The sequence below is a fragment of the Chionomys nivalis genome, chromosome 5 (assembly GCF_950005125.1).
Source record: "Chionomys nivalis chromosome 5, mChiNiv1.1, whole genome shotgun sequence".
Taxonomy (NCBI): domain Eukaryota; kingdom Metazoa; phylum Chordata; class Mammalia; order Rodentia; family Cricetidae; genus Chionomys; species Chionomys nivalis.
In genome coordinates, this window is record NC_080090.1 from 87245889 (window position 1) to 87306836 (window position 60948).

The following is a 60948-nucleotide window of genomic DNA, read 5'->3' on the forward strand; positions in this document are numbered from 1 at the left end:
TGGAACACCAGTCCTCCCGTGTTTATTTTTGTTGTTGTTGTTTGCTTTTTGCTGGTGGCCACGAGCTGCAGCCGCCCTACCATAAGTTCCTTGCCAGCATCTACACCACAGCCCAGAAAGGAGGCTTATTAACTTTGTACTGAAATCTTCCCTTAGAAACAAGCAAGCAAGGCTGGGTGGCAGCGGTGCACGCCTTTAATCCCAGCACTCGGGAGGCAGAGGCAGGCGCATCTGTCACTTTGAGGCCAGCCTGGTCTACAAGAGCTAGTACTAGGACAGGCTCCAAAGCTACAGAGAAACGCTGTCTTGAAAAACCAAACCAAGCCAAACAAAACAAAACCAGGTGTGTGTGTGTGTGTGTGTGTGTGTGTATGGGCGCGCATGTACACGAGCTCATCTCCCCACAGCGTCTGTGCAGGTGGCCGTGGAGGCTGGAAGAGGGCATCAGGCTGTGAGCTGCCTAAGTTGGATGCTGGGAACCAAACTGTGGTCCTCTACAAGGGCAGCAAGCTCTTAACCTCTGAGTCCTCTCTCCGGCTCCCTTCCCTTTTTATAAGTTGGTTATCTCAGGTATTTTGTTACAGCAATGGAATGTTGATTAACATATCCATTTTAAATATCTTGTAGTACTTCGTGGCTTAGCAAGTACCTGGAACATAACTTTGTGCATCTCACAACTACCTTCTGAACAACATATATCCTGTATCCTATAAAAATCCAGGTTAGGAAACAAGCTGAGAGGGTCAGTGTTTGTGGAAGGTCATATAAATCCAAGTAGAAGCACAGTTCCTTCGGAACCAGTTTTGTAAGTTTCTCAGGGTTTACAGGGTTGAGCACAGTGAAGGGACATGGTAAATTCTCCAGGTAAAAAGCATTTCTACTTTGATTCGACTCGACTATAAACCTCTGCAAGGCAGGGATTCTAATTCATAGATAGCATTGCCGCCGGCACAAAAGGAGACCGCGTTAATGGGGGTGGGAAACCACAGTCTAATATCTCTGAACCCAAGGGCTCCGCTCTCAGCCTCTGAAATCCGAGCCACACCACCACTGCTCATTTCTCAACAGATGAGCTTACTAACCTCAGGTGGGTCCTTGCCCGTCACGCACTGGCCCCTTCCCACTTCTGAGGCGGGACTGGGACCACAGAATGGGGCCCACGAAAACGACGGAGGCTGCTTTTCTGATGAGACACACAGGAGTGCCAGCCATCGAAATAAACTTCCACTTTATTTTACCAAATATAATTTATCAGTTAAGTCGACATTTGTCAATTCAGTTATAGCAACTATAAATAATTCTCTTAAGACACAGTTCTGTAATTTTTGAAGGATATGAAAGTAAACTAATTTTGTTTCTTCCAGTCAGGCCAAAAGTACATGCAATAGGTGCAACCCGGGGGAAGAGATGAGTCTTCGACTGAAGTCAACTTCCCTCTCACGCCAGTCCTCCTCTGCTCACGACTGCCGGGTGGGTGTGCCTACCTTTCCGTTTTCTGGGCAAAGAGGGATGATCCAGTCTCTAGACAACCTGATGCAACACCAGAAACCAGGATAGGGTAAGTGGCTGGGGAGCCTGGGGTCACAGTCTCGGGCTTTGATGCCTATACAAGCCTGTGTTTGGGGGTGCGGTTAGGCCAGAGGGAAAAACAGAAACAAGCCCAGATGGTATTATTCTGCTCGACAGAACTTCAACTAGAAGAATCTCTATGACTCCTTCCAATTCTAAGGCTCTATGATTTCAGGTGATGTGGGAGGAACAAGGGTGCGAAGTTTCCATAGGTCCAGGCACAGTACAGCTTAACCCTTTTCTTGCACGGCGATCCTTAGGCACAGGGGAAGAGTCTATGGGCTCCTACTAACAGGCTAGGGAGCAGCCCAGTCACTGAGCCGTTTGGGGAAGAGACTCCAGTTTCCTTCTGATCATGTACAGGCAAATACCAAAGCAGCCAACTAATATCCAGCTTGCTCGTTCTAAACCCTCCTCTGAGTGTGTGGTGAGATGTATGGGGGGGGGGTGTATTTTAGGACACAAAACTGCCAGAGCAATGGGGCCGGTAATCACTTGCAGAGTCCGGGTCTAAAGAGGGAATGAGGCAGACCTTGCCTTGAAGTAGGCACAGATACCTATAGCGAGGGAACACATGGCCTCTGTAACCTAGGGAATGAGGTGAGGTTAGGGCTGTGATCCCCTCAGCACTGGCTAGTCAATGCCTGGCACTGGAACTAACGTGGTAGGCACCCGGTGGCTGTTGCTCGGTGGAGAGGCTCGTGGAGGGAGGCTGAGATTTGCTGAATGAGTGAATGGGTAAGGAATGTCAGTGGACAGGAGCCCAGAGAGAGGCCGACTGACCTCTGTTCAGGAAGCGACAGAGGCCAACACAAACCATGTGGTTAAACAGCCGTGAAACACCCCCAGCTCGCACCGGTCTCATTTGCCACATTTCCTTGTCCTGTCCCCAATCTTGAAAGCCCATCATCCGGCAAGCTGCGGGGAAAGGGAGTGCTTGGGGACAACCAGAGAGGCGGCCTGGAGAGACACTAGGGTCTCTAGACTCAGGGGGCCTCTGGAGACCTGTGGATGACAGTGATCCATGCAGAGCCCAGGCCTCCGCTCGTTCAGCTGGACAGCAATCGGGCAGCTGGGCAAGGCACACGTACACAGACGGAACAGTCGGATCACCTGACTGCGTGCAGGCTGGCCCAGAACAACGGGGCTGTGATTACTAGGGGCTGAAGCAACTTTCTCCTGCCAGAGCTTTGAAGTTGGTCCATTTCTATAGAAGTACATATATGTGTGGGAGTGTTAATTATCCCTCATCCCTCTGTTCAACCAAACTGAAAACAACCCAGAGCCTATTACAAAGAGTTTCTCATTAGGGCCAAGGCTGAGGTTGCTAAAGCTAATCCAAAGGTCCCCAGATGCCAGACAGAACGCCAAGGTCCCAATCTACCTCACCAGGAGGCACCCACCATGGAATTGCACTTGGTGATTGTCTCAAAAGTCTACTTTTCCTGCTTATTTCAGTCCATCTGTCCTTCCTGAATTCTTGCTACCCAAACTTGGCTCAATGTATAAAAATTCCCATTGAAAATAATGAGAATTTGGTATCAAAGTGAAATCCCAGAAAGACGTGGGAGTGTAGTGTAGGGTTGGGTGATGAAAGGGAAAAGATCCAAATAGAATAGAAAGTGCAGAGGGGTGGGGAATGGGCTGAACGGCTAAGCTAGTCCCCAACATCTGTGTCTCTGTCCCCAATGAGCCAGAGGACATGGAAGCTGAGTGCTAGAAGCCCAGTGCCAAGCAGGTCCCCCAAAGCTGTCAAGTATGGGATGGAGAAGTTGTCCGGGTCCAGGCCCCGACCCCACATCCAGTGCACCATCCAGTCTGCGATGTACAGGAGAATCAGCACCTGGAGAGACAGAAGGGGTTCTGCCTGTAACCACCCTCCACCTGCAGGGGGAGCCAGAGACCACATGACTGACCTGTTCAGTGTATCCCAAGGCTTGGCCAGTCACAACCTTTTTGCCAGGACAGCTCACACTAAGCCGGGGGATTCTAAGCTAAATCCTGCCCTTACAGGAACTCTGTCCTTGCCTCTAATTCTGGATCAGACCATTCTTGAGTTACTGCAATTCCTGCCATGCTGGCCTCTCCAGGAGCCTGGTAGGGGCTGGCAGTTAGAGCCAGTTTCTCACACAAGCATCTTCCTCCTTCGTCACCTGGGTAACAGCTGACTATCCAAGCTGCTTTCTCTTCACCCTTTCTAACCCGTTGTGGCCTCAAACAATCTAAGTTTATTCTAACATCATCTGTAAAAAATGTTTATGAACAAGTCAGCTAAATACAAAGGCAGTAATAATACACAACAGTTCAAAACTCGTTCTGGATTAGCTATTTTGGGTTTTTGTACTTTCTGTAATTACTGACGGTTGAGAATAGCAAGATCAGAATCTAGGCACTGGGTCCAGGACCAGTAGTATCAACTGCAGTGGGGAGTGTGTCACAAATGCACAATCCCAGGCCTAACCCCGGGCCTTCCCAACAGGAGTTCGCATCTTAGTCGGGTTTACATGCACTCTGCCAAAGGGGCTGCGCTTCATCTAGAGCGCTAGTGCCTGGCTGAGGGGTTGAGGGGTCCCCACATGACCGTGTCTGTATGAGAATGAGATCCTTTCTTTCCTTCTTTTTAAATTATTTATTTTTATATGCATTACTGTTTTGTCTGCATGTCTGTATGAGGGTGCCAGGTCCCCCAGAACTAAAAAATACAGACACCTGTGAACTGCCATGTGGGTGCTGGGAACTGAACCCAGGCCCTCTGGAAGAGCATTCAGTGCTCTTAACCGCTGAGCCATCTCCATCTCTAGGGTTGGAGAGCACTAGGAACAAGACACTTTCTAATGGTTAGGATCTGCCATGGTCAGCTGGGAGCATTTATTCTTGTACTTTGTAAAGACTGTGGCATGAAAGTTCCGCCTTAAGGGACTCAGGTGCAGAAACCAGAGATTACTATTCTAGGGCCTTTCACATCCGCCCCGCACTGTGCACAGTTACCTTGGATTCCCCTGGCCCTGGCCCTGGCTTTGCAGTCCAGCCTCCCTGGAATGTCACAGCCCTTTGACAGCTGCAGCGGAGTCCCATCTAGAGTGTGACTCGACGTGCTAGGGTGGAAACGGCAGCAGCTGTCTTCACATCTAGCCTCCTGAGTCGCGCAAGGACACACGCCAGGACAGGTGCACGGCGACCTGGCAGAACTCTGCTTCTCCACAGATTTAGAGAAGGAGGCACAGCTAAAACTGACCTTAGGGTCTTCCCAGATAGGAGACGGGACGAAGGGTTGGCCTCGCACCTAGGTGAAGGGATTAGCTGAGACAGCCACAGCAGCCCCTTGGCATACCTACGCTCCTTTCCCGTCACTGGTGCACCTGATGGCATTTGCAAGGGAGCATGGTGATTTGGGTAACTACTGCTGGGAAACAGCGTATGACTGATTCCTAGCCCAGCTCTTGCCGAGATTCCTAACACACAGCTTTCCTAAGGACTGAGCCGGGGGTTTGGCGGGATAACAACAGGAGAATGGCTTAATCAAATCTAGCAACAACACAGCAGTACAGAACAGCAAGGCTGGGGAGTCCTGAATCTGAATTTGTCTCTAAAGTGGTTTGACGCTTGTTCTACCTGTGTAGCTGTGAGTCCTTCATTTAAACAAAGCCCGGAATACGCAACAGTCAAGTGGAGCTTTGGGGCGAGGCCCAGCAGGGTGCAGGTGGTGCAAGTCTCCCCGTCAGGCACCCTGTATCCACCTGTCTGTAACCCTGCCGCTGGTCCATTGCTCTCTATTTGAAAATGTATCACTGAGGCTGGGAAGGGACTCGACTAGGCTGAAGTCACGCAGCACGGCAGTAACTCTTCTAGAGCCACCGCCTATCCTCCTGAGTCCTGGCTAGTGGCTGTCCAGGTACAGAGACCAGGCCCAGACTTGGGGTTCTGATTCCTTGTGGGCGCCTGGGCTCTCCCGCTTCCGTGAGGCCATACCTGGAGCAGTGCAGCTGTCATGTAGAAGAGGATGAAGATGAGAGTGAGGGTGGTGTGCCCACCCTGCATACAGCTGATGGTGTACAGGAACACCAGGTGCCCTGGGACCACGAGGAGGAAGAGGACCCGGGCTGAGCGTGAATTCACGTCTGGAAGAGGAAAGAGGAAGATAGGAAGGTCACAGGATGGTCAATGCCATGTTCTAGGCCAGCACACGGTTGTGTCCCCGGTGTTTCAGAAGAAGACAATGTCTCCTCCAGGCCCGACTCTTCAGAATAGCAGGCACAGCCCAGCAGAGGAGAACCTTGAACCAGGGGCCCCAGGTGACTCTCTAGTGAAGGTTCTGTCTGTAGACCCCCTTCCTTGAGGCAGGAATGAACCCGGGAGGCTGAGAAGCTGTGCTTACCAGGGCTGAAGAAGGTGGTGCACGGACTGGGGCAGCGGCGAGGAGTTGGCTCAGAGTTCTCCCCGGGCATGCCGTTCATGTGGAGGAAAGTGGAGATGCGGCTGGCCTGCACAGCCACCAGGTTGCCCCCGACACCTGCAGAGAGACACACAGGACTCAGACTTGGGGTAGGAGGGACTGGGAGGAAGCCACCTTATTCTCTGTCTTTTATCTGCAGAGGCCCTGCCTTCTGCTTTCATTAGAGTCGATGCAGACATCGCCCTTGCCCATGTGCCAGGAGAACAGAACGTGACGGAAGAAGACAAATACTTCACCGCTTCTTAGGAATCCTCTAGGCTCTCAATTTCCCTTACGTGCAGGTGTGACGGTTCTATGTGCCCTTGAAGTGGCTCTGAGTGTGTTGGCAGGGACATAGCCTGACTGTGTAGCACAGACACCTGCTTGCTCCGGAGCTGACCCAGGCACCCAGAGCTCACAGACTCAATAACCAGTTTCCAGTGGGAAGTGTGACTTCTAATCTTGTACTGTCCCAGTAAACTACCAGTTACTGTTTGCCTCTAACGTCACACCCCACCCTAGCCTCTGCACTTCTCAGTTTTGCCCTGAGTGGTGGATGGCTGCAGGCCTCACACCAGTCTCCCACGCTGGATGCCTTTACTTCACTTGTGCAGCGGGAGGCACCAGCTGAGCAGCGAGAGGGGTCTAGTCGTTTTTTTTTTTTTTTCTTTTCTAGACCCTATTCTGTTTTTGGGCAAGCTTACTCTTGCAGGGGGCAGCCTGGAATTCTAACTGGACTCCCACAAGGTGATTTCTGGGTCCCCTTGGCCTTCCAGGGCTAGAGATGTTCATGTTGGTAATTTCTGGGGGCCTCATGGTCCCCTGTTGGTCATTTTACCCCACCTCTGTCTTTAAGTCTTTTCCTCTCTAGCCTGCTGGAACCCTGATGCTAAGGTCTCACCATTAATCACAGGTGTGAAGACAGCCATTCCTGCAAAGTTGGGGTCCGAGACAGTCTTGTCCAAGATGAGGCCGCCCACACTAAAGAGACACAAAGACAAACGGCATGCAGACCGCTGCAAGGTCCTGCTGTAGTCTCTAGGACGAGAGCCATAGGCCTATTTTTTTTTTTTTTTTGAGCTATGCATTTTCTCCCCTCCCCTCCCCTTCTACCTTCTCCCGTGACCCTCATGCTCCCAATTTACTCAGGAGACCTTGTCTTTTTCTCCTTTTCTCCTTCCCATAGGCCTATCTAATGCTGGGGACAAGGGCAGTCAAGTGGCTTCCGGGAGTCTCTCCTTTCAGTCTTGGGTTTTCTTGCATGCGGCAGTTGCTGCTCATAATCTCCTGACTTGGCATAGTGATGCTGGGACAAGTAGTGAGTGGAACCACCTTCCCGTGAGGACCATGGTCGCATGCCTGCTCAGCACTGATTTCTGCTATGGTAATGGCACTGGCTCCAGCTCTTTCAGACTCAGTCACTGTGGTCTAGGTATCGCTGCTGCAATTGTGGCTAATCTCCCCATCCAACCAGACAGCTGCATTCCCAAGACCAAATGACAGTTCAAGACAGAACTGTGACCAACTGAACAGGAAGCAATGACATTCTATACTGGGTCTTTGTGCAAATGTTGGGGGAAAGCCTCTCTCCTCTTGCTGGAGCTGGGAGGAGCCAGAAGGGTGGAAAGAAAGCTGGACTGCTGATCACCACAGGGAAGGCAGAGTGGGAGACTCCCAGGGTCTCGATAGCATTGCGTGTGTCCCTGGGTACAGCTGCTTTTTGTGGTTCCCAAGGTCAATACGTCCTGCTTTGGAATGAAACCTAACACAGACGGTTCCTGTCACTTGCAATAGCAGGACACATGCCTGACACTATGGATGCATTTCCAGTATGTACTCCACGTTTCCTGCTCTGGGATTTCAGATGGGGTCTACAGTGAGGTGGGAGGCGTACAGGGGTGTACACTCGGGGCCCCAGCCTACCTGCTGATGGCCATGGCAATGATGACGGGCTCCCAGCCTGAATACAACACCTCCCGTGTGGCTGGGCTCCTTCGGGCCAGCATGACCCAGATAGGCAGCAGGGCCACGAAGAAGGCACACACCAGGGGGTAGATGTATCGCCAGTGCTCTGAGAGGGCAGAGAGCAGAGGGAGATAAGTACCAGGGTCCCAGTCCCCAGCTCCCCCAGCTCAGCCTGCAGATGTCCTGAGACCAGCCCTTCAACCTAATTTTACCCCAGATGCCTGGAAGAGCATCACCCCACCTCATCACCACTGCGCACCCAGGAGGCAGCGAGGCCAGAGGAGGAAACGAAGGCAGAGAGTTCTCATTTTCCATCTGAGACAAGACCTTGCTATGTAGCCCAAGTTGGCCTTAGTCTTTCTTCTGGTTTTCACCTCCCGAGTGGCTGGGATCATAGGTGTGCACCATCACAACCAGCTCAGGCAGTAAAGTTAACAGAAGCCGACGCCAGACTGTGTGTGTCTTGGTCTGATCCCAGAAATCCCTCCCCTCCCCCTTCTTCAGTTTACAAGAAGATTCTAGTCTTCCATTCTTTTCTTTCCCCTTTCCACATCTCATCCCTCCAAGAGAAACAAAACCCCTAGGATGAAGCAGGGATGAGTTCTGAACCTCTCCCTTCTGCTGCCTGCCTGTGAACTGAGAGCCTGTCCAGCCTCCCCAGGACCGGGAGGTGTGGCAAACCGTTCATACAATTAACAATATGGCGAAAATCTTCATGCGTTCGCAAAATGGTCCCCATTCTCTCCCGGAGTCCACCCACGGCACTCCCAGTGGCCTCAGCCTTACTCAGTTCCAGGTAGAGTCCCCAGCTGATGCCGGAGAGGAGTGCCAAGGTGATGAGGTCGCCCAGGCTAGCAGCGATGGGCGTGGCCACGTTGTCTGGGTTGATCCCAATTTTTCGAGACCCAATGATAACTCCAATCATGATCATACCTAGTGAGAGGGAGGCCACATGGGGTGAGGAGGAAAAGAGGAGCCCCGACCAACAAAAGACGGCACCGAGATGCCGGGCAGAGTCAACACCCTGGGAGCAGCACCCTCACCCCTGTGCCTTCTTCCCTCTCTTACCCAGCACCAAGGAGGCAATGAAGGCTGTGGCCACACTGCTGGCACACAACAGGAAGGCATGCGGGATACTAAAGTGGCCATCAGGGATCCAGCCAAAGACGACGGCTGCGATGGATGCCAGAAAGCCCACCACCGTGGCCTGCACCTGCGGAGAGACGTGGTCATGCGGAGAGCCTGGAGCAGAGTTCCTTAGTTGAGGTCACCCAGTGGACTCTTCCTAACTCTTAGCAAGTAGGCAGGACTGGACTCTACAGTCCTTGCAGGCTAGAAGGAAGCCTTTATTTTGTTTTAGTCCTGACCTTAGTACAGGGTAGTGCACCGTGCAAAAACCCAGGACACGCTACTGGCTGACTGGAGATGAGGTGAGATCAACAGCCCAGAGATCAGTCAGAGCCAAGACCTTGGACCTAAGGGGGAAGACATTCGATCTGTGTGGCCTCTGGGGAGATGGGACAACACTGGCAGAGGCCAGTCCAACACTCACGAGTCTGATTCTACCACAAAGACTGGTGCAGGCTCAAAAGCCCCTGATCCACCCAGAGCCTGACATGTGACACGGAAGCTGCTGAGGTCCTCCCTATCTTGGCCATTTTCCTGAGTAACTAGTCACCCCCTAGCCTACTTTACAGGATGCTGGAGAGCCTCTTAGGAGCCCGCTGGGCTGACCTAAGCCTTTCAGGGATTCCTGACTAAGGGGATGCTTCGCCTATTGTCTCTGGTCCATGTTTTCTTACCTGGATGAGGGCCATATTCCCCGTGATCATCCGCCAGAGTTCCTTAGGTGTGTCCATTTGTCCAATATTGGCCTGGAAGAGGGAGGGTGAGGGGCTGCAGCTTGCTGCACGGGGCCTGGGGTTCTATCTGTTAGACTGGATCAAAAAGCAATGCCTATAGCTTAAGACTCTGGGACTCGGCTATGAAAGCACCCAAGGCAGATGAGTTCCAGGATGTGAGGGGAGCTGAGGCAGATTCCATCCTGTCTTGTTTATCCAGCCAGCACGAACCTTCATGGATCTGCATGATGCTGAAGCAGCTTGTTCTCTTAGGGAAGGCAAGGTCAGTTGTTGGTCCAGGCCTGAGGCTGCCAGTATTTGGAAAGGAGTGGGTGGCACCAGCCAGAAGAAAGGAAGAGCAAGGGGTGCCTTAGGCTGGCTGCCCTCTACACTGTCTTCTCCAGAACTGGTCACAGAGGGTCATGCCTGGTCTCCTGAGTTCTAACACATCGTGCCTCCCAGCCATGGCTGTCTATTGGGCTTAGTCCACGAATGGCTGTGGCAGACAGAAAGGACTGTGGGAGATGGAAATGCCTATTCTCTCGAAGAAGCTGTGATGGGGAAGGGGGATGGTTTGGAGGACTGTGGGGAGGGCCTGGCTCTGCTCCTGCCCAGCTGCAGAGTAGGGCTGGAGATCAGAGGAGGCCCCCACCTGTGTGGCTGGAGGGACCAGCATGACGCCTGCCTGTCGAAGCTGCACAAACAGTCACGAGGTAGGTTGCAAAGCAGGAGGTGGGGCAGGCATCCAGGGATGGCTGGGACATCCAGAGTCCAAGCCTGGGGACCATTCTGGGCAGGGAGCCCCTGCCTGGGGACAGGACACCCAGTCTGGGATCTCCCTCCATGGCTTCCCTTCCCTTCCCAGGCCCAGACAGTTGTGTGAACACCTACTCGTCTCTGTGTTACCCATTATCTTCTCCCTGCCCCTCTCCCCGGCTCCTCACAGCTAGGACACTCACTGCAGTGGATAGCCTTGACGCCAGGGTCATCTCCAAGTTCCCTTTGAGCCCCAGCAGTGCAGGCACCAGGATGAAGACCTCTGTCACCTTCTGGAAGACCTCCCAGTGCTGTAAGATAAACACAAAGCCCAAGAACCTCAGTACCTCAAAGGAGCGGCATTGAAGCTGAACAGAGAGTGGGGTCAGGGGACAGAAGGGAGAACAGGACCAGCAGGGGCGAGCACACAAGGCACCAGACCTCCCTGTGAGAAGCCCGGGGGTACAATAAGCCCAAGAGTTCCAGAAAGCACAGCCCAACCCCCTTCCAGAACAGGTGAAACTCCTAGTCTGATTGTCCCTTCCGTATGCTTTCGTGGGGACACACAGGGGAATCACCCCGAGTTGGCTTTGCCTCCGAACCCCTTGGTAATGTCCTTTCAAACAGCACTCCGCAGCCCCCTTGCCTTCATCCAGTTTCTCTGTGGCCTCAGCCTTGGGAAGTGTTGTCTCAGCTGTGGAGAGCTGGGCTCCACAGGACTGGGGCTGGGGTGATTAGAACGTTTGTTTGGTTTCTGTTTCCAAGGGCTTTGGGACTCAGCCACAGTGAGTACTTTCCTTAGCAAGCTCTGCATTTAGAGGGTGCTTCTCCTATGCTAGTCGGCAAGAGATTTTTTGCTCCTCTCTATGCTCCCATTATCTTCGCTAACAGAAGCACATATACCCATGTTGGGAGAGACTGGGCCTCGGGAGACGCGGGTTCTAGTCCTAGGTCAGTCGGTCCTGGCTCTCCCACCGACTTCTTCGGCTGACATATGTTAGTGTATTTTCTTATCTAGTCACCTCAACAAGCCAATGAAGAGCTATTTTTCTTCCCATTTTGCACATGAGAAAACCGGAGGTTCAGAAAAGTACTAAGAGGCAGGTGGATCTCTATGAGTTTGAGGCCAGCCTGGTCTACAGAGCAAGTTCCAGGACAGCCAGGACTACACAGAGTAACCCTGTCTCAAAAAACCAAAAACCAAACCAAACCAACCAAACAAACAAACAAAAAACAAAAAAAGAAAAGAATGTTCTACCCCAGGTACTGTAGGAATCCAGGCTGGTGACTGAAAGCCCCTTAGTTATAACTAAAACTAAGGCTTTCCTAAAGAAGTCCAGGTTATGCCTCCCTTCCTAGCCTGAAAGGGCTATGGGGCTTTAAGAATGGAAAGTCTGCAGGTTCTGTAAAGGGAGGAGGGCGAACAGCAGGCAGATTAATATGAAGGCTGGTTTGGGTGTCTAGAGATGGGGTGCTGTGATGGGCAGGCGCACAGACACAGGCGCACAGATAGATACAGGGAGGGGTCTCATGCTGTCTTCCCAGCATGCTTCCTCACAATGGCCAGCTGGGCCCTCAGACAGGTTCCGAAGACATCATGTTCCTGCTCACGTGTTCAGGGGTCAGACTGGAGCCCACCAGGCAACTCCAGTCCCTCTACTCTAAAGCTCAAGAGCAAGGCTGCAAATCAAAGCCAGAGTGAGATGTTGCTGCACACTGGTTAGGGTGGCTGAGAACACAGACAGAAAACACCACGGGCTGTACGGACATGGAGATCAGAACACGTCTGCATGACTGGCGGGAGTATAGCTTCTATGAAAACAGCATGGCAGTTCCTCACATGGGAGATGAATTGTATGTGGTGGATATGCTTGTATCCCCAGCACTGGGGAGGTAAAGGCTCTGCTGAAAGCTCATGGCCTACATAGCAGGACCCTGTCTTAAAAAATAAACAAGCATGGTGCGTGCCTTTAATGCCAGCACTTGGGAGGCAGAGGCAGGTGGATCCCGGATCTCTAAGTTTGAGGGCAGCCTGATCTATAGAGCAAGTTTTAGGACAGCCAGGGCTACACAGAGAGAAATCCTGTCTCCAAACCAAACTAAACCAAACCAACAAGCTGGGGAGATGGCTCTGTCAGTCAGGTGCCTGTCACACAAGCCCAAGTACCTGAGTGTGCATCCCTGGCACTCAGGCATAGTTGTGTATGTTGTAACCTCAGTACCAAGACCTGCGGGGCCCTGAGGATCACTAAGCCACCAGCTTAGCCAACCCATGAACTCCAGGTTCAATGAGAAACTCTATGTAAAAAAAAAAAAAGTGAAGGCAGTCTGGAGAGATGAGACCGAGACCACTAACTGTAACTGCAGAAGACTCAGGTTCCTTAGGTTCTAGTCCCGATACCCACATGGTGGCTCACGACCGTCTATAATTCCCAAAATTTGACACCCTTTTCTGGCCTTTCCAGGCACAAGGCATACACGTGATGCAGACATAATATAGGTAAAACGCCCCCCCCCATACACACAATACAAAAAAAAACCCCACCCAAAACCAAAAATAAACAACAACAACAACAACAAATGGGTGAAGAGCAGCAGAGAAAACGTCCCGTGCTGACCACTGGTTTCCACGTACGTACACATACCCATATAACATGTACCCAATCCATAGCATACATACACACACAGTAAACGTCCCGTGCTGACCACTGGTTTCCACGTACGTACACATACCCATATAACATGTACCCAATCCATAGCATACATACACACACAGTAAACGTCCCGTGCTGACCACTGGTTTCCACGTACGTACACATGTACCCAATCCATATCATACATACACACACAGTAAATATAACATGTACCCAATCCATATCATACATACACACACAGTAAATGAATGAGTGATTATGATCTAGCAACCCTAGTACTTCCCCTGACTACTTACCCCCAAGTTCTAAGTGTTTACCCAGAACAACTGAAAGCAGGATCTTGAAGGAATACACTCCTGCTCATGACAGTCCAGAGGTGGAAGCAATCTAACTGTCCATCAGTAGCTGAGTGGGCCAGTAAGATACGGCACAACAATACTGAAGTATGACTCAGCCTTGAAAAGGAAATTCTGTCCCGTGCTACCAACCAAACCAGCCACAACAGGGCGAATATTGTATGATTCCACTTATTCCACACTCTGGAGTAGTCATCGAATTCATAGAAATAAAAAGAGAATTGTGGGTGCTAAGGACTGAGGGCCCGGAGAAGGGAACTAGCATTATATGGATGTACAGTGTAAGTCAGAAAAAAGGGAACTGGGGGCACACTTCAAGGCCACAGTATAGTTTCACATTGTGTGACTTCCTGCAACATTAAAAACAAACAAACAGGGGCTGGAGAGATGGCTCAGAGGTTAAGAGCACTGACTGCTCTTTCAGAGGTCCTGAGCTCAGTTCCCAGAAACCACATGGTGGCTCACAACCATCTGTAATGAGATCTGGTGCCCTCTTCTGGCACGCAGACAAAACAGACAGACAGAACATTATACACACAATAAATAAAAATCTTAAAAACAAACAGACAATCTAGATGGTGTGTCTGCAATTCTAGCATTCAGAGGCTCAGGCAGGAGGACTGAGAGTCTGAAGACAGCTGAAAGCACAGACAGAGTTTATCTCAAAAAACAAAACAAAGCCGGGCAGTGTGACACAAGCCTCTGATCCCAGCACCGCAGAGGCAGGCGGGTATCTTCAGGGCCAGCCTGGTCTACAAAGTGAGTTCCAGGACAGCCCATGCTGTTACACAGAGAAACCCTGTCTCGAGAAAAACCAAACCAAAACCAAAACCCAAGATGCATGAGGCCATCGGAATGGTCTGGGAACAGGGAGCAGAGGCTGAAACACTGGGTGGCCTATAAGGCAAAGACCTTGACTTTTTGTTAGAGTCATGGGGTGTGTGTCGTGAGTAGAACCCAGAGAATAGCTCATTTCTTCAGGGCTAGAGCAGTCCCGTCTGAGCTCCTGGGCCGAGGATCCTTTTTAGCGTCTCCTAAGGGACTTAGGCTCTCTGAAGACTCCTGTGAGGGAAGAGCACCCCCCTCACTCCCCCTCCACAGCAGTTCCCACCTTTCAGCTAATGCTAGGGAAGGTGAGTATCATCTCCCCTCCCAGGCAGCCCCTGGGAGGTGCCCCATGTTTGGGGAGTGTCACTCTCAGACAAGGCTGGAACACCCACCCCTGCGGATTCAGCTTCCTTTAGCGAGGCCCAAACAGTCTTGCCCATCTCAAACTGGATAGGCAGCTTCAGAGAAGGAAGAAGTCTTCCCCTCCCTTGACAAGTGTGCTGACTGTGGGCTTCTGGAGCGCTCTCAGAACACAGCCCCACACCTTATCCTCACCCAAATGCTTGCCTACCTGCGCCCAAGCTGCTAGCTCTCCAGACGGCGAGGGCGACGGGGCATAGGCCAGTAAAAGAGAAAAGTCGCAGAAAGGAACACTCCAAGTATATGCAAGGGACATTTTCTGAACTGTCTGTAAGGAGTATAGCATGTCTTTATTATACACACACACACACACGTGCAGCTGGGCCTGGTGGTGGCATATGTCTGCCTGTAAGTCTACCATTCAGGATGATGAGGAAGGTTGTGAGTTTGAGTCTAGCCTGGGCTACACAGCAACACGATCCTGAAGAAAAGAATGTATAAAGTTCAGTTAACCCGCCCCCAGCTGCCACCACGAGCACCCCTCATCTTCTCCTTCCAATGCATGTGTGCTCTCTGCTTTTAACTACAGAGGGATCTAGAAGTTGTGGGGTTTTGGAAGGGATGAGATGGAAAATGTACATCAGGCTGTGGGTCTATGGCCTGTATGGATGCATGAGAAGCAGAGCCAGCCAGAAAGCATGGCCGTCCTGAGGTTAGAGGCTGAGAATGGAGTGGCGTAGATGAAGGTGGTGGCCTAATTCAGGCTCATCCTGTTCACCCTGACTTGGAGCGCCTGCCCCTGAAACCAAACCAGTCAGCTAAGCTGTTAGTCAAGCTACCACCCACACCTCCCTGTATCAATGGGGATGGAACAGGGTCCAGCAAGCTGCTTGGCTTGGGATTAGAGAGGAACACTTACGGATTTTTAACTGCTCCTCAGAATCCGGGCCCCTCTTCTCTTTGTTCTCTCTCTTTGACCCCTGATATGCGATGAGACAGCAGCCTCCACACTCAAAGCTCACCCTGACCCAGGGCAGTGACCAAGCCTCACATCTCAGAGGCCTTGCTGCGTGTGACTCCTTCCTAAGCCATCCAACCTGCTCCTCCACTTGCAACCTCATCTGGCAGAGCCCCCTGCTCTGGAAACACACCAGCAAGCACGAGGGCAGGAAGAGATGGAATGAAGGCACTCAACGGGCCCAAACTCTGATTCTAGGGCCAGGTACCATCTCGGGTCAGGCTGGCCATTGCTTCCATCTGCTAGAGCCTCGTCCCGGGCATCCTGCAGGTATTCAAGCAGAGGGCCTCAGGGCACTGCCTGAAGGGACAGAGCTGTGCACAGCACACGGCGTGACAAACACGGGAGGCAGAGATGGGCAGAGCAGAGGTGATCAAGGGAAACAGGATCTGAGCGTCCTGCCCAGGGGCTCCAGCCACCTCCCACACCTCTTCCCCAAGGCCAAGCTGCCGTGCGCGCACTTCCATCTCTGAAGATACCAGAGAAGGGGCCTACTTTCTGTGGGTACTCAGCAAGTAAAGAGTGCGTTAAAATGAGAGGGAGCCCCCTCGAGGTTCTAATCTAGTTGAGAGGTCCAACGGAGATCATGCACAGCCTCCTGTCACTCATTCCTCACCAAGGCTGAAAGACTCTGGACGTGATGCCCTGCAGGAGCCCAGGACAGAGCTGGGGGAGGGTCACAAAGCACGGGCAGCTTGAGGCTTCCATGCAGTCTTTTTCTGAAGGCAACACTGGGCTTGGTCCTACTTCCCTAGCAAATACCGGCTGCAGTTGGGCAAGTCACAACAGACTACAGTCTCCTTCTCCTTTCATACTCTGGAGAAAAACCTAGGCTCTTTATTTCACTGTGGGGGCTACATGGAGTGAAGTGAGAGGTCAGACAAGAGACAGGAGCGGGTCTGCTAGGAAAAGCTCAGTCTTGGTTGCAGTGGAACCTTGGGCCAGGGAGGCATCTGTACTGAGGTGCTCCTAACAACAGGGACCTTGAACAACCACCAGAGGGCCCCATCATGGGCCCTTCTAGACTGTCTCGCTGCAGGTTATTTCATCCTGTGAGGGGAGAGCACAGGTGTGACTCCTGTATCCAAGAGCATCTGTCGCCCCCATCACTACCCTGGATGTAGAGTGGCTCCCCGTCCTGTCCTCCCATTCACCAGCTCTAGTCATCTTGCTGTGGTCATCTGTGGGCCCTACTTTAGCCCAGCTGTGGTGGGACTAGAGGGGGAGGGGCCCAGGAACAAGTCAGTCAGTGCCATCTACAACAACTGAACCCTAGCTCTGGTATGAACCAAGATGTCACACCCAGGGAGATGCCAGCCCTCTGTGGGCATGCTGGGCGGGGGGGTTCCAGGTACCTGTTACCTAAATCTCTCAATGTCTCAGGTCCATGGGCATAAAGCAAGACATCAGAGGTCTGTTCCTTTCCTGGAACCCTGACATGTGGGAGATCAGGGACTGATCCTCCTGGCCCTTTGGCTCTGGTTCCCTTTAAAAGCCAACACCAACTGTCCTGGTGCCCAGTCTGCCCTGTTCTTCAAGACAAGACAAAAACAGCAGGCTCCTCACAATCTTAAGCCAGGTTGCAAATTCTGGCCATAACAAAGGTTACTGACATAGGCTCTGGGAGAGATGAGCAAGCAGCATATCTATGGCTCGGTTTCCCATCTACAGAATTGAGATCGATGCCCTTTTCCTACTTTTTAGGCTTACAGAAAAGCCCCCCTAATACCCCTTCTCATTATCATCATCATTATCCAGAAACTAAGTGTCTCCTAATTCACCCCAGGATGATGGTTCTGTACCCCCTGGTTTTCGCCTTGCGGTGCTGGGGATGGAAACAGGGGCTTTGTGCACGCTGGGCAAGCACTGGACCACTGAACTGCATTGTCAGCCCTGCAGCTCTTTATGGGACTAATCTAGAACTCACAGAGTGGTAATGAGAATGAGGGCCTCAGAAAGGAGAGGCGAGGCAGACTCCAAAACCAGTCTCAAGTCTTTCCTCCTTCCTCCTCCTGCTCTTGGCCCTAGGAAGAAAAGCGACCAGCAGGGGAGGAGTCCCAAGCTCTGGACTGGCCTCCTAACCTCCGTGTAGGAACAGTCCTCACAATAACAGGTCTGAGGAGAAGGGAGGCAGCCAGCACCGGGCACTCTTGCCAGCTACAAATACCCTTCTCATTAGCTTCCAAAGCTGGAAGACTCAGGGTCTACATGCACATTTTAGACAGCATCTACAACCAACCCCTTCAGCACCCCCCCCCCCCAGACGGGCCTGGGGACCACTACAGCAGTCTCTGTGTGCATGGTGTTGAGCAGGAGCTGGGCGCATGGGGAGGTGACACTGAGCTTCATACCCTTTAGGGTAACAGCATAGTAAGGGAAGCCTGGATGGGGGAGGAGTGGTCCCCATGGACACGGGTCAAAACACCTGCCTCTGTACTTGGATAGAGCTAGTATCTAGTAGCCACTAGCCATATCCTGATTAACTCAGATGCACTTAGCACTGGTAGAAAGCACAGTATGCCTCCCTGAGTTTCAAAAAACTTTTACTTAGAAACAAGACTTTCTCTCTCCAACCTGGAGGCTCTTGGTAAGCCCTGACTCACAACACACTCAATACGGCAGGCTCCAGGTCCTACCAACTCTTACTGTTCCTTCTACCTGGTATCCCGTTGCCGGGGCCCAGAGCAGGTTCGTGACAGACGAGGAGAGACGGTTCTACCCAGGTCTGGTTATGTTTTGTTTTCATCCCCAGCACTTATAGCCTTTTCAGATCTTATGCCACATTCCCAAACCATCCTCACTCACCAAGGAGACCGTGCCAAGGATGCACAAAGACAAGCAATCCAAAATGCCTTAAGAGCTTTCTCACTGGATCAGAGACTTTCCTGACAGCTGAGTAAATTCCTGCCCAGCAGGGGAAGGGAAGAGAAGGCTTGAAAAGGCGCTTTCTATCATGGGTATCCTTGAAACGGCCAATAAGGGGAAGTGAAGAGAGGCTTGAAAAGTAAGAGAAAGCAGACATGAAGGGAGAGCCGTCTCAACAACACTGTGGCATCATGGCAAGCAACAGCCCTGCCCCTCTCTCCTCCTTTCAGCTTGAGAACTAGAGTTTCATCTGTTACTGTTAGGCAATACTGCCCTGACCACCTCCCTGGAGCTACTTGGCTTCTCGGAGGCTTCTGTAGAAAGTAACAGAGACAAGGATAAAGCCAAGGATGTGATCCAAAGGGAAATAGTATTCTAGGAAGCAGCAGCTGCTTCTGACACCAAGATGAAGAGGAAGTTCCCAGAAGGCCGAGGAAGCGAGGGCTTGCGAGCAGAATCTATCCTCCTCGGGTCTTACCTGCACAATGTCCAGCACCATGCCAGCTGCCACAGTCCCAAACCCCGCCAGGAGGAAGGGGAACAGCACTTGCAGGCCAATGGAGAAGGAGGTCTCCTTGAGCGGGGAGGGTGGCGCAGGCCCCCGGTCGGTGCTGACGTCGTCACTTTCGTTGCTCTGGCTCCCATTCTCCAGCAGCGCGTCCTCCTCCCGAACTCCCTTGGCGTTAGCTCGAGACTCAATCACCACCACCTCCACCCCAGCCCCATCAGGCCCCAGGAACTCTGAGGTCCCAGCCAAGGGCTCTCGCCCAGGGCCATCCGAAGAGCAGGGTGAGGGAGTAGGGCCAGTACCGTTCGGCTGGTGGATGTCCTTTGGCTCTGGCTTAGAGGACATGACAGGCAGGGGGGAGAGGAGGGGAGAATTATTTACTTTTCTTTCTCGCTCCGACTCTAACTTGGGAAAGAGCTTAGTCTTGGGTTGAACCCAGGCTTGAGTGCCGCAGGACCTCTTCCCACGGCTCTCCACTCCTGCCTGGCACTGTAAAAACTGATCTACCAAAAGGCAGCCCCATCAAGCAACGCAGCCCGGGGCTGGAAGGAAACAAACTCTTCACTCAGACGCAGCAGCTGCCACTAGGGGTGCCGGTGCCTACCCCCAGCTCTGCACTATGTAGGGGGGTAAATCTTTGGTTCTCAATGGCCAGCTCCTCAGAGCAGGGGCATGCAGAAGAGAAGGGCTCAACCTGAGTCTGGAGTGCCTGATACTGCAACCCTCTCTTGTGAACGCGGAAATGAGTTCCGATTGTTCAGAACACAGCCTCAATCTGGGGCTGGGGCTTCTTCCCACTCCTGCTGGGTGCCTTCAGCTTCCCGCAGCACCTTGGGCTCAGCTGGTCCCAGGATAGTGTCTGCTGTCTTTCTCCTCTTTCCCAGAGGTCTCCTCCCTTCTTGAGAAGATCTTGTACTTTCTCAGTTGCCTGGTCCTTAAAGTCACAAGAATTTGTGTGGAACACCTTATGTGGGAGGAAGGGGGAGAGAGAGAGGGAGAGGGAGAGAGAGAGAGAGAGAGAGAGAGAGAGAGAGAGAGAGAGAGAGGAGCATGTCAGTACATAGCAAAAACCAGTTCTTACAAGGACAATCTCCAGTGCATGATGTAGTCTGTTACAGAGGTGGCTATTTGCTGTTTTTTTTCCCCACTAAAATTACGCTGCCTTGCCCACTTCATGTGGAGGCCCAATAGGTTCTCATCCTAACAATCCCCCGCCAGACAGCAAACCATGACTCCACAGGAAGAGGCTAGGTAGGAGACTTTGGCATTGCCTTCTGAGTCGCCTGGGGTGGGCAGAGATGTTCTCAGGGGTTGTCTTCTCAAATCTTGATCAGAACTCAGTGTTAAGTGTAGTTAACTTACTTACCTTAGCGGTAAGTCACAAATCCCCTACCCAGTCACTATTCTGTGAATGACTTTTCACAAGACAGCCGTAGAAAGGCAGAGCAAACAAACAGGGAGACTGATTGTCCAGAGACGCATCCCCGAACCTCTAATTGCCCTGGCCCCCCAAGAGGGAAAATGCCAGCAGGACTCACCAGGCAGCGGGGCAGGGCAAGCCTGCCAGACCAAGGCCAAGAGCCAGAGGCCTACTTACTACCTACTCCTGCCCTTGAGAGTCAACAGCATTACAGAGACCTCAGAGGCTGGCCCTGGTCTGGGCTCTTGTCTGTATTTTTCTCTCTCCTCTATGCTTGGCCGAGTGAACTTCAGCTAGGACATGGCAGTTAACTAGGTTGAAGAGACAGAGGGTAATAAAACTACCTACATATTTTGGTTACTTAGGCTCCCCCAGTTCCCGAGAGTTCCTAACAGCTGGACAGAGCGCAATTCTTAAAAACAAACAAAAGTATCAGTAAAAGGTGGAGAAGGAGGAAAGAAAAACAAAGGAAGGCAAGTCCAGGAGTCCCAGCTAATCGTGTGTCTACCTTCCCCGCTCCACTTTTCTTAAAGGAATCCCCCGGCCTTGATTCCAGCTTGTTGCATTTCACCAGCATGGCTCTCAAAAGAAAAAAAAAAAATTCCAGAGGGTTTTGCAGGTATGATGAACAGGCTGTTAGTATTCCAAACACTCACAATTAGTCAACTCCGGTTTGGTTAAGGCAGACTCAAACTCTAGGGTCCAAGTTATGAGTCCTCCCTCCATCTGCTCGGTCTCCAGCCAAGCCACCTTAAACACAGCACCGTTGTTTTCAAAGATCCTCACTGTGAGTCCAGAGCGCCCACGCCAGAAAAGTTTCTGAGTTCGTTAGTTAAAACCTGACACCACTACCCCTCCCATTTCGCTGGCAGGTCACTTTGACCTGGAAGGGGGCTAGCAAGGGGGCAGGCCAGTCCCTCAACTACATCACCAGTAAGGCCACTACCGATGGGCCTGAGGCCCTAGGACGCCCCATCTCCTTCCCAGGCGGGGATGGACAAAAAGACCTGTTTGGGCATCTCCAACTACAGGGGTGGGAAGGAAGAGTAACTGGCCGGCTTCCGCCGCCTCCCTAGCAACTCAAACTCTGCAAAGGCGCTGCGTGCTAGAGTCCCCGCTCTCCCCCTCCACCTAACCCCAGACCCAACAACACTGACCTGCGCCTCGATGGGGATGAAGGGCGCCTGGAGAGTGGCAGCAGGGGCCCGTGGTATCGGGGTGTGCAGGGTACCCCCTCTTTTCATCACTCCTCCCCCTCAGCCGTCCTCCTCGAGCCCCAGCGTGTGCCCCGCTACACTCCCAGCCAAGGCGAGTGTCCAACCGCGACACCCGGCTCGCTACATTTCGCTTCTGCCTTCCTGCGAGGCCGCCGCTCCGATTCCACGATGGGGAAGTGGCCTGGAGTGCAGGATATTCCGCCTCGGGCCGGCGAGGACCGGACAGGGCCTGGGGTGCCGAGCTCGCTCACCCCCAATCGCCTCTTGCCCACGGACTTGGACAAGAGTGGATAGCTGTGGGTGGCAAACGTGATCTGGGGCAGAGCGGGTGGCACCCCCCTCCTCCATCAAAAAATAGATTCAGGATGGACAACTGCATCAGCCAATCAGGGCAGGGAGAGGGGCGGGCCCCGCCCAGGCCCCGCCCATTTCCCGCGCTCCGTGAGCGGGGGCGGGGGGAGAAACGCAGCAGAGCTACGGGAACTCGGAGTCCGAGTGTGGCGTGGGCTCGCGGTGCTCGGGCGCGCGGGCCGGTGGTGCGCGCCTGAGTTCTCGTGGCCTCGCAAGGCGAGCGAGCCTGTACACATGTACCCCTGCATCTTGACTCTCTGTCGTGAGCCTCTAGCCTTCCGGAAGACCCGAAACCACCCCCGTGGGCCGGCCAGCTGGCGATCGCCAGTGCCCGGCAGCCATCGCGTGTTCCTTCCCTGCGCCCAGCCCCTACCTTCTTCTTGGGCACAGTTTCTTTTCCTCAGGCTCGTCATCTCTCTCACTAGGTTCTGCGTTCCTCTCTGGGCGTCTGACCGAACCCTAAACGAATCTGCTTTAATAAAGTTTCAGCCTTCAAAGGGGTGGGGATGGGCAGGCTGGAGGGAAAATTTGTTAGACTCACGGCTAGGGCCACACACACCACCCGAGGTAAGGGTGGAGGGGAGCAGGTTTTCTTTGACCAACTCGTGGCCCCATGGGAGAGAATGCTCCATCCCGGGCGAAATGAAGTCCAATTTTCCCTGACGCACCTTGTGGGATCAAAGAGGAAGGAGAGTGTTTTCACCCTCGCCTTTTTTGCCACTTCCTCCCTGGGGTGTCTCCACCTCATCAACCCCAAATCAGTACTAGTTCTCTTTGGGATGTTTTTGTGCAGGGGATGTGACCTCGCCATAAAGGACCTCCCACTGACAGGCTTTCCCCTCTTGTCGGTGGAACCTGTGACCAGTGGTTCCTTCCTGCCCCCTTCCCCTCTAGAAAGGAGCTTGGGGGTTATTGAGCATACCTTTGAGTGAGGATGGGAGCAGAGATTATCTTGCTGGCAACCAAGCTTTTGGCGCACATGCTCTACAGCAACCTAAGCAGGTATTTCTTTAGATAATGGTGACGTACGTATCCATAAATCCTGTCCCCACCTGCCAATCTGCATCCCTGCATTCAGCTCAGCTGCTGGGACATCAAAGGCCTACATTTTCTTAAGAACCCAGCAAAGCAAATGTCACTGTAGTCGAACCTCAATTTTTTTCTTAAAAGCCGAGCCTGTGTTTGGATACAGAAGTTACTTCTTAACTGGGCAATACTAGGTCTCCTCCTGAAGAATCAGCCTTGTGAGTAGTGAGTATAGATTGGGAGGGAAATTAAGACTGGTTGATGTGCCTGCCCAGCCTGGTGGTGAGGGTTGGTAATCTTAGCCCTTGGGAGGCAGAGGCAGGAGAATCTCTACAAAAAAAGGGGGGGGGCATTGTAGTCTACAAAGAGAGTGTCAGGATAGTCAGGGCGATGTAGTTGAGATTCTGTCTCAAGAAGACTAAAAACTTAAGCAGTGGTGGCACATGCCTTTAACCCCAGCACTCGGGAGACAGAGGCAGGTGGATCTCTGTGAGTCTGAGGCCAGCCTGGTCTACAGAGCTAGTTCCAGGTTAGGCTTCAAAGCTACAGAGAAACCCTGTCTCAAAAAACCAAAAAAAAAAAAAAAAAAAAAAAGACTAAAATCTTTTACCCAATGACAAACAACTTACAAACAAAATCTCTCTCTCTCTCTCTCTCTCTCTCTCTCTCTCTCTCTCAATCCCCTCATTTTTTATATGCTTCAAAAGTCTCTCCTTTCAGTTGGAGTAAACCAAACATATGGGCAAGCACACAAAACCTGTTTTTTAGAACAAGTTGAGACACAGTGAACAGGCCCACCACCGAGAGGAAGAATTCAGTCATCACTGCCTCCCTAGAAACCCCCTGGTCACAGCCTCACCTGTCTTCCCTAAGAGCCTCTGTCTCACACCATTAGCTTTGTCCTCCAGCGTTTGGACTTTATGTAACAGAACTGCTCAGGAGAGACGAGTGGTGTCCGTGCCTGGTTCCTCTGCAGACACATGATAGCATCTGTTAATTCATCTTTATTGCCGTGTAATGTCACTAAGCAAGCATATGCGATCTGCATCTGTTGATGGACATTTAAGTTGTTTCCAGGTGTGATTATTACATGAGTTTATTATGTGATTATTATATGGCATCTGGATGCCATTGGGTGCACTCACATTCTTGTTTGTCTGTTTTTGCGGTAGGGTCTCTCTGTGTAGCCCTGGCTAGCCTAGGTCAGGCTGCCTTGAACTTCCAGAGATCCGCGTCCCTGTGCCTCTGCCTCTTACGTGTTGGGATGAAAAGCACATGTGCTGCCACACCCAGTCTGCACTTGCACATGGGAACAGGATGGAGTCAGAGGGCAGGCAAGTGTTCTTTAATTTATATTCTTGCTAGTGATGTCTTATTGCTTCATAACCTTATTAATACTGGTATTATTAAACCGAAAAGACTGAAATTGTAGCTCTTCAATTCCAAAGGCCGGGACAAGCTGATCTCTATGGGTTCAAGGCCAGCCTGGTCTACAGAGTGAGTTCCAGGTCTGCCAAGGCTGCTGCTGAAACTCTGTCCAAAAACAAACAAACAAACAAACAAACAAACAAACAAATAGCAACAAAAACCAACTGTAGCCATTCTGGTGGATGGGTAGTGGTGGTTCACTGTGGCTTACATTTGTATTACCCTGATAGCCGATGAGGTTGAGAACTTTCCCCACACATTTCTTTGCCATTTGAATAGTTGTTAAGTATTATGTCAATTTTCCACTGGGCTTTTTGTCTTATCGCTTTTCTTTTTCTTTCTTTTTTTTTTTTTTTTTGTGGTTTTTCGAGACAGGGTTTCTCTGTGGTTTTGGAGCCTGTCCTGGAACTAGCTCTGTAGACCAGGCTGGTCTCGAACTCACAGAGATCCACCTGCCTCTGCCTCTCGAGTGCTGGGATTAAAAGCGTGCGCCACCATCGCCCGGCCATCTTATCGCTTTTCAGGAGTTGATATATTTCGCATATGAGTTCTTCATTAGCTTTGGGTGTTATAAACATCTTTTCAAGACTTCGAGTACAGAAGAGCTTACTTCGGGGTATCGAAGTGTCAGGACCGCTGGGACAAGGTTCTGACCTCCGTGTTTTGATCACTTATGTACCTCTGGCACCTGGCACACAGTAAGAACCCAGGAAATCTGATGAATGACTGATGAATGAGACAGAGGAGATTTGCCTAGCTCGCGTGGCCTGTCACACCGACTCCTAGGGGTAAACAGCAAGAGGGCCTGGGGGAAGCCCATTTCCTTCCAGTCCAGCCAGCTGGAACCTTGGGAGAGGAAGGCATCTCAGCCTTCACTACTGAAAGAGCAGAAATAGCTACAATCTGTGAAGTGAGAAACACAGATGTGGGGGGCAAAGGTCACAGAGGCAAAGACGGGAATTAGCAGCAGGTAGCAAGCCAGCCAGAGATTTCAGGCAAGACTCAGTTATGAGTGGCAGGGAGACGGGAAGGTAGGTCTCCGAGCATTTTTGCAGTCCTTTGTAAGACAGGAACATCCATGTGCACAAGACGTTCATGTGCTCTTCTTCTGGCCTTGTGGATGTGTCCACTCTTGGGCCAGCGAAATGGCTCAGGGAGTAAAGGCACCTGCTGTCCAAGCCTGGTGACTAAGTTCAATCTGACCTCTACATGCATACCCACCTACATACTAATAATAAATAGATAAGTTGAAAAGTCTGTTTTTAAAAATTAAAGTGTTATTTTTATTCAAAATTATGTGTTTACACGTGTGGGGCTGTGTGTAGGTCTAAGCACATGTAAGTGTAGGTTCACATGGGGTCTAGAAGAAGACATGAGATCCCCTGGGGCTGGAGTTACAGACAACTGTCAGCTGATGTGGGTGATGGGTACCAAAACCAGGTCCTCTGCAAGAACAGATTCCCTGACACTTTGGTGACAATCTCAACACGACCTCTCATTGGAGACCTCCCTTTTTCTTGTTTAGATCTGTCTTTAGCTGCTGCACGGCCTATAATGTTCATTCTGAGCGCAGAAGCCCATTATGGTCTTTCCACAGGCCTGTTGTACTGTGGAGCACTTCTCCTTGGTGCCTTTCCATCCTGCATCTCTTCCTCCTGCTTTGGAGTCTCTGAGTAGTCCCCGGCACTGACACAGGTCTGGTTTGGAGTCTCTGAGTAGTCCCTGTCACTGTGGGGTAGAGAAACTGTCCTACCAAAATGCTGGAATAAACTCTCGGTGTCCTCTGCTGAGGTTCTCGAGAAGCAGCATGGCATTGATCCAGAGGCTAATAGTAGCCCCAGAAATTTTAAACAGAATGAATTTGGGACAGCAGCTAAGTTGAAGAGAGGTGCCACGGCATTGGTGTAGAAAGCACAGAGTTTTCTTTTGGGGGCATGGGGAAGGTTTATGGGGGAAACAATTGTTGGTCACAGTTAGGGTCCTGTGAGGAGCCCACAAGGGGAAGACTTCTTGGAGTAGCCTTCTTCAGTCTTGGCACTTGTCCTAATACGCAGTTCATTTAGCCTTCTGTTCTGCAGTTCTCCCAACGCCACGGTTTTCCCTGGGTCCAGATGCTGACCACTGAGGGCTCCTTCGAGACCAACTTGCAGAGTCATCTTGAAGCGTCATAGCATTCCGGAGTCCCTCGCCAGTGTGCCATGGTCACAAGACTAGCCCGGCACGGCTGGAAAGTTTCCTGACTCTTGTTTTTCAGAGCATGTGTGCCCCCTCCCATTTTTCCCCCTGCTGCCACCCTCCCAGAGGTCAACTTCTTTCCTGCCGCCTGGAGCTGAGGTGATATCCCCTTCCGGCTCCATTCAGCTCTAAAAGGATGTAGGGGTGCGGGCGTATGGGGAAGTATGGCCATCTGTCCTCAGAGCTGGGTGCTGTCACGTTTACCTTGGCTTCTTTCTAAATGAACTCTGGGTTCCCAACCACTCCTTGATAGCCACACTGGGGTTTCTTCAAGCAGAAGAGCTCGAGGTATTTTACAGCATTTTATTGAGCACAGCAGGCAAAATTGTTCAGTGAACTGTAACAGGAGGCCGGAGGCCATGTTGTCACTAAAACAGTGTAGCGGGGCGGAATGCGCCACAGCTCTGAAATTACACCGGTTGAATCATGCTTAGCCACACGTTAGGTATACGGCCTTGAGTGAGCCCCTTCATATTTCTGGGCCACATCTCCAATGGGGAGACTTGACTACCTTTCTCAGAGATTCTGGATTGGTAGTAACTGAATTTGGAAAATTCCCTCTCTCAGGAGGGCTGTTCTGGTATCACTAGAAAGAAAGAGCCAAACGCAAGCATGAGACATCAGGAAGGGTCAGCTCACACTCTCTGAGCTTCAAGTTGAATTCTAAACTTTGCAGAGTGCAAAGAATTAAGGATGGATGGTCTGCGAATATGGGTGCTGATAAGTAGCTAAAGGGACTGCATTCATTCCCTCAGTGGGTCACAAGCCAGAAACTGGAGACATCATCTTATAAGAGCTAGCATTCAAGAATATATCCTGCGATTCAAATGATCTAGTTTCAAACTATCCTCTGTATTTGTTCTCCTTTACTTACCTAGCTTTAGTTTACTAAACTGGCCTGGTCATAGGAATCACAAAATAGGCACTTGTTTTAAAATACAGATTTCTGACTTCCTAAAAATTTTGATTTTAAAACTTTGGGGAGACAGACCAGAAAAATCTATTCTTATAAGGTACCACAGATAACACCCACTCATGATTCAACTATTTGGATCTAGTTAGCCCTTGCTTGGTGGCTCTCAGTCCTGATTTCATATTAGATTCCCCAGGAAACTTTCAGAGAAACATCTTTTAGGAAGAAACCCTTGCCTGTGCTCGGGAGGACTCAGCCAGGCTCAGAGAGTTTCTGGTGACAGAGTGGCTCTCTGACCAAATCTGACAGCGGTGGTTCATGTGCAAACCCGTTGATCTCAGTGATCACACTATGAAAATGCTTGCTGCAGTATAAGGTGTAGAAAATGAAGTCAGCGGTTTGAAAACAAGATAGGGAGCTTTCAAAAGTCACTGAAGTTAGTCATTACGGAAATGCAAATCCAAACCACAAGGTAACATGTTGCATCCGCTAAACTGGTCATCTAGGTCGTGGTGGGGGAACAAACCCCAGAAAATCACACCTGCCAGTGCAGTCTGCTGGGCAGGTGAGATGGTGTTGGCTTCTGTAGTGAACACGTGGTGTTGTCTCAAAGTTAAGCACAGAATTTCCATGTGACCAAGCATTTTCACTCCTAAGTGCCTGCCGAGAAGAATTGAAAGCGGGGCGGGGGGGGGGGGGGCGTCATTCTGGTTAAAAGAAAAAGACTTATGACACGCAGGCAGGCAGGCAAGGGAGAACGTGGCAGATGCAAGGGGCAGCATTGATTGTGTGTGGCTGGGTGTACTGAGTGTGTGACTGGGTGGAAGAGTACAGATGCAAGATGGCCCCTTACCAGCTCAAGATTTCTCTCATAGATGTTTCTTCTTCATTCCTTCCTTCTCCCACTCCCTCCCCACCTCTTCTCTCAGTTGCTGGGGATTGAACCCAGTGCTCCATGCATGCCAGACAAGTGTGTGTGTGTGTATGTGTGTGTGTGTAGGAGGCTGGGCACAATGTGCCACACTGTGTATATGAAGGCCAGAGGATTACTGTGGGATTTACTTCTCCCATTCTATCATGTAGGTCCTGGGGACAGAACTCTGGTGGCAAAGCGTGGCAGGAAGCACCCTTGGCCCACTAAACCATTTTGCTGGTCCATGAAAGTCCTGTTTTATTACATTCATTTTGTTTCCCAATCTACATTACAAAGTCTTCGAGCATAGATGTGCGATATATATATATATATTATATTGTGTACATTAAAATTTTTATAATTTAAGTTTTCCGTGATGTCATTTTTTGAGTCAACAAAAAGATGTTTGAACACCTGTTGTTTTCATGTCTCTTGACCACATACTCTGAAGGGGAATGGTGGGGTAATATGGTAATTCTCTGATTAACTTTAGAGGGAACACCAACCGTTTCCACAGCTGCTCTACCATGTCACATTCCCACCAGCGAACCCACGGGGTTTCCAGCTTCTCTACATCCTTGCCAACAATTGCTATTTTCCACTTTTTTGATTGCGGCCAACCTGGTGAACATAAAACTCACTGCAGTTTTAGTTTACATCACCCCAGCGACTAGCAACATTTACATTTACAGATCTCTGTCTGTTCCACTGCCTCTGTTTCCCACTTGTTACACTGTAACAGCTTACTTCGCAGGTTAATTGTATCAGCACCAATTGCCTTCATGTATCACAGTGCCTCCTTATAGTAAATTTTGTACAAGGGTTAGAAAGAAGGACCTGAACTAGACAGGACCCAGGAAAGGGTCTTTGCTGCACTCCCCCCGCCCCCCGAACTTAAAAGGCCCACACTGATGTCATTCATTTTCCTGAAGGCCTCACACGCGCATCTGCTTCAGCATCTTAGCCTGTGCTCGCGGTTCTTTGCCTACTTCTCATTCAGCTCTGAGGTCTCAGCTGCAATAGCGAGCTCTTCACTGTGGAGGCACCATAACACATAAAGAACAGGACTTTGAAAAAAAAAAAAAAAGAACAGGACTTTGTTATTAGGTGGTGGTGGCGGCGGCTGCAGCGGTGGCGCACGCCTTTAATCCCAGCACTCGGGAGGCAGAGGCAGGCGGATCTCTGTGAGTTCGAGGCCACTCTGATCTACAAGAGCTAGTTTCAGGACAGGCTCCAAAGCTGCAGAGAAACCCTGTTGTGGGAAAAAGAAAAAAAAAAGAATAAGGTTTTATCTCTTACACTTGGAACAGAAACACCTCACCTGGGCTTCTTGCTTTAGAATGAGCCATGTGTCATAGCCCTGATGTGTCTAACACTCTGTTCCTTGGCACTTAATTTTTGGTGTTGATAGACTAGTAACTGCTGAACATACATTCCTGAGAGATTAGGCTCCAGGAAAATATTTCTTTATCTTGCCCTAAGTCTTTATTTAAATTGATAAAATAGGATATATTTTGGTCTATCTTGTAATGTTTTGAAGTAGTTATACATTAAAAATAAGAGGGGCTGGAGAGATGACTCAATGGTTGTGCTCTTCCAGAGGACTAGAGTTTGATTCCCAGCACCTAACTTGTGGCTTATAACCATCTATAGCTCTAGTTCCAGGGGATCTGGTGCCATCCTCTGGCCTTGGCAGGTACTGCACACATGTGGTGGGCAAGTATTTATACACACTAAATGCCTATACACATAAAATAAAGGAAAATTAATATTAAAAATAAGGACCATCTGATAAACTCCATGCAATCCTTGCAGGGTGGAGGGAGGCACACTAATCTTTGCTGGCGTCTGAGTTTGGTGTATGTGCTTGCCAAAGCAAGCATGCCCTCCATCTTCAGCAAAAGTTGATGCCTGGTTGTCCTAAAGGCTATGGGTTGCTGTGAACTAAATGCAGGCATGGATTTGGAGTACAAGGTAGAACTGAACTGTCAAAATGCTTAGGACAAAAAGACAAAGGAAAGCCTGTCATACCCTCCCTTTGGGTAGAAAGAGAGCAATGGACCTTACGAGACATGTTACTTGCTAGTAGTCCTGAGCGTCCATTTCTTGAAGGGCTTTGAGTTCTAGTCCCTGGCTTGGGGTACTCATGAGTTAGTGTAGTTTTTATAATATTGCAGAATGGCCAAAGGACATTTCTTAGTATTAAACATTTTATTCAATTCTGAAATTTTTATATCCATAGATCTAAAAGTAACATATGCAAAGGCGCAATCTCACTCTTTTTTTAAATTTAATTTTATTTATTTTCTTTTTATTGTTTATTTATTTATTAAAGATTTCTGCCTTCTCCCCGCCACCACCTCCCATTTCCCTCCCCCTCCCCCATCAAGTCCCCCTCCCTCATCATCCCTAAGAGTAATCAGGGTTCCCTGCCCTGTGGGAAGTCCAAGGACCACCCACCTCCATCCAGGTCTAGTAAGGTGAGCATCCAAACTGCCTAGGCTCCCCCAGAGCCAGTACGTGCAGTAGGATCAAAAACCCATTGCCATTGTTCTTGAGTTCTCAGTAGTCCACATTGTCCATTATGTTCAGCAAGTCCGGTTTTATCCCATGCTTTTTCAGACCCAGGCCAGGTGGCCTTGGTGAGTTCCTGATAGAACATCCCCATTGTCTCAGTGTGTGGGTGCACCCCTCGCGGTCCTAAGTTCCTTGCTCGTGCTCTGTCTCCTGCTCATGATTTGGACCTTGAGATTTCAGTCCAGTGCTCCAATGTGGGTCTTTGTCTCTGTCTCCCGCAATCTCATTCTTGACAGCATGCCGGACACCAAACACAAGAATTTCTGGTTGTTTCATTTCAATTAAAATATTTCTAGTTCCAAAAACATTTGGTGAAATGTTCAGCTCTTATTGGAAGAAAAGAATACTAAATCAGAGGTGGTGGCGCACGCCTTTAATCCCAGCATTCAGAAGGCAGAGGCAGGCCGATCTCTGTGAGTTTTAGGCCATCCTGGTGTAGACAGCAAGTTCCAGGACTTGTCTGTCTTCTGGTGCCCCCTTCTGTCTTTTAATGGGGTACTGTGTGATACTTTGACACATGTGTTCACGGGACAATGTCCAAATCAGCTTAAACGTGTCTATCGCCTCAAACTCTCTTCTTAAAAAGTCATCAGTAAGTCAAGGATGAGGCTCAGCCCTGATGGCCTTGTCTAATCCTAACAACCCCACAACGACAGACCCTAATCGGTTAGGTTTCCTCCCTTGGAATACTTTTCTCATAGGATTAAGTTCACAACCGACAAATGTGGGGGACACACTCAAGCCTCAGCGGTTGTTACCGGAACTAAATAAGACATCAGTGGGGAGGAGGTGACGCAGGGTCAGAGGATGGGAGTGTGGGAGCCAGGTGACGTGGCTTCAAGTCACTGTTTCCTGCTAAATGTGGAACCCACTCAGAATCAAGAGAATCAAGTCCATCTCTGTAGGAAGGAGTAACAACAGCATAGTCACAGGGCTGAGATAAGGTGGAGGCAAGTACTCTGTAGGGCTCTGAACAAAAGTGAAGGGTTATTTTTGTTCTTAAGCTTGCCCTCCAACAAAAGCTGAATAAGTACAGAATTGGCCAAAAAGAGAGAGTGAGGGAAGGAATGTGAATCTTAGCAAAAAAAAAAAAAAAAAAAAAAAAAAAGCTTGACGAATTCGCATACTGTTTCTACCACTGACAATTAAGCCAGAACTGCAAGGAGCAGTTCACATCTTCACAGCCATGGGAGGAAGGGGTAAGGACTCCAGAGGGAGGGAGAATGTGGCTTTTGAGGGAGCAAGGAAACCCAGTGGTGGTATCAAGCCTGTAGGAGACATGAAATGTCTCGTTCAGAGAGGGAAAAAGAGGGAGTCTTTCAAGTCCCACTTCTGTGCCTCCCCTTGTGACCTCGACTCCCTTGTGAGCCACAAAGCACAGACCCTGGCCCTGAGTCAAGAAATGCTGCTTTCCAAAGCCCCCCACCTGGCAGCTACTGGGCAGAATCAAAGCGCCTAGGGTTGGAGTCCAGAGAGAAGGCAGGAACTCTGCTGTCCTTCAGTGAAGGCTGCCTCCCCTTGCCTCTCTTACCCAGGGAAGAGCAGCCCCTCGAGCACCCCACCACCACCTTGCCCTCCACTTCCCCTTGGTCATTCTGAAACAGGATATGGTGCCAGAGCCAAGGCTCTGCTGGTTCTGGGCTCCAGTGAGAGGCTGTGCCAGGGAAATGTTTCCACAGATTAGTGCCTCCTGGGGTGGGGTCACCAGAGCAGGTGGCAGGAACAGGGCAGGGAAAGGAGCAAAGTTCCAGGAACCCAAGGAGAGCAGCTTGCTTTTCCAGGCCCCAGTGTCTGGACCCAGGAGTTGTGAGGTGGAGACTGTGAGAGGCACTGGTTAGAGAGCAGCTGACGCTACACAGACTGACAGTGCTGTGGGAGAGTCTCGGTTTGACCGTTACTCAGGTGTGGAATACACTGGAGAGGGGAGAAAGGTAGCAGAGACAGGAGAGGCAGCTCCCACATCCAAGAAGAGAGCGGAGGCAGGAGAATGGAAATCCTAGAAGGCAATCCAGCTCAAGTACCCTAAGTTAACATTCTATCTAGATAAAACCTTCCTGAGATTTTCCCAAAATCTGCATTTGTTAAGGCAGGCTGGGAAAGAGGACGAGTTAAGTAGGTGGCATGAGACAGGCCAACACCTTCTATTGCAGGACAGAGGCAGCTGAGGCCACTCAGGGGAAGAGGGCAGACATCACGGAAATGACAGGTTGGACTCTGTTCATCTCCTCCTCCTCAGAGCTTGTTCTCTGGCGAGTGGAGGAGGGAGTCAGGCAGATGAACTCCGTCCGCATTGCAAGGTGGTTCCACCAAACCTTTCGTCAACATGGGCTCTGTCTCTCCCTGTAGCTTAGTCCTGCCCAGGGTCGGGCACCCCTCACCCAGCTGCATCCTGGCCTCAGAGTTCGTGCAGATGAGGAACTGGCTCCTTGTAGGTGTCAGCATTCTGGATCAACTCAAAGATGAACTTCACCTGGTTCTCGTAGTTCCGCACGGAGATTTTCTCGTTGATTCCATGGATACTGAGGGAAGAAGCATTTTGGGGGGAGGAGATAAGGATCAAATGATGTAGCACAGAACACCCTTCCTGGTCCCCCCTCCCAATATGGCTGATCTTCGGCTCTCCTGGGGGTCCAAGGTGACAAAAGTCATTTGTCAGCTCACGTGTGACACACCCATTATTTCTCAAGGACCCGTGCTCCTGCCTAAGAATAGTGGGGAAAACAATAACTCCCGGGGAGTTTAGCCTAGTCTTCTCTTCTGAGGTCGGTTCTCCTCTGGTAGAATTATCTTCCTAATTCTTATGTTCTTAGAATAGAGTCTCCTGCTAGAGTTTTCCCTGTGGTTTTGCTCACCAGGGATAAGGGAGGGCAGGAAGGCACAGCTCAGGGCTCCTCTCCAGCCTCTACCTAGGAACCTTGCTATCAGATCTCATGTTTACCCTCAAAGTGTAAAGATGACAGGAAACAGAGGGAACATTTACGCCCAATTTTAACAACTCCCCAAACATAAATACTATGCTTTTTGTTTGTTTCTTTGAGACACGGTCTTTCTATATAGTCCTGGCTATTTGGAAGCTTGCCATTAGACAAGGCTGGCCTCAAAGTCAGACAGATAGATCCTCCTGCCTCTGCCTCCCTTGCCATGGACTACTATGCCTTGCTCAGTGAGGGCCTTTTTTTTTTTTCTTGGTTTTCAAGACAGTGTTTCTCTGTGTAGCCCCGGCTGTCCTGGAACTCACTCTGTAGACTGTAGGCCAGGTTGACCTTGAATACATAGAGCTCCACCTGCCTCTGCCTCCCAAGTGTTGGGATTAAAGGCGTGCAACACCACTGCCCAGTATGAGTGCTATTCTTAAAATCACATTCAAACATTTTCATTCTGTTTCAAGTGACTTGTGGTGTGGCAAAGAAATCAGGTCTGAGGGAACAGATTGTAGAAAGCTAGATGGAAATTATCTTCTCAAGCTTCCAGAGATAAAACTGCCTGAAGAATCACGATAACGGTCATACTTGACAGTTAAAATTGGTCCTCACATTTTGGATTTCCACAGTATTTCTTCTGAGAAGGCCAACTAACATGCCCACCTTTAAACTCGTGTGTGTTTGCTCATCAAAGAATGTTGGAGGGTCACCTTATTTTATAGGTGGAGGAAGTGAGGTCCAGGGATAAGCATCCTCTCAAAGTGAGAAAGGCTACCTAAGGGTCCCCTTCTTTCCAAGACATGGTTTTGTCACATAGCTCAGGCTGGAGAAATGGCTCAGCAGTTAAGAGCACTGGGTATTCTTCCAGGACCTGGGTTTGAATCCCACATGGCTTATAACCATCTGTTCTGGGGTGCCCCCTTCCAACACTTAAAGGCAATGAAGGCGAATGTTATACAGCTATACAAGCAAACAAAACATTCATGCATCAAATAAGAATAAATAATTTTTTTAAAAAAATGGTCATCCTCCTGTCTCAGTCTCTTAAGTGTCAGGCTTATAGGCTGCTACATCCAGCTTTACCCAAGGATCTTATTCTCAACAAGCTCTCACCAGTCACTTGACTCTCTCCAATTTTTAAAAGAGGACTGTGCATGGGGACTATCCTCAATGATTCCTGGAGCCACGATGCCAACTTGGGTTCTAGAATCTCTCTAATTTGTCAAAACCTGGCTTTTCTCTGTTCTGTAAGTCACCCATACAGGGACAGCTCAGATACATCTGTTAAGCCTTGCTGCTTAACCCTGTTCCACTTACCTACTAAAGCCCTGAGGTTGCAAGAAAACGGGGTTGAACAGATAGATGCCGTCGGTGAGGTTGGCATAGTGCCGGCTGTCTGTGTTGGCAATGCAAATACCTAGAAGGGGAAGAGTGAGAGAAAATGGGCTTCGTGTGAGCCACCTGTCCAGTGACGTAGGGGAAGCCGGGTGACTGACTGGGAGCCAGTTAGGACCTTGGGTCACTGTAGAGTGATAACTGGGATGTCTCTCCCCCTACCCCCCAGACAGGGTTTCTCTGTATAGCCCTGGCTGTCCTGGAACTAGCTCTTGTAGACTACGCTGGCCTGGAACTCAGAGATCCACCTGCCTCTGCTTTCCAAGTGCTGGGCCTAAAGCCATGCACCACCCAGCACCTAGGACTTTTTATTGTCTAAGATGCCTCTTTTCAAATTCTCACAAAAACTTTAACTGTACCCAGGAACATGGAACCTCCTGGAAGCATGGGTGAGATATCCCCGAGTGGCCCAAAGCTAAGCTGTTCCCGTTCCATGATGGCCAGGGAGACTTTCCACTTTGTCCTCCCAGCCAAGGCCATTTGCTGTGTGAGGACTCGCGAGTTCAGAGAGATCATTTGTTCTGCATCACTTAGGGCAGAAGCCAACAACTGTGGGGGCATTTTACTGAGGTAAAATGGAGCTGTGTTCTGCTGGTCTTATCTTCTGAGCGAGATTCTAGGAGGCAAAGCTCAGGTGGGAAAGTCCCAGGAAGCCCCCCTGGACCCCCCCCCGGATAGGTCCCCCCAGCTGGGCTTGGATTCGCCTTGGATAGGCAGGACCTCTGGGGAAAGCCATTCCCAGCCTCAGTGCAAGGGCAGCTAGACAGGGCAGGATGGTATTTTGTGTTTTGTTCTATTTGCCTCTTCTCATTTCCAATGGGTACCTGGGTCTAATCCCATGCGCTGTGGATTTCTTCCTGTTGACTGCCTCTACCCCCATGGCAGTCTGACCCTACTGCTGGGATGATGGCCAGGGGCAAGAGTGGGGCAGGGAGAGCCTTCGAGGCTGAAAGAGGAAGATATGGACTGTGAGAACCAGAGTTCCCAGATGTTCCCAGAAAGCCACAGGTTAACCCACATAGATGGAACTGGACATTTGTCCACACGTGGAGACCAGAGACCTGGGAACTGCTCAGTCATCACTGCTCCAAAATCCTCTGGTAGCATCTTTCAAAAAGGCAGATTTCTGCGGGAATATGAGGTGGATCCAGGTGCTCCACGTTTTGTGAAGTTCCCTGGGAGGACCGCTGCTAGATTTAGACGGCATTAGTACAGGTGGGGGAATGCGAGGGGCCTGCAGGTGTTAGACCCAGGAGGCGCACTGGTACGGATATCATGGGCTCAGAGGCTTTTCTGGGCGGTCGTTCTAAGTCCTGCTACTCAGCTGTTACTCTAGGCTGGTGACAAGGTAACTCCTCCAGGAGAGGCATATCCTAAGCCAATCCTTCTTCTATGTCAGAGGGACACAGAACACTACTGCCCTAGGTTAAGCAAGGACCCATCCTCGGCTGACCTAATTTATTGTTTCTGTCCCTTTCCTGTTTCCCTTCTCACTTCCACCCCGGGGGAAAAGTACAGTTCCAGGGACAGAAGCAGCCAGCTGTTTCCAGGATGAATGGCTGGGTTGGGGGCAGGGAAAGGAATATCAGATAGGAAGCGGTCCCGGCCACCACCACCCACCAGCCACATCTGATGAAGTCATTACCGGGGACAACAATATTGACTTCCGGGAAGACGGACTGTATGGTCTGTTGAAGCAGCTGGTAGCCTATGGCCTTGGCATCGGAGGGGCTGACGGGCAGGGGCTCAAAAGACCTCAGCACATGTAACTGGACTCGGTCATCAGCCACGATGTTCTTGACAAGTTCGAGGACCTTCGGGGTAGAAACCAAGAGGGTTATAATTCTCGCTGATCTGCTATGTAAGCACCAAGTTCAGATCTTTTGTTTCAGCAAGGTAGCACTCTAGAGTTGAGAGCAAAGACTTGGTTTTTGCAGTGGGACCCCGGCTTTTGCTGCCTGGCTGTGAGTGATGTAAGAGCTGGCACTTCCTAGAAAGCATGGCAGAATTCAGCTTAAGTGTTTAAGAAGATTGTCTTACAGCTCTGAGTCAGACGGGGAATAATCTGGAAATTGTTTTTTTTCCCCCTAGGGTCGTGTGAGCCGTGGGCTTAGGTAAAGCATACGAGATAGCAGGACGAGAAGAATCTCAGCCATCTCGAGAGGATGAGCTGCTCCAACCTGAGAGCCTTGGGGTGGTGATGCAGGCTGCAAAGGGCTACATCACACAGGTTTCCTTTTCCTCTCTTGAGCTGCTGCCTGTTTGTAACCAAATACACTGAGCAGAAAGATGAGCTCACATGCACACAGAATCAGGAGTGTGGTGCTGTGGCTGAAGGTTTCCCCTTTGCCTCTTTTTATTGAGAAGGACCACGAGGAACTGAGGTGACTAGGGAGTGTCCAATGGAAATCTCTGGTCCCAGGAAGGATGGAGAATGGATCAGGAGGCTTCTAGTGGTCCCCCAGCCCAGTCAGCTGCAGAAGGAAAACCTCATTTGAGCAGTGGTTAATTTGAAGCTGCTCCTGTCCTATGAAGGGTTGTGTGTCACAGCTGGAGATCACCCGAATGGGGGTACTAACTGGAGAACTCATTTTAGGCCAATGGCCCCTAGAAGTGAGGCAGAAGCTACATCTGGAGGGTACATCTGCAGCAAAGGCTCCTTCCCAGTTCTAGCTCAGAAACTCCATCAGAATCAAAGCAAATGCCCTTCAGGGAGGGGTGAGGGACATAAGAACTCATTTTCAATCAGAGATCAGTTTCATCCCAGCACTAGTGAATTCAGTGGTAGAGTGCTTGCCTAGCATGCACAAGGCCCCAGGTTCAAGCCTCAGTACCTTAAAAAAGAGTATATCTAATCCTCACACATTGTTTTATCCAGGGCAAGGCTCCTAAGTTATCCCCTGCGCAGTAGAGAGGGGTTGTGCCTGCTGTTTCTTGCTTCAGCCACTCCAGAGGTTTCAGCATCTGGAAACTGAAGAAGGTGTGATGCCTGGGTCCTTTCCGTTCGAGGCTGGAGCCTGATGAGGCAGGGACCATGTCAGCCTCTCTCCCTTGTCTATAGCATCGAGCAAGTAAAAAGCAATAATGTCAGCTACTTGAGCTATAAAAGACAAGAACCAACAAAAATGATAACAGGTATTGTTCCCCTAAGTACCTGGCCCATGGTATACAGTTAGGAATACTGGGCTGATTGTCTACCTGATTACCTAAGGAAGGTGCTCTGCAGAGGCCCGAGTACAACCGGAAGTGAGGATTAGAAAAGCATTCTTCTTAGGTGTTAAGAATTTCAAGTTTGAGGAGAGGATATAGTACTGGTAGGGAAAAGGCAAGAAAGATTCCTAAGGTCGAGAAGGATGGGTTTAAAAAAATGAGGCATGACAAAAATGTTGTGCTCTGGATAATTCCACACAGTGGAGTGACTTTGGGCCAGGCCCCCAGACCTCTCTGTTACCAGGAGCTGAGATTCTTCTCAGTGTTTAAGACGTGTCTAGCATTATGTCCTGCTCAGTGCAATGTGCACAGTGTGGAAGGAAGGAATGGGGTTAGGTGTTACAGGAAGCCACGCCTCAAATTCATCACAAGGAAGATATTCATAATCAGGATGCTAAAAAGGGGGACGGTCTCTGTTGAGTGGCAGCTTGTCGTGGGTCTTCTTCTGGAAGCAGCCTATACAGCTGGATGGAAGCTGGACTCACACCAGAAAGACCTAGTTAAATTTTAACCAGCCAGTGTTCTTACCGTCAACAAAGAGAACACACAAGTAAAAGGGAAATATCTCGACACATAAAAGAGACACCATAGACTGGCAATGTGCCGGGGCTGTAGACGGAGAATTGAAAGGTCAGGCTCTATAGCACCCTTGGAGGCCGCTCTCTCCACTGGTAGTCCCTTCTTCTAGTCCATTATTGCTGGAGGGGTCGTGTTCCTTGATCACAAACAGACACTAACAGTTATTATAGTCTAGAGTGGCCTCGGACTTACTATCTTGTATCAGACCCCTGGAGGACAGGAATAAGGTCTGTTCTGGCTGGGTGTGGTTGAGCTTAGCTCTAATTCCAGCAGAGGAGGAGGATCTGTGAGTTCAAGGCCAGCCTGATCTACAGGTGACTTCCAGACCAGTGGGGGCTACAAATGAGACCTTGTCTTTACAAAATGGCCTGTTAATATGTCCTGCTAATGCTTCACTGCCCCTCATTAACTCTGCTCCTGTTCCCACTGCCGCTCCACAATCACTGTGTGACCCAGAAGCCCATTACCTTTATACTACTTACTGCTTATGTTACTCTGTTCATTCATGTGATTGCTTGCTACGGCCCCTTCTCACTGGACTGCAAGCCCAATTAGAGTGGGAATCTTGTCTTTCTGAATCACCACTATCCCAAGTGTTTGGAAGAATGTTTAGTTGGGTCTGGGGGGGAAGTCTGAATTTTACCTGCTTTGGAGGGTGACAAGTTCAAAGCCAGCTTGGGCAATTTAGCCAGGCCCTGTTTCAAAATAACAAAGTTGGAAAAAGTGGGGAAGGGTCTTGCCTGTGTGTGTGTGGCTCCAGCCTCCTACTTCTATGTTGTGAGGAAGAATAGATAGAGACAGAAGATGAAAACTGTGGTGCCCACGCGTGTTCCCACTGGACCCAGCATGACGCTCTGAGCTTTGGCCCCTGGACAAGAGTGACCAGGACAAATGGGGCCTTTGAGCTTCCTAAAGAATGGAGGTTTTCCAGGATAGCCAAAACAATCCTGGGCAATAAAAGAACTTCTGGAGGTATCACAATCCCTGACTTCAAACTCTACTACAGAGCTACAGTACTGAAAACAGCCTGGTATTGGCATAAGAACAGACAGGAGGACCAATGGAAATGAATCAAAGACCCGGATATCAATCCACACATCTTCAAACACCTGATCTTTGATAAAAAAAAAAAAGCAAAAAATATCAAATGGAAAAAAGAAAGCATATTTAATAAGTGGTGCTGGCATAACTGGATATCAACATGTAGAAAAATGATAATAGACCCATATCTATCACCATGCACAAAACTCAAGTCCAAATGGATCAAAGACCTCAACATAAAGCCAGCCACACTGGACTTCATAGAAGAGAAAGTGGGAAGTACACTTGAATGCACTGGCACAGGGAACCACTTCCTAAATAGAAGCCCAGATATAACCCCAGCAGCACAGACACTGCTTTCTACTTTCTACTTCCCACGTAGATTATATCTATGTGAGTCTCTCTTAGTGTCCTCATTGCTGTAGAAAAAGACAAGATCTCCTGTGTAAATTGGGAGCATGGGGATCTTGGGGGAGGATTGAAAGGGGGAGGGGAGAGGCAGGGAGGGGAGCAGAGAGAAATGTAGAGCTCAATAAATATCAATTAAAAAAACCTCGTAGAGATAATGAGTGAAAAGCTCCCCCCCCCCCCCAAAAAAGAATGGAGGTTTTCCAGCCTCACCAGGGCAGGTGGTCAGGATGAGTTCAGGAGATTCCAGGAATGTCATCAGATAGACCAGCAGGGAAGACCTTTTGGCTAGGAGGTCAGAGTGTGCCAGGACCAGGGGGATGAAAGCCCTAATGGGTGGAAAACAGCCTTTGGAAAAGGATGGAGTTTGAATGGGCTGGGAAAAAACGGGTGGAAAGCTCAGCTGATTAAATCCAGTGATTTCCTGAAGCTATGAGCCTCCAGGGAGAGCACAGGGTTGGCACCTGCTGAACAGCAGCCGGATCCAGGATTCACACTGAGCTCAGAGCCTTCCCTGAGGCTAGGCTGGCTGTTAACCCACTGAGTCCATGAGATCGCTGGGCCTATATAGTTGGTATAGATTCTTGTATATTGATATAAGTTCAAATTATATTTGTTATTTCTGTTTACAATATTTATACACCTATGCAAAGTTATTTTGTCAGATTGTATGCATGCATGTTTCTACCTCTGTTTAAGACATTTTGTATGCTGATACAATTTTTAGGATATATTTATCATATTACTATATATTTCTACCTCTGATCAAGATACTTATACATTGTTTACATTTTAAGGTTATTGTCCTCATTTACTGTACAGTTGTTTACAGATTATTTAATATTCTGATATGAAGTCTTAGTCTTTATGTTATACAGATATTAAGTATTATAAGTCAATAGTCATTCATGTTTGTTATACATATAGTCAGATTAATTAGGTTCTTTAAATACGTAGAGATTGTATTCTGCATAGATAGGTAATCTCCAACCACTTCAAAGACCTGTAAAACATGACATTTAAATGAGACACGATTGCTCCTGGCAGCACCACTCTATTCCCGGGAGAATGTCGAGCACCACAGACACTCCACTCGGAGTTTCTTTTCTTTTTGTCACGACTGGTCTTTGGGCAAGAAACTGCCCATGCCTCAACCACTGACAAAATGTAAAGTGCATGGTGTCCAGACTAGATAAGCAGGACACACACACACACACAGGTGGCCAAACCTTACCTCTATAAATGGTCTATCAGTTACTCCAGGCCTTAGCCAAAGTTGGTTGCTTCAACATTGCAAACGAGACTTTGGGTGATTGCCCAAGCTGTCAGCTGTCTCTATCATCTACTGCATATTTTGGAAGCTGCTTGATTGAACTTCCTGCCTACTCAAGTAATATTATCTCCCTTCTCAGACCTTCTTTGGGGTTAAAGATTAGATAAATATAGTTACCTTCCTCTTATGATTTAGCCAAGTTATTTCCAATGCAAGACTTAGACTCCTTAGGATAAAAACATTTAGCATATGTTCCTTGCTTAATATTGTTTATGCTGGTTGTAATCCTAATTTTTTACTTGATATCTGTTCCTAGTGTATATAGTTTTGTATTGGGTTTGGAACTCTCTTATTTAGACAAAAGGGGGAGGTGATGACCTTTAAGAGGCTGGACCAGGTTAGAGCATGACCTTTGGGTACCCAGAGAAAACCACCAGCCCGCCCAGGGCTCTCTCTCTCTCTCTCTCTCTGATTCCCACGTTACACACCTGAGGTTAGACTTCTTGTTCCTGTTCCGTGAGTTTGCCCCTTATAATAAAGAATCATAACTGGAATCTTATGGAGTTAGCTTGGGATTCTTTGACTAGTGTCTCACCCCCTTTTCAGTAACGGGAAGAACTTTCAAAAACTACCAATAGAAATCTAGGAATGTCTGACTCTTGAGGAGATGGGCCAGAGTCCCTACTGTGTTCTAGAATGTATTATCCATCTCCCAGTTGCTGGGTTGCCCTCTTGGGGTTTTCTTTCTTGCTGTTGTTATTTTGAATGTGTGTGTATGTGTGTGTGTGCATGTGCATACATGTTCCTTGCATGTGCATGTGTGAGATACAGATCAGTCTGGTGCAGTGGTTTGAATAAGAATGGTCCCCATAGGTTCATATGTCTGAATGCTTAGTCCTCAGTAGCGGCACTAGAAGGATTAGGAGGTGTGGCCTTATTGGAGGAGGTGTGCCACCAGGGGTGGGTTTTGAGGTTTCAAAAACCCAAGTCAGGTCCAGTGTCTCTCTCTTCCTGCTGCCTGTGGATCCAGAGGTAGAACTCTCAGCTACCTCTCCAAAACCATGTCTGCCTGTGTGCTGCCACGCTTTCTGCCATGATGAGAATGGACTAAGTCTCTGAAACTGTAAGCAAGCCCCAATGAAATGCTTTGTTTTATAGGAGTTGCAGTAGAACTTAGTCAGTACTAAGAAAGACATCTGGCTTGGAACTGGTTGTATGGACTGGGCTGGCCTTGAATTCAGATTCACCTGCCTGTCTCCCAAGCACTGGGGTTAAATGCACGCACCATCACATCCTGGTCCATCTTATGTTTTTAGGACAGGGTCTGAACTTAGTGCTCACCAGTTCAGCTAGACTGACTAGGTAGCTAGCCAGCTCCAAGGATCCTAATTCTGCTCCTCAAGTGCTGTGTTAGGGGTGCACTGTTTACCCAGTTTTTCTGTGGGAACTAGGACTCCAGACAGATCCGCAGGCTTACACAGCACATACCCACTGAGCCATTTCCCCGCCTCCTGTTCTGCTCTTCATTGATCTACTTGGTTTTTACTGAGAATTTCATGAGTCCTATATTTATATCATCCCTCCTCTGACTCCTCCCACATCCCCCACTCTTTCTCAAATCCACACTCTCTTATTCCTTGTCTTACATACTCATTCCCACCACACACATATACAGTCAGCTGAGTTTATTTAGAATTTCCCATCTGTGCTGCCGCTGCTTTTGAGGCAAGGTCTCTAGCCGCAGCCAGTCTCAGACTTCCCCTACTTTCTCATTTATCCAACTCTTTAGTCTTAGCAACATCCTAAGGGTTAATACCCAGTTCAAATTTCTACTGTAAGGAAAGGCCATTTTTGCCTTGGAGGTAGCTTTGCAGGGTTCCTGGGGGAGACTCTCCACCCCTGATTATTACAGCAGCAGCAAAGGGCTGCAGCCGGCAGCAGCCCTGGAGCCAGATCGTTGGATATGTACCCACAGGCACACTGCCTACCAGCTCTGTGGCTCTGCAGCCCAGCTTCCCTTAGCCGAGTGAGGACAGCAGAGATCCTACCGTACTGGGTGGCGTAAGTGCTAATGAGTGAGAGCATGCATCTGCACACCCAAGGACGGAGCCAAGCACACAGCAAGTCCACTATAAATATTTACTACTATTTATTTGTATTTGTGTTTCAGCCTTAGAGTCCAAGTTTTCCCAAACCAGACATGCCCTGTCCTATGTGGCTGATGCATAGGGGATTTTGGAAAACAAAACAAAACAAAACAAACCTCAGATGTTGAGGGTCCTACTTCTTGATGCCGGATCTGATCTTTGGAACATAGGTACATACCTCACGAACTGTCTGCGAAGGGTGAATCCGGAAGTTGATTGTAGCCTGAGCCAATGGGGGGATGACATTCACCTAGATAGAGAATCAGAAACCTGGCCTGAGCCCTCATGTCTTCAGAGCTGGCCCCTGCCCAGGAAACACCAACCAGGAGGGGGAGAAGCAACTGCTCTGGTTAAGGAGCCAGGGCTCAATCCAGAGTCTGCCCTTGCCTTCTCCCGGGCCTCCACCTGCTGGCACATTCACTTTTAGAGTCTCTGCTTTAGGCGAGATCTTTGTACTTCTTGGTCCTGGAGGGGTCACAGAGCAGTTCAGAACAGGACTGTTTTGCCTGTGACTGCCCAGACGATTCTCTGCTGTGCCATCGGAGCCCTCTATGTGCATGTTCCCAGGACACCTCGGGCACTTCTGTTAATATTGGGGTTTATTTGTGGTGGAACACCCAGGGTCTCAAAGGTCTCCATAGCACACCGTGTTCAATCCCTGAAGGGGATGGTGTGGTTGTTTTGCATATCTGGGTACAAAATCTACCGAGTTTTTGTCTGAACTTATGATTAGTTGGAGAAGACAGGCTACAGGGGGATATTTCCTTGATGTCTTGAGAGATTTCCTTTATCTTTCTTTGAACTGGCAAGATGCCCAAAAGCTCCGGGTACAATAATGTGCTGGGCTGTGGCAAACTGGCAGTGTGATTTCTGAGTAGCCACTACCTCACTGCAACTCTGCTTCTCCAGCTGGTAGCTGGAGCGACGCTACCTCATAGTTGTCCTAGTGATGCTACCGCACAGTCCTAGCGATGCTACCGCAGTCCTAGTGATGCTACCGCAGTCCTAGTAATGCTACCGCAGTCCTAGTGATGCTACTGCAGTCCTAGTGATGCTACCGCAGTCCTAGTGATGCTACCGCAGTCCTAGTGATGCTACCGCAGTCCTAGTGATGCTACCGCAGTCCTAGTGATGCTACCGCACAGTCCTAGTAATGCTACTGCAGTCCTAGTGATGCTACTGCACAGTCCTGGTGATGCTACCGCAGTCCTAGTGATGCTACCGCAGTCCTAGTAATGCTACCGCAGTCCTAGTAATGCTACCGCAGTCCTAGTGATGCTACTGCAGTCCTAGTGATGCTACCGCAGTCCTAGTGATGCTACCGCAGTCCTAGTGATGCTACCGCAGTCCTAGTGATGCTACCGCAGTCCTAGTAATGCTACCGCAGTCCTAGTGATGCTACTGCACAGTCCTGGTGATGCTACTGCACAGTCCTAGTGATGCTACCGCACAGTCCTAGTGATGCTACCGCACAGTCCTAGTGATGCTACCGCACAGTTCTAGAAGAATCAAAAGGAGTATCCCTCAGCCCCGGTGGACAGAAAACCACAGGTCAAATGAGGATCATAATGTGCTGGTGCTACAGCAATAGCTGGACATATATGACTATTTTGAACAGCAGCTGGGGAAGATTATCTGGGTCGGCTCTGGTCTGTTTTGCCTGAAGTAAATTTGGAGGCATCATCTACTTCTATCAGAATTTTGGACCACGTGTGGTGGCACATGCCTTTAATCCCAGCACTCAGGAAGGAGAGACAGGCAGGTGTCTGTGGGTTTTAGGCCAACCTGGTCTACATCGTGAGTTCTAGGTTATCAAGGGCTACACAAACACAATGGCAAACCCAAATCAATCTTCTTTTCTAGATTAAGACCATATTGTACTTGAGAAAAATGTTGGCCCCTGAAGTTGTGCTGGTGGCACTGATGATTATGGGTGGGTCTAACTTCCTTCAAAGCCCTATGCTTCATGGGCCAGGCTTGGTCCTTTAACAAGAGACACCCTTTAGTAGACATGGCAACTGCAAGTGGGCCAATTTACCGAAAACTCAATGCTTTCTTTATAGAATAAAAGCTTATCACATGGGGGCTGGAGAGATGGCTCAGAGGTTAAGAGCATTGCCTGCTCTTCCAAAGGTCCTGAGTTCAATTCCCAGCAACCACATGGTGGCTCACAACCATCTGTAATGAGGTCTGATGCCCTCTTCTGGCCTGCAGGCATACACACAAACAGAATATTGTATACATAATAAATAAATATTTTTTAAAATAATAATAATAATAAAAGCTTATCACATTATTGATTCTTATTTCTAAAAGAGTAAGACTCATATAGAAATGATAGTCACTGAGGCAGATTTTGGGAAAGGATATCAAAGATTTTACGAGTGGCAAATGAGTGTGTCTTTGAACTTACACCAGGGGAACACACACCAGTCACCCATTGAATTAGTTCAGTGGGTAGAGCTTTGAAAAGAAAGACTTTTTAAAAAGATTCTATGGATGGGCAGTGGTGGCACATGCTCTTAATCCCAGCACTCGGGAGGCTGTGAGTTTGCGGCCAGCCTGGTCTACAAGAGCTAGTAGTTCCAAGACAGGCTCCAAAACTACCTTGTCTCAAAAAAAAAAAAAAAAAAAAAAAAGATTCTATTTGGCCAGTGCTGTTGCTCAGTGGTAGAACACCCGCCAGGTAGAAGGCTATAGGCTTAATTTGTAGCATTATAAAAAAGCAAGCAAATAACCAAAAATAGAGATCTTTGATAGTAAAATGGTTTGAAGGTTTTAGACTGTATGATCAAAATGCTAGGAAAATATAAAACATGCAGAATTACATTCAGGGCATGGGTTAGGAGACCCAACTCCCCCAAGCCCTTTCTATACATGCCTAGATAGATGTGCCCACACTCTCAGTGGGGTGTAGACCTTGGCTGGAGCCTTTGCTCTGGAGGCTTACCCTACTGATGCCAGAACAGTGGCACGGGACCACACTGCCCCTTCCATTACTAGAGCCACAGCAGGAGAGGAAAGCCCACAACAAACTCAAGGAACCGAGGTGCAAGGGCAGCCGGAGGAGCCAGGTGATGTTACCTTGACTCCTGCATTGAATATGGTGAGGGCGGTGGTGGTTCTGACCAGGGCGTTGGTTATGTGATTCCTCTCCATTAGCCTAAAGCAAAAAAGCTATGGTTAGACATCAGGAAGAAGTCGTAGAATGTCACTCTCTGTCCTAAACCCTAGAGACCTTTACGGCAGAGAGAGACATCAGCCTATACGTTAAGAACATAAAATATCTATGAGTGAAGGGTGACTAGTCAGGCCAGGTAAGCCAAGAAATGAGGAGGGGATGGAGGGAGGGTATCTGGGGAGGGAGATTTCGAGGAAGCAAAATACATTACCTGCTTACAATGGGCTGAAACAGCCACAGGTTCCCCAAGACTATATTGGCGGGGAAGGAAAGCTGAAAGGGAAGGAACAAGGTCAGCAGGAGCAAAGGGGTTGGCACAATAGGGCCGCTGTTGCCGAGGTCTGAGTCTCTACTTCAGGTCTACTCCAGGACACAGTGCTCAAGCCCCCCCACCCTACCCCAATCTCTGCTGGAGTGATGTTTCCACCTGGGCGGGCATATATGACTATCCAGAACAATTGCTCAGCAGTCACAGGCTGCGTGGAAAACAGCTTTCGAGGAAACCTGGGCATGCTAGGACCTTGGATAAATCCTATCAGCTTCAGACAACACTTGCTCAGCGGCTGCTGGGACTAGGTGAATAGGTGAGAATGGGCAGAGACCTGATTGACACATTGACACGGTGGCCCTCTCCACAGCTCCTTCCCACCCACTTCTGCTCCTCGTCTATAGCTGGCCGGGAGCACTGAACGTCCCTCCCATACCTCTTTTGACAGCAGCTTCAGTGCCTGCTTCAGCGGCCCACTCCCAAACATATTCGGCATGGGTGTCTTCTCTAGTCTGGAAGAGAAAGAGTTCTCAAGACCAGGCCTCACCCAGGACCAAGATCAGCATCCTGGAGCTGAGGGAGATGGGTGCAAGCTTCAACGAGCCTGCCCAGTCATCCACCTCCCCACCACCTCCAGCAACCCGAGGTGAAGATTCAGAGCATCAGCAGGAGCTGGGGCCGCAGGTGTGAGCCAGGGTCTCGCTCCTCTCTCGCTCTGCTCCCTTAGGGCAAGGGGCTATCTCAAGATTTACTGTATTCCCTGACACAAAGCAGTTCTCTGTCCTAGTTAGGGTTACTATTGCTATGATCAAACACCACGATCCAAAGCAACTGGGGGAGGAAAGGGTTAATTCAGCTCACACTTCCACATTGCTGTTCATCCTTGAAGGAAGTCAGGACAGGAACTCAAGCAGGGCAGGAACCTGGAGGCAGGAGCTGATGCAGAGGCCATGGAGGGATGCTGCTTACTGGCTTGTTCCCCATGGCTTGCTCAGCCTGCTTTCTTATTGAACCCAGGACCACCAGCCCAAGAATAGCACACCACCATGGGCTGGGCCCTCTCACACCAACTACTAATTAAGAAAATGGCCCACAGGCTTGCTACAGCCCTATCTTCTGGAGGTATTTTCTCAATTGAGGCTTCCTCCTCTCCAATGACTCTAGCTTGTGTCGAGTCGACAAAACTAGCCAGCACCCTTTCTCTTTACTTTGCTAAGAGAACCTAGACACAGGTAAGTGTTGTTCTTGCAAACCTTGGTCTCTATCCACAGCCAGGGCTCATTATTTATCTTTGTACCCCTGCCAGATCAGCAGGAGAATTTAGACAGTGTTACCAGTCCCTGCCAACTTGTAATTCTAACTGCTTGGCCGAGCTCCGGACTATCCAGCTCTCTGTTTTGGTTTTTGTCTCCTGGCTCCTGCACATCCTCTAGTTTTACTGACAGATCCTTCAGTCCCAGTCATTCTGAGTATTGGTGGCTTTGTCCCTCCTGCAGCCTGCACCTCTGCTCCTTGGGCCAGCTTAATGGCAGGAAGCATAGGCAGGCTGGCTCCTCAGTCTGAGTGGCCAAGTGCCAGGTCCTCCATCCCATGCGGTCCTGGAAAAGGAGCCAGGAGCTGCTTACCGGCTGACAGCGGCGGAAAGGATGCCAATGCTTGTCTCCTTTGGAGGAGCTGAAGAGTGTCCTGGAGTCATGTTCACTTGCAGCATGAGATCAAGGGCACCCTTCTCTGCGACTGAAATCCTGTGGGAGAGGATCAGAGATGAGTCTTCAGACTGCTTCCCCACTAAACTATTCCGTAGACTCATAGGCTCATCTACATGATGGCCTGGTGGTCTGGGAGGTTAGCTTCATGCTGTTTGGAAAAATTCAACACTAGAAGAAGGCTGTGGGGGGAAGCCCAGGACATGGTAAGATGAGGGTGGTTAATACAACAGAATATCTGAGTGTGCTTACAGTGGGCAGGCTGGGTAATTTCAGACGCAGTGATAACTCTTTCAGGGTGGAAGGTGTGGTGCTTCACTTACATGGCAAAGGGCTTCTTGAGGTTCGGAAGAAAATCTTCCATGATAAAGCTCCCTTCATCCACAAGGAAGGCCAGCCGAACGCCCCTAGCCTGTAGCAGTGCTGAGATCTTCTGAGCGCCCTTTATCCCAGACACCTGTAGACAGAAAGCCCAAAGTACAGCCCTTCTTAGCCAGGAACGGACAGACAGACAGCGACTGTAGGCTCACTCAGCCAGGAACGGACAGACAGACAGCGACTGCAGGCTCACTCAGCCAGGAACGGACAGACAGCGACTGTGGACTCACTCAGCCTGCCACCTTCCTTCCCAGTCTTTTTTTTAATGGGGCAGGGCCTGAGATAATTCTGTCTTGCAGAATTGTCCAATTTCGGAGTCCCTCTGGGACCCGCTAATTTCACAAAAGAAGGAGCAGGGAACAGTGAAGGGCTGGGCAAGGTTTCAGGCAGGTGGTATCACTGTGAATGAAACACTCAGTTCTCTTTCTGTTGTACTTAGGGTCCCTGGGGTAGAACTGCCAGACTATCTTTTGGCTTAGATATTACCAGGGAGTTTAATGCTGGCACACAGACACAGAGAAACTGGCAACAGCCATAGGATCTCATGGTGCCCCTGCATCTGATCGACATACTGGATCGCACCCCACCTCCAAGAGACCCTGGGATAGGTACTGGGCACACCGCTTACCTCCTCATCATGGCCCAAAGCAATGAAGAAAGATCTTCGAGGGCTATAGTTTCTGATCAACAGGAGCTCCAGGGCCTGCAGGATTGCCTGGGATTCAGAAGAGGAGAAGGGCTCACTATCGGAGTAGGGTGAAGTCAGAGTCATTCATCAGTAACGGCGGAACTAAGATCTGAGAGACTGGATTTAGGAGAACAACTTCAGGTGGTCCAGAGCTCGGTAGAAAACCCTAACTCCCTGAGAAAAGCACGCATTTATCTGTGCCACCTGAAAGGTCCCTGTGCAGCAGCGGGTTATCTACCCCCAGTTCCTCCATGGTGGAGAAATCAAGGCCCAGAAAATGAAGAAATGAAATGGAAAAACTGATAGCTACCATTTAGGCCTTCTACAGTCAATTTCTTCATTCTCTGTCTCTCTCTCTTTCTCTCTCTCTGAGACAGGGTTCCTCTATGTAGTCCTGGCTGCCCTGGAACTTGCTCTATAGGATAGGCTGGCCTCGAACTCAGAGATCTGCCTGTCTCTGCCTTCTGAGTGCTGAGATGAAAGGCGTGCGCCACCACTGCCCAGCTGCAGCCAATTCTTTTAACCACGACCCCCTCCCTCTCCCAGAGTCATCCAAATTCTCCCTGGAGCAACTTTTGGGCTCTAAGGAAGTTATTAAGCATCACTTCAGACCATCACTGAGTTCTTGTTGTCCAGTGTGCCCCGGCCATGGATGAAGCCATCACGTTCCAGGCCTGAGAACGGGGGCACCTCCCATCCTTCTTCAGAGGCTGGAACCACGTCAAAGTGAGCCATCAGCATGTAGGGCTGCAGACTGGAGTCCGAGCCTTGCACAGTAAGCAGGTGGCTGTACTTTCCCACGACTTCATGTCGGATCAGGCTGCTGTGGAACACTGTCGGGAACACTTGAGGCAAAGGAAAGGATGAGAAATGGTGAGATTGCCAGGGCCATAGTCTCCTTCTGTTTCCCTCCCAATTTCTTGCTCCCAAATCCTTTTCTTTCTTTTTTTTGAATATGAATTCTCCTTACAGATATAAATCCTGATCTATCTATTCAGTTTCTGAAATTCCTCTTCCATGTGTGTGCGTGCGTGTGTGCATGCGTGCGTGTGTGTGTGCACACATTATCATTCCCTCCAGGATCAAAGCCCTCCTATTTTAATGTGCTATTTAAAATTGTACCATTAAATATTAGAATTGGAGATATGGCTCAGAAGTTAACAGTATTAATTGCTCTTGCAGAGGACCCGAATTCAATTTATAGCACCCATATGGCGACCCACAATCATCTGTAACCCCTGTTCCAAGGAAATCTGATGCCCTCTCTTGGCCTCTGAGAGAACTGTCTACATAGTGCATAGACAAACATGCAGGGGAAATTACCACACCCTCTTACGCACACACACACACACACACAATGGGTAATAGCCAAAGATCTGGCTCATTCTAGCCAAACATATCGACACCTTTATAGATGAGGATTGTGTTAAAATATGAATGTAATAGTTGCTAATATCCAAATTATTCAGAGGAAAAGATAACCACTATCTATTTGAAAAGTTCTAGGATCTTTTCCTTTGAAGAAAACACCATGGGCATGTACCTGCAGGAGGCTGAGGAAGGAGGACCTGAGTTGGAGGCTATTAGGTCACACAGAGACGGATACACGCAAGTATCTAGTTAGAGCTACTGAGACATTTTTCCAGCTTCTGTACTTTGTTTTAATTGACCATCCGTGAAGTGATGAATATTTGGGATTTTACATTCGAGGCTATTATATATTTATAATATATATGTATAATTACATAATGCTGCCATGAAGAAAGAAAACAGTGTTTTCACTATTTGTATTTTGTGGAGATAACTCTCTGTGTCCGGCCATACTTCTGTAGGTGGGAGTGGATGTTCTCAGGGTGGGTTACTGACATTACTGGCTGACCTCAATACAGGTGGTCTAGCTAATCCCCCCTGGACTGTCTGGGAAGAATGCACTTATTCCTTTGTGCAATCTAAACACACACACACACACCACACACACACACACACACACCACACAGCAAAAAAAAAAAAAAACCTAAAGAAGAGTGTGTTTCCGTCTGTCACCAGATTATTTAGTTTACTGTCACTGCATATATTAGTTCTCTAAATTGTTTTTATTTGGGGGGAGAGAGACACACACAGAGACACAGAGAGAGAGAGAGAGACTTGGGATTGCATCCAGGGTCTTGCAAATCCTAGGCAAACACTCTAGCACGGAGCTCCATCACCAGGCCCCTAGCTTATTCTCCCTCTCATCCCCTCCCTTCTTTGATAATGACTTCTTGCCTGACCTCTGGTTTGGTGGCAATGTTTTAGTCCTAGATCCATTTGTCCCAGCATGTTAGAGAGGGGACTACTTGATGCTCCTAAGCTGGCTTCTCCCACCTCTGACATCTTGAAAGGGGAGGCTTCCCTATTCTCCATTAGATTTTTTTATTTTTCACTTTAAGATTCTAACATCCTCCCAATCCATTCTTCCCAGCTCTGGGCTCCATGGTCATAGGGATGAAGGAAGGGGGAGGTGCTAGGATAGGTCAAGGATGTTGGCTGCCGAGAGTCTTAAGAGTGTGTTAGTAATCAGTGTAAATGAGCCCACCAGGTGGAGTGCCTTGAAAGCTGTACGAATGGGTACGTGGGAGTAGGAGTGGGAGGTGCTGGGACAGAGTTCTAGACATCTGTACACGAGAAGGAATCCCTTGTTTTACCTACTAACGTCTAGATCAGACAGATATATATTGAGAGAACTCAGCTAGTTCTCAGTTCTTCAAAGGCGAATCTACGGTCCTCACTTCATCCTCTACTGTGTAACTTTCAGGGTCTCCCTTTTATACATTCTATGTACAAAGTAAAAAGGCCCCCCCAGGTGACTGTCTTCTATTAGTGACAAAATGTATTGTCAAGGACACAGTCTCTAGTGCGTCTCTGTCACCCTTTCCCTCAGTTTGCAACTGACCTTTGCGCATGTATTCTCCAAACTCAGCAAGGGCTGTGGTGTTGGATTCCTCATGGCTGAAAGACACTGTGGGAATCTGGATGGCACCTGTCAACAGAGATGGAAGATTCAAGTGGATAGAGGTTGGATGTTTCTAGTAAAAATCTGAAACCACCAGGTGTGGTAGCACAGGCCTTTAAACCAGCACTTGGGAGGCAGAGGCAGATGGATCTCTAAGTTCAAGGCCAGCCTGGTCTACAGAACTAGTTCTAGGGCAGCCAGGGCTACAGAGGGAAATTCTGTCTTGAAAACAAACAAAACCTGAAACCATACCCGAATGCAGCGGTGCACACCTGTAATCCCAGTAGGCTGGGACAGCAGAACATGTCTCTATAGAACACACACACACACACAAAAAAGAAATTCAAAATTTTGAGGGTCAACATGCCATCAAGAAAATTTTGACAGATTCAACACAATGCCCAGCAAAATTCCAGCAAAATTCCAGCAAAATTCTTCAAAGACCTTGAAAGAACAGTACTCAACTTCATATGAAAAAACAAAAAATCCAGGATAGCCAAAACAGTCCTGTATAATAAAAGAACTGCTGGAGGCATCACAATCCCTGACTTCAAACTACTACAGAGCTACAGTACTGAAAACAGCCCGGTATGGGCATTAGAACAGACAGAAGGACCAATGGAACCGAATAGAAGACCCGGATATCAATCCACACATCTTCAAACACTTGATCTTTGATAAAGAAGCAAAAAAATATCAAATGGAGGGCTGGAGAGATGGCTCAGAGGGTAAGAACACTGATTGTTCTTCCAGAGGTCCTGAGTTCAATTCCCAGCAACCACATAGTGGCTCACAACCATCTGTAAAGAAATCCGGTGCCCTCTTCTGGCCTGCAGACATACATGCAGACAGAACACTGTAAACAAAATAAATAAATCTTTAAAAAAAAATCAAATGGAAAAAAGAAAGCATATTTAACAAGTGGTGCTGGCATAACTGAATATCAACATGTAGAAGAATGAAAATAGATCCATATCTATCACCATGCACAAAACTCAAGTCCAAATGGATCAAAGACCTTACTTAACATAAAGCCAAACACACTGAACCTTATAGAAAAGAAAGTGGGAGCCGGGCGGTGGTGGCGCACGCCTTTAATCCCAGCACTCGGGAGGCAGAGGCAGGCGATCTCTGTGAGTTCGAGACCAGCCTGGTCTACAAGAGCTAGTTCCAGGACAGGCTCCAAAACCACAGAGAAACCCTGTCTGGAAAAACAAAAAAACAAAAAAACAAAAAAAAAAAAAAAAGAAAAGAAAGTGGGAAGTACACTTGAACGCATTGGCACAGGGAACCACTTCCTGAATAGAACCCCAGTAGCACAGACACTGAGAGAAACAATAAATGGGACCTCCTGAAATTGAAAAGCTTCTGTAAAGCAAAGGACATGGCTAACAAGACAAAACGACAGCCTACAGAATGGGAAAAGATCTTCACTAACCCCACATCAGACAGAGGTCTGATCTCCAAAATATACAAAGAACTCAAGAAATTGGATACCAAAAGATCACATAATCCAATAAAAAAATGGAGTACAGACCTAAACAGAGAACTCTCAACAGAGGAATCTAAAATGGCTGAAAGACACTTAAGGGAATGTTCAACATCCTTAGTCATCAGAGAAATGCAAATCAAAAACAACTCTGAGATTCCATTTTACACCTGTAAGAATGACCAAGATCAAAAACACTGATGACAACTTATGCTGGAGAGGTTGTGGGGTAAAGGGAACATTCCTGCATTGCTGGTGGGAATGCAAGCTGGTACAACCCCTTTGGATGTCAGTGTGGCGATTTCTTTTTTTTTATTTATTCATTTATTTATTTATTAAAGATTTCTGCCTTCTCCCCGCCACCACCTCCCATTTCCCTCCCCCTCCCCCAACCAAGTCCCCCTCCCTCATCATCCCTAAGAGTAATCCGGGTTCCCTGCCCTGTGGGAAGTCCAAGGACCACCCAGCTCCATCCAGGACTAGTTAGGTCAGCATCCAAACTGCCTAGGCTCCCACAAAGCCAGTACGTGCAGTAGGATCAAAAACCCATTGCCATTGTTCTTGAGTTCTCAGTAGTCCTCACTGTCTATTATGTTCAGCAAGTCCGGTTTTATCCCATGCTTTTTCAGACCCAGGCCAGCTGGCCTTGGTAGCCCCCCGCCCTTTTTTTTTTATTCTTTTTTAATTAAAATTTCCACCTGCTCCCCGTTTCCCATTTCCCTCCCCTCCTCCCAAATATTGCCCCCTCCCCCCACTCCCCTCCCCCTATCCCCACTCCTCTTCTCCTCCCCCCACACCATTCCCCCTCCCTCTGGATACTGAAGAGCAGTCCAAATTCTCTGCCCTGCGGGAAGACGAAGGTCTTCTATCTACGTCCAGGAAGGTGAGCGTCTAAACAGGCTAAGCTCCCACAAAGCCAGTTCATGTATTAGGCTCGAAACCTAGTGCCATTGTCCTTGGCTTCTCATCAGCCTTCATTGTCCGCCATGCTCAGAGAGTCCAGTTTCAACCCATGCTTATTCAGTCCCAGACCAGCTGGCCTTGGTGGGCTCCCAATAAATCAGTTCCACTGTCACAGTGGGTGGGTGCATCCCTCGTGGTCCTGATTTCCTTGCTCATGTTCTCCCTCCTTCTGCTCCTCATTTGGGCCTTAAGAGCTCAGACTGTTGCTCCAAATTGAGTCTCTGTCTCTACCTCGATCCATCGCCAGATGAAGGTTCTAAGGGTTCGCAGGTGTCCAGGGAGATGTCCCCAGCTGGTACCTTGGGCAACTGAGGAGAGGGAACCTGAAATGACCCTATCCTATACTGATGAATATCTTACATATCACCTTGGTGAGTTTCTGATAGAACATCTCCATTGTCTCAGTGTGTGGGTGCACCCCTCGCGGTCCTGAGTTCCTTGCTCATGCTCTGTCTCCTGCTCTTGATTTGGACCTTGAGATTTCAGTCCGGTGCTCCAATGTGGGTCTTTGTCTCTTTCTCCTTTCATCGCCTAAATGTTTTTCTTTGGGTTCACCTTCTTAATTAGCTTCTCTAGGATCACGCATAATAGGCTCAACGTCCCCTATTCATGGCTAGAAACCAAATATGAGTGCGTACATCCCATGTTCCTCTTTTTGGGTCTGGCTCACCTCACTCAGGATAGTGTTTTCTATTTCCGTCCATTTGCCTGCAAAATTCAGGAAGTAATTGTTTTTTACTGCTGAGTAATACTCTAATATGTATATATTCCATACTTTCTTCATCCATTCTTCCATTGAAGGGCATTTAGGTTGTTTCCAGGTTCTGGCTATTACAAACAATGCTGCTATGAACATAGTTGAGCATATACTTTTGTTGTATGATAGGGCATTTCTTGGGTATATTCCCATGAGTGGTATTGCTGGGTCCAGGGGTAAGTGGATCCCAAAATTCCTGAGAAACCGCCATACTGTTTTCCAAAGTGGTTGCACAAGTTTGCATTCCCACCAGGAATGGATGAGTGTACCCCTTTCTCCACAACCTCTCCAGCAAAGGCTATCATTGGTGTTTTTTATTTTAGCCATTCTGACAGGTGTAAGATGGTATCTTAAAGTTGTCTTGATTTGCATTTCCCTGATCGCTAAGGAAGTTGAGCATGACCTTAAATGTCTTTTGGCCATTCGAACTTCTTCTGTTGAGAATTCTCTGTTCAGCACAGTGCCCCATTTTTTAATTGGGTTGATTAGCCTTTTACGGTCTACTTTCTTGAGTTCTCTATATATTTTGGAGATCAGACCTTTGTCTGTTGCAGGGTTGGTGAAGATCTTCTCCCAGTCAGTGGGTTGCCTTTTTGTCTTACTGACAGTGTCCTTTGCTTTACAGAAGCTTCTCAGTCTCAGGAGGTCCCATTTATTCAATGATGCCCTTAATGTCTGTGCTGCTGGGGTTGTACGTAGGAAGTGTTCTCCTGTGCCCATGTGTTGTAGAGTACTTCCCACTTTCTCTTCTATCAGGTTCAGTGTGTTCGGACTGATATTGAGGTCTTTAATCCATTTGGACTTGAGTTTTGAGCATGGTGATAGATATGGATCTATTTTCATTCTTCTACAGGCTGACATCCAGTTATGCCAGCACCATTTGTTAAAGATGCTCTCTTTTTTCCATTGTATACTTTTAGCTCCTTTATCAAAAATCAGGTGTTCATAGGTTTGTGGGTTAAAGCTAGGGTCTTCTATTCGATTCCAAGTGTGGCGATTTCTTAGAAAATTAGGAAACAACCTTTCTCAAGACCTAGTAATACCACTTTGAGGTATATATCCAAAGGATGCTCAATTGTGCCACAAGGACATGTGCTCAACTATGTTCATAGCAGCTTTGTTTGTCATAGCCAGAACCTGGAACAACCTAAATGCCCCTTGATCGAAGAATGGATAAGGAAAATGTGGTACATTTACACAATGGAGTACTACATAGCAGAAAAAAAATAATGACAGCTTGAATTTTGCAGGAAAATGGATGGAACTAGAAAACATTATTTTGAGTGAGGTAACCCAGACACAGAAAGACAATTATCACATGTACTCACTCATAGGTGGTTTTTAAACATAAAGCAAAGAAAGCCAACCTACAAACCACAATCCCAGAGAACTTAGACAACAATGCGGACACTAAGAGAGACTTACATAGATATAATCTACATGGGAAGTAGAAAGTAGAAAAAGATAAGATCTCCTGAGTAAATTGGGAGCATGGGGACCTTGGGGGAGGATTGAAAGGGGAGGGGAGAGGTAGGGAGGGGAGCAGAGAAAAATGTAGAGCTCAATAAATATCAATAAAAAAGTATATATAAAAAGGAAAATTTTGGATTTTAAGTCACTTCAGTTTTGTCTGAAAGACACATTCACCTCCAGCTAAGGATGAACTCTACCACACCACAGCTTACTACCCAGATGGGGAATCTTAAGTCCAAAAAGATTAAATTGCCCCACTGAGAGCAGATCCAACATCTGAACTTGGATGCTTTGCATCTTGTTAAAGAGTTCTATGCCATGATGTTATGAGGTCTTGGTAAGCTTTTGTTTTCTTCTGTGCACAGGGACTCTGCCACAGTCCACCAGTTTGCAAAGGGCTATTGGTACGATGGGAAAGCTCTTCCCAGGTCACTCCAGGTCACTCCAGGATAAGCACAATTCATCTCCCACGTGGGGGCTAGCATTTGGTCACTGTGTCAGCCTGCACATGTTTGCGTATGCAGTTTTTATTAATTCACTATCTAATGAACGGAAAAGAGGAATTGAGCCCAGTGGTCACAAAGCATTACGTGAGCCCACATAAATGCTCCTCTTTCCTTCTGAAAGGCACAGGCCAATGAGTTGGTTGCCTTGTTAGGTTCCTCGTATTAGGGGGCAAACTATATATATATTACACGCCAGGAACAATTCATTCCCCTCAGAGTCAGCGAGTCCCACGGATTCTTAAATGTTGCTACCCAGAGTCCAGTCCTTGCCGGGGCCCTGGGGAAGATCATTTAACAAAGCAAATCACTTTTAAGATAACTCGGAGATTTAACAAACATGATACCTTTCAGAGGTCGAAAGTGCTACAAACCACTTGTCTGAGGCAGGCAGGGTTAGGGTGGGTGCGGGCTATGCCCAGCGGAAAGAAGCTTGGCAAGGGGACACCGACGCGAGGGACGTGCCAGACCCGTGCACCGTGTGCCGGGACGTGTGCGGGAACGCTGACCGGGCCAGCCCGCGGTGTGGCGGGTGGAGCTCTAGCCTAAGCAGCGGTCGATCCCTTTGCCAAGGGAGACAGTCCCGGGATGACTGGGAACTGAGGGACTCACGTCTGAGCCCAAGGCGGCGGAGGTTCACCTTTCAGCGCCTCTTTAATAGCGACGCGCTCCTCCTCGCTGAACTGGGAAGGGATCCGCGAGGCTCCCCAAATTTCCCTGCTGCTAGGGCCGGTGGATCCAGAGACGGTGGCGAGAAAAATCAGGAGTGCGGCTACCAGGGCCCGCACGCTCACGCACTGCCCAGCCATGTCTCTCCCGACGCCTCGCCGCTCCGGCCAGAGTTTGGACCTAAAAGTCCAAAGCCTGACTCGCCTCTGACCAATCATCGCTTGGTCTGGACGGCAGCCAACCAATCAACAGAAGGGCTCCGCCCCTGTTCCGCAAGGCCTTTGGCGTGTGGTTTCCCACGGTAGGCGGGAGTAGAGTCAGGAAGCAAATGAAGCAACACTGCGCTCTAGGCAAAGGTTAGGTCTTCATAGCTCTTGATCTTCTGCTTGGTGATACTGTGAATCTTCTGTGTGTGAGAGAAAACCAGTTCAGTGAGTGTGTAAACCAGGTTTATTAGACCTCAGTCTCTCTTTCTGGAGTATGTTAGGATTTAGATTTTGACTCCTAGTTCCTAGGTTCTGTGGAGGAACTCGGTGGTTTCCGGCTTTATTTTCATCAAAAACTGCCACAGGATAGCTATTAATGGATAGTGTTTTGACATACCTGTTTGGGACAGTTTGCTCCTATTTAGGAACCTTGCTGGAACTGTTTTGAACCTTTTCTTAGCATAGCTGTATACAATAATGTGCTAACAATGGAACCTACCTGTAGTTGGAGATGTGATTTTGTTTCTCCTTGTTCTGCCCAGATCAAGGAGCCCCCCCCCCCCCGCCCCAACTAGGAGACGGAGCCCTGTACGTAAAAGCAAAGAGCCTTTCTTCTTGCACAAGTTTGCGAACTCGGTCTCTCCGTGTGTCCAATGTGATAGGAGTGAGATCCCTAAGCTCAGAGTTGGGCTTTTATAATAAAGTAGCAAAGGTGGGGGTGAGGGATTGCTAAAGTTCAGGACCCCTAATTGACTGACGTTTGTCTAGGGGTGTCTTGGTGAAAAGGGAAGGTGTGTGCTGGCAGGTGATCTTATCTACAACGGTTAGAACGTTAGGAATTTCCTTTGGATGGTCTGTTCCTGGGTGGTGCCTGGGTAGTCTCAGTTTGTGGTTTTTATAGGAACCAGGGCAAACTACTGTGACTCAGGCCTCTTTTGAGTTTGTGGTGGCTGAGTCCTACACTCCTCAAGGGTTAATCCTGGCAGCAGGTCCCTTCCCCACAGCTTTGAATTTAAGCTTTCCTGCCCTGGGGTCTTCCTTTAAACTTCTCCAGCTTCTGTGTGTGATGGCTCTTAAATTCTCTTTTAATGACACCAAGAACCCCAGAGGAGATTCGAATTTCCCGGGTATGATGTCTCTGCTGGGACTCTGAAATTTTTCTGGCAACAACTCTTTCCTTCTTTTTAATTCTTAATTGAAACCGGGTGGTGGTGGTGCATGCCTTTAATCCCAGCACTCAGGAGGCAGAGACAGGAGGATCTCTGAGTTCGAGACCAGCCTGGTCTACAAGTTCTAGGGCAGGCTCCAAAGCTACAGAACAAAACCAAAACCAAAAAATAATTCTTGATTGTCAGAAAACCCACCCTGTGCCCCTAGATAGCATCATATAGGCGTCATTATGACATTTTATACATGTATATAATGGATCCCAATCAAATGTATTCCCGACCTCTGACTCCCTCTCACAC

General features: G+C 48.9%; 2 protein-coding genes across 3 annotated transcripts; both read right to left on the reverse strand.

Annotated features, from left to right (window-relative positions):
* Window positions 1-1211: 1211 nt before the first annotated feature.
* Slc41a1 (solute carrier family 41 member 1) lies at window positions 1212-22122 on the reverse strand. Of its 2 annotated transcripts, none has more exons than XM_057770027.1 (11): window positions 21730-22122; window positions 19123-20086; window positions 10767-10874; window positions 9769-9840; window positions 9035-9179; window positions 8753-8899; window positions 7925-8072; window positions 6903-6982; window positions 5945-6079; window positions 5539-5687; window positions 1212-3412 (listed from the first exon to the last, which is right to left on the reverse strand). In XM_057770027.1, exons 2-11 carry the CDS (start codon window positions 19495-19497, stop codon window positions 3227-3229), a joined length of 1545 nt encoding a protein of 514 aa, XP_057626010.1. In that variant the 5' UTR covers window positions 19498-20086; window positions 21730-22122; the 3' UTR covers window positions 1212-3226. The 2 variants fall into 2 exon arrangements, with proteins under 2 accessions (XP_057626010.1, XP_057626009.1); XM_057770026.1 differs by having other exon boundaries at window positions 19123-20116.
* A 10225-nt stretch (window positions 22123-32347) lies between these two features.
* Pm20d1 (peptidase M20 domain containing 1) lies at window positions 32348-59491 on the reverse strand. The gene is made up of 13 exons (XM_057769152.1): window positions 59245-59491; window positions 53360-53446; window positions 51040-51272; window positions 50368-50454; window positions 49685-49818; window positions 49281-49400; window positions 48092-48167; window positions 47599-47660; window positions 47291-47369; window positions 44385-44456; window positions 37194-37362; window positions 35471-35570; window positions 32348-33751 (listed from the first exon to the last, which is right to left on the reverse strand). The coding sequence occupies exons 1-13, from the start codon at window positions 59489-59491 to the stop codon at window positions 33628-33630; spliced, it is 1590 nt and encodes a 529-aa protein (XP_057625135.1). The 3' UTR covers window positions 32348-33627.
* Window positions 59492-60948: the final 1457 nt, after the last annotated feature.

What these genes read in the sequence shown, in the direction of transcription:
- Slc41a1 (XM_057770027.1), bottom strand. Translation starts at nt 19,497, where the DNA reads ATGTCCTCTAAGCCAGAGCCAAAGGACATCCACCAGCCGAACGGTACT. An exon ending in TGGTGCTGGACATTGTGCAG is followed by an intron (nt 10,875 to 19,122) that starts GTAAGACCCGAG and finishes TTTATCTTACAG; the next exon opens with CACTGGGAGGTCTTCCAGAA. An exon ending in CTTCACACCTGTGATTAATG is followed by an intron (nt 6,080 to 6,902) that starts GTGAGACCTTAG and finishes GTCTCTCTGCAG; the next exon opens with GTGTCGGGGGCAACCTGGTG.
- Pm20d1 (XM_057769152.1), bottom strand. Translation starts at nt 59,491, where the DNA reads ATGATTGGTCAGAGGCGAGTCAGGCTTTGGACTTTTAGGTCCAAACTC. An exon ending in CTTTGGGCCATGATGAGGAG is followed by an intron (nt 49,819 to 50,367) that starts GTAAGCGGTGTG and finishes TTCTGTCTACAG; the next exon opens with GTGTCTGGGATAAAGGGCGC. An exon ending in TATTCAATGCAGGAGTCAAG is followed by an intron (nt 44,457 to 47,290) that starts GTAACATCACCT and finishes TTCTCTATCTAG; the next exon opens with GTGAATGTCATCCCCCCATT.